Source organism: Colletotrichum gloeosporioides (genome assembly GCF_011800055.1).
Source record: "Colletotrichum gloeosporioides strain Lc1 chromosome Unknown consensus_64, whole genome shotgun sequence".
Taxonomy (NCBI): Eukaryota; Fungi; Ascomycota; class Sordariomycetes; order Glomerellales; family Glomerellaceae; genus Colletotrichum; species Colletotrichum gloeosporioides.
The window spans coordinates 174,364-236,058 of NW_025544709.1; the positions used below are offsets into that span (position 1 = coordinate 174,364).

Genomic DNA, 61,695 nt, shown 5'->3' on the forward strand with positions numbered 1-61,695 from the left:
TGTCGGGATCAAAGTTGGTGAAGCCGGAGATGGCCAGCCGAGACGCGGCCTCGCTGCGGCCCGAGGGATAGGTGCCAGGACACGGTCCTCCGGCGGCGGTAGTGGCGGCCTTGGCTCTGGCGGCGGCCTTGTGCGCATGGTGGGCGGCCAGGATCATGTGTTCGGAGGCCGACGGGTTGTCCATTTCGCGTATCATTTGGACGACTCCGCTGTCCGGCTTCACCAAGGAAGGGTTCGTATTGGGAGCCATGGTGACGACGGTGATGGTGGTGGTGATGGTGGTGATGGTGAATCAACAAATGCGCAAGAACTCGACACAGCGAAGAACTGTCGATGCAGATCTCGCGTGGCCGCAGTATGAATGAGGGGTATATGCCCATTCTTATCGCCAACACTGAGCGACGAGGCAATGATGGAAGCAACGAGATGATGGTTGAAGATGATCCACCAACAGTGGCCGAGACATCCATGGCAAGGCGCAACCAGCCGTTGGCCGGCCCGCATTCACAGTGAGATGTGACGGCGTTCCTCTACTCGGACCTTCACTCCATCTTATTCCCTGTCCTTCTGCTGCATCATGGCTTGATTTGGTCTCCTGGCCTCAGAGTCAACCACCACTCCCAAACGGGTCCAGGACAGGGTCGCCCAAGACAGCCCATCCGGCTCGGGATGCGACCAGAGCCAAAGACGAATGGTCCGCAAACCGCGATATGACTGTAATGGTGGAGGAATATAAGACATCGCCGGGCGGCCCTCCGCCCGCCTCATCGTTGATGCCTTCAGCAGCTAGTCACTCATCCACCCGCCATCTCCTCACTCGCCGACTGCGCCCTTCTCATACCCATCACCACTCGCAGAGAATACAAGAAACGGAATAAATCAAACACGAAAACAATTGACGACACAATGAGAACATTCCTCATGCGGGCGTGCGCATGCGCCGTCGCAGCCGCCGTCTACTGGTACACCCAACTGCGCAGTCCACCCTTGCCGGTGCCCATCATCAGCACTCCCGATCACCAGAGTGAGTCCAAATCCCCTCCCACACAGCCGGAAACGCACAGACATGTTGCCGCGCAAGATCTGACAGTTTCTTTCGCCCCTGGTCTCGCAGACACCATCAAAAACATCTGCGACGTCTATTGGGACTACCTGTCCTACAGCACGGCAACGCAGGTCCCAACGCTCTACGAGGCCTTGGGCCTGGACGACGCTCGAAACCCAGGTGTTGCGGACGTCTGGTCGGCGCTGCAGGACCGGCTAGACGGGATTTACCATGCAAACGGCGCCCCCCTGGCTGATGACGGCCCCGCTGTCGGCTCGCTGCATGGAGCCGAGGGCAAGGAGTATTTTGGCAGCTTTGGCGACGGTGAGCCCTCTCTGGGACTGTCTCCGCCTCTGGCACCCCAGGCGAGCGAGGTTTGGACGCAAATTGGCAACGTTTTGATGGACAGCAAGCTGCGCTCCACATACGACCGGGCCTTCATGCCCGTGCTGACAGGACTGGGGGTGGATCGGAAGGCAGCTCTGAGCAACATATGTCTGTGGGATAGAGAGCAGTAGCAGATGCAGGCATATGGATTCTTTGTTCATGTTTCAATAGCCAAACTGCTGCTGTGACCTTTTCTTTGGGATGACGTGTTGGAAAGGGGACATGTGTTAGCACATAGACCACAAAGGAATGCTTTTCCAATATGTTGATGCTGTCATCCTTTGGCGATTAGGTGAAGCGCCTGCAGGGTAGATGGGCCATCAGCATCTCACATGACTTCATAGTCCGTGGCGGATGGCGTTGCCGGCCCTTCGAAGACCTTGCCCTCCCATACGCTTCACACTTGACAAACCCGATAGATAATCATGGCCAACCATGCTGTTGCCCATGGTGAGTTGACTGTAAAACGCGTCATCTTCCCAGAACGTGAGTACTTTTTCCCCCGCTCTCCCTATCATTCCCTCGCTTCATCCCCAGAGCTTGACCACTGACATGCTGCATCTGTTGTCAACCCAGCGAGCCAGGGCAATAAGATGAGCACCAAACCCACCGGCAACCGCCTCTGGGAGCTGCGTGCCCGCCAGTTCCAGAGACTCTACCACGCCGTACCGAAGCACAAGAACAGACACCTCATCACTGCTGAGCATCTCGCCCGTGCCAAACTGCTGCAGCCGGATTATGCGCTTCCAGCCGCTGTAGAAGGCGACGACAACGACGAGGAGGACGACAACGATGATGAGACGACCCAAGAGGAAGCATGGCCCGAGGCTTGGGACAACATCAAGTCTCTCACGGGTGTGTTGAGCCATCGCACATGGAAGAGTTATCCCATCCGCAAAGAGACGGTTTGTTTGCTCCCTCTTCATTCATCTGACGTTGACTGACCCGAGCAGGAGGATCCCAAGATCGGAAGCAAAAAAGTCCAAAAACCTGCCCCGAAGCCAGCCCAGAATCCACCCTCGGGATCCACATCCGCACAGCCTGCATCGCCCGAGCCGGAGCCCGAGCCCGAGAACAGCTTCGAGGCCCCTCTTGATGATTCTCCCGAGCCAGATACCAGCTCGGTGGCCCTTCTTGACGATCCTCCCGAGCCCGAGATCAATTCAGAGGTTCCTCTGAATGCCTCTACCGAGCCCGACAGACGTCCTCCACCAACACAAGCGACCGTTCTGCTCGACAACCACCATGTTTCCAATCGTCCACAGCAGCCTGATGCCCAGGCTAACCCGAACGGCTTGCTCTCGCGGGACCCACCGTACCCCTCTCTGCGAGTCGATCCTCGGCCGGTCAGCCCTCGGCCTGAGCTACAGAGACGTTTTCAGGAAGTCAGGAGAGGCCTTGAGAGGCTTATCGTGAACGCTCAGGGGCCCCGCAATGATGCGGAACTCATCGGCCACGAGGGTTCCTTTGGGTCGAGAGCCTTCTCGCAGAACGCCCAGAGTTGCCACAGTCCTGCGGAGCCCATTGGCAACCGGGGGTCCTCTAGGTGGAATACCTTCTCACAGGACGCGTCCTATGATGATGCGGCGCCCATTGTCAACGAGGGTCCCTTTGGGTCAGGGGCCTTCTTGCCAGACGCCCAGCATTCCCGCAATGCTGCAAACTCCATTCGCAACGAGAGCTCTTCTGGATCGCAGGGCCTCTCGCAGGTTCCCAAGAGGTCTCACCATGATGCGGATCCCGCCGGCAACGAGGGTTCTTCTGGGTCAAGAGCCTTCTCGCAGGACGACTTCAGGATGTTCTTGGCTTGGCGCAAGGAGAGACGGAGGCCCGGGGCCGGCGGCAACTCGTAGCCGTGAGAACTTCTGCCTTTTTCTCTGTGGCTTTGTACTGGGTAGTAACATGGTTGAGTTGGAAAGGATGGAGGACCTACATGTAGTATCAGTTGTAGAATGGAAAGCTTTTTGATGGGATGATAGAAAGCACACTCGTGGAGTAACACCATGAGGGAAGTTGATTCAATCATGGCCGAGTCTTGGTTTTCGCCAGCGCTGCATACCAATCAATCAAATCAAACTGATGGGGTCAAACTCAGCTGATTGAATCACTCTTCACGATAATCTTGAATGTTTTGACTGTGTTGAATGATTTCTATTGATGTATGTGTACGATGTCCTCGGTGGTGAAGGGTTAGTGGTTGCTGGACCCCTTTATGAGGTCCCGAAGTTCGAATACGGGTCGTGCCCGGGTTTTTTGGCCCCGACTCCTACGGCCCCACTCAGTCCGCTGCCGAAAGCACGGCCCCGCAAAAGGCCGAAAGACTACCCGAAGGCCCCGGAATCCCCCTGAAGGCCCCTAAATAGCCTGGGCAGCGGAGTGAGCGTGGTTCTGGGAGCCCTGGTCTTGAGAAAAACAGCCAGAAAGAGGGTGTCATCGTTTTAGCTGATGGAATCTCTGAATTTCCTCTTTTAATTGTCTGATTGTTGGAATTGATTGATCTGTCTTGGTGGGGTGCAGCGCTGGGTGTTTCCAACGCATTTTCTATCCATTACCGATCCGCATCATACATCGTCATTCGTGATTCCTCGTCCATCATTGAGAATAAACATCGTGAGCCCAACTCCTACCATTCCTCCCGTGTCCACAGGCATCAAAGATAGGGTCTCTGTGCCTCCAAAACCCTCGCCTCTATCGCGGGAGACGGACCATCACCGCCGAGAAAATACTTGTACACGAGCCCCTGGCCGGGGTACCTCCGGGGCCTGGCGCCGAATGGCCGCCGACGGTCGTCGATGACGTCTTCGAGGAAGAAGATCTCCTCCAGAAGCTTCTCGCGAGCCTCTCTGATGGCGGTGATACGATCGTTGTCGTGCTCTCTGCCGCGCCCTCTGCCAACCGCCAGCGGGAAGAGCGCGTCGAACATGTGGGCTCGAAAATCGAACAGCTGAGCCCATCCCCGGCGAAGCCAATCCTCAAGCTCGGCGAGAGACATGTCATCAAAGACCCGAGCGACGTCAGAGGCAATAGGGGCAAGATCAGCGGGGAGGGCGTTACTGCTGACTGCCACTCTCGAAATCGAATCGCCGGGCGCGACCTCGTCTTCATCGTTCTCGTTCTGGCCACGCCGAGCGGGCTCTCTGGCGGGGGCGGGTCGCTGCCGGTCCTTGGATCCATCATCGCTGTCCTCATCCCGGGGCGGCGGGACGACGGGAACGTGGCCCAACCCTACCAACTGGGCACGTAGCGCCTCCATCTCATCCTGGGTCCGGCGATCCTTTCTACGCTCGGCGTCTTCGGCGTCCGACACCTTCTGCAGCAACCGGCGGGCGTAGTCTTCATCGAAAGTGCTGCCGTCCCACTCATCGGACAAGAAACCTTTGGCCCAGTTCTCCCAGACCCGCTCACCATCCTCCTCGCGTACGAGTCCCAGTTTGACAGCTTCCGAGGCACAGCGATTCATGGCGGTCTGGATCTTGGGGCGGATAACGAGGTCCCAGGTTTCGGTCCAGGACGAGCCATCCGGGCGGACGGCGTACAGCTTGAGGGCGATGTCGCCCCACCGCTTGAAGATGGTGTGTTTGGGGCAGAGCTGAAAGCGGATGACGTGCTGCCACATGAAGCGCTTACAGCCGGGGCCGAAGACGATTTTGGTGCCGGGGATGCAGAGGTGTTCCACGCTGGACTTGCATACTCTCTGTTGCGATGTCAGTATTCTGGCGACGGGACGGGTTGATGAGCATTTGAATCCAACCTTCTCGTTATTGGTTGGGCACATGGATGATGACCGGCGGCGGGGACGAGCGGTGGAATGGGAAGAAGACGTTGACACAGGGCGTTTTCGGGGGAGATGAGATTCCGGAGCGAGACTTTCAGCACTGCAACCAAAGTAGTGGGATGAGTTGAAGGGCCGCGATTTGATTTGACGATGAAGGTGGTTCCGGTGGAATGGATTGGATCGTATTGCAGTTTGTGGGGGCGGCCGTTTGCTTCGGATCTTGTTCCGCCGGCAGAGGCGGAGAAAGGGATTCTCCCGTCCTCCGAGAGATCTTTCTTCTAGTTGCAGAGTGATCACGAATTTATGCTGGAGGGAGCATGCCGGTTGGCAACTGAAGATTGATTAGGTAGTTGAGTCGTTGCGTGAGGTGCTCACTGACCGGGATCTCACCAGGATCTCACCCAGGCTAAGATCTCACCAAGTTCTGACTAGGGTCTCACACCTCACAATTATAATCACAGTAGCTATATTCACAAATACTCTAACACTTGGGATAATGTTGCTGGAAACTCTGCAAGTAGGCGATGCAGAGGTCTCTCGCCGTCTTACTCAAGTGCTGCAACGCATTGTTGCTTGCATTGACCCCCTGGCTCAAGACTTCGGCCAGCAGATCCTTTGCCCCCTGTGCCATCTCAGCGAGATGTGTCTCCTCATTCTGGATGGCTTTGAGAAGTATGGCCGTCTTGCCCGCTCCCACGGTCAGCGTCTTGCACAACACGCTGGCCTTGGACTTGCGCCGCCTCCATTTGGTGATCTCGTTGCGGATGACGTTAGCCTGGTCCTCCCACTTCAACACCTCGCCGGTGGTACCTTTTGTCGCCCGGCGGGGCCAATAGTCGACGAAGAAGAAGTAGATTCGTAGCAGCAAATATTTGGGACTCATGCTGTTGCTGTGACGGGCCTCTCCCTCTACGAGTCTCTGGGTCTTGTCCGAGATACGCTCCTCGAGGACCGTGTTCCAGCCGCAGACGCTGGATGCCACTTCCGCCATCTCCTGGCTCAGAGCCGCTACGTCTTTGACGAACTGCGTTCGGCTCGTCACCTCCCCCTGCAGGACGCGAAGAATCTCGCGGACAAGTCCCTGTAGAATCACGGACGGCGGGGGCGGAGGGGGCTGCATCCTAGCGAACGGACTCCAAACCCACGAGAGCGGTTGCGGAGGGGGCGGAGGGGGCGGTGGAGGGTCATGTTTGGACCATAGGGCAGCCGGGTCGTGGACCAGACGCAGCGTCTTCTCCTGCGCGCGCTCCACGGTGCGCGCCTGTTTACGTCCAATGTCCTGCAGCTGCTCCACAACGGCACCGGCCCTGCGCATGGGGGCAAACGACTCCCGTTGCTTATCCGTCATGTACTTCTGCTGCTCATCGGCCATGGCCCCAAGCATGTCGCCAAAGGCAAAGACACAGAAATGGCGGTCAGGCTTCTGGAGGGAGAACGATTCGGTGAGTGTTAAGGGATTCCCGGCGGAGGAGGACGGAAGCGGTTTTGAAGACGCTATGAGGGGATGAGAGGCTTTGTTGATGCCATCGCACCAGTCGGCGAAGAAGAATCTACGGGGTAAGATGTCGTTGCAGGCCCGGACTTGGACAGTGTGGAGGCCGCCGAAGAAGCCTTCGATGGCCCACCCAGCGAGAAAGGCCAAGACGAAGAAGCTGATGAAGGTGGGAAGTATGATTGTGGCAAGCCACCATAGCACGGGCTTTGCGATGGTCCAGATGATGGCAAGGATCGCTCCGACAAATCTAAAGCCCCAACGCCAGAAACCCGCCTCCTCTATTGTCGGAACCGCACGCATGATGGCCGACACCTCTCGGACGAACCAAGAATCCGGCTCCTCTGTTGTCGGAACCTCAAGCTTCTGGCTTTGGTTGTGGTAGTGGCTGGGGACCTGGTCTCCACTCGGGCGCGGGACGGTGTCCTGCCCACCTCGTGTGCGGTGGTTCCCATCGGGAGGCGTTTGTCTAGTGGCAGGCGGCTGAGCTGGTCGATTTTGGGCTGATCGGTGATGGGCTAGTTGATGATAGACAGGCTGGTATTGGACAAGTTGGTGTTGAGCAGGGAGGTGCTGGGCAGGTTGACGGTTGACTGGTTGGTGCTGGGGTGGTTGATGATCGGCTGGGACGTGCCGGGATGGTTGCTGGGCGGGTTTGTTGTTGGCTGCAGCTTTCTTGGCTTCGAGCTGAGCGAGGAGTCGCTGGTGAGCGTCATTGACGCGCTTGTTGTCGACGGGTGGCTGCATGGCGTAACGGGAACTTGAACTTTTCAGGCGTGTGTGTGTGGGGTCTCAGTTGGAGCAACGGCTGTGTCTGGAAATGAAGTTTCTCTGGATGGAGCGTTATCTTTGAATCCTGCGTGGCATACCGTCTCTTCAAATGGCTTGTATTTATGCCCTTTGGCTACCGCCCGAAGCCCTCATGATGAGCCACCGTACCTCGTGTATTACAAAGAAGCGAGGTGCTTCTACTGCTTTTCCCTATCGTGAAACCTTCAGGGTGGGATTGAAACTTCCTCTACATTGGGTACAAAGAGAGACGTTCTCAATATGCAGGTACCCGTCCGGCCCAGATTTGAGCCTCTCAGATCTAGTTACACGAATGCGAGAGGAAACGTGCCACTCCGGGATGTCGAGAACACACTTGCCAGGACCAGAGGTCACCGGTCACACGCGGAGAATGTTCTCTTCTTGAGAGCCGTTCCTCATGGGCCCACGGAGTCGTCCAATAATGGACAACACCAGGTGACTCTGGGGCAGAAGTGCCCGAGGCCCAGGGAGGCATAGGCATCCCATGGCAGCAGTCCAGACGCGAGCCGGACCACCCGAAGACCAGGCCGTTCTGATAACAGGGTGCCGTGGTCTTGGGATGTGACAACTGACCCAATAATGGGAGCTGTCCGACGCCACCTTTCGAACGAATCGCTGGTAACAGCGGCACGGATCGGAAGATGGGCCGAAACGTGGTTCCCAATAATGGAATCCACGGGTGATGATCCTCCAATATTGGGGATCCCTCCAATAATGGAGCTGAGGCGCACACTCTGATAACAGAGCGGGCCGGCCGCGAGGTCCAAGCCGGGACGGTTAGAAATGGCCGCCCAGAAATGGGAGTTCTCAAGCGGCTGATGGCGATCATCGTCCAATAATGGAGATGAGGCGGCACGCTCTGATACCAGAGAGAGCCGGCCGCAAGTTTCAAACCAGGACATTGGGAAATGACCAGCCAAAAATGGGAGGTCTCAAGCAGCCACAGACGGTGATGTTGATGAGAGAACTGAGTTCTCGATCGTCAAATCCGGAATACGACGGACAGGGTCAGAGGTTTTAATCAATCTCAACCTCCTGGCCGATTCTTTGTCTGGTGGTCTGGCCGCTTGGGCGTCACTGAATTGAGGGGATAGAGACTGGTTCGACCGGTCGGCCGTCGCAGCACCGCCATTGGGGATATGGCTGTCTTTGCTATGAGAGACATCTTCACCGCTTGTGCGGTTCATGAAGAAGTGTCTTGGAACACTGGAGATGGCGAATTATGTAGGGTGTCTGCCATGAGACTTGCAGCTTGGTCATGTTGGTAAGATTCAAGACCAAGATGCGGTGGAAGCCAGCTACCATGAGAGCTGAGACCCAGTGGAGTCGCATCTTCAAGCCTTGGCGTTGGTGGTCTCAGTCTGGTCGTTGAATAAGTGGAGGGCAGATGGAGATGTTCGTCATGGAAGCTTCCGCCATGTGGTGGAGGCTCCAAGATGCCGGCACCAAACGAACTCACCAGTTCGCAGCCCCATATGCAGGACCGTGAGACACCCACCCACTCACCTGGGATCGTCATGGCGGCAGCTTGATCTCTTGGGTGAACTGCATGCTGGGCGAACATCCTGCCAGGAGCAGGTTCGTGGCATGGACTGTCGCCGTCCGCCCACGCTTCGCGTTCATAGCTCAATCATCTCGGCCCTGGGATTGGGCTGGTTTGGTGTGCATCCAGCTGCTTGTGTGGATACTGCAGACTCCCGAAATCGAGAGGAGGTCAAAGCCCAGCGGTGAACATGTTCGCAAGATGCGGCTGTTGCCCGGGGGCATAATCTCCGGGCGTTTGTCCGTTCTCCCCTGCATCCGGCTTGCTCCCTTCTCTCCACAGATTCATGGCCTTGGGAGAGAGGATATCTAACACTTGTCCTCGCCAGTTGTCCCTAACTGATCCCCCGTGCATGCAGAATTGCTTTCGTTTCTTCTCGCTTTGGTGCCAAAGTGAGGGCATTCCGAATCTCTGCTTCAGTCCACATCCGAGGCGCAGCAACAATGTGCCTTGGCAACTCGGACCAGGTTGCCCACTCCCCACCCCCAAACTGTGAATACCCTCGCTAATACTCAAGTCCGGCAGTTCGTATGCGGCGTCAAGGTCGAGTGGTACCGAGACCAGGGCCGGAGCCGCGGCGTGTCCTGGTGCGTCCGCTCCCGCGCCCACATCCTCCGTGCCATCGTGGCAGCCCAATGCCTCCCGCACCACGTCGACCACCCCGACTTCGAAGGGCGCTTCCTGCCCGACGTGCGCATCGCCTGCAACATGGCCCACGGCGGCGACTTCGCCAGGCTCATCAGACCGCAATTTGATCGCCTGGTGAGGCACTACGCCAAGAAATGGGTCACCGCGAATGGCCCTGTCGTGCTCAAGGATACAGTCACCATCAACGCAATCGTCACGGAGGAGTACCGGTTCAACCAGGGGCTGGTCGACAGATGCTTCAACGACGTCGACGCCATCGAGCGCTGGCTGCGGGTTGACTTGGGAAAACAGGACTGGTGGGACAAGGGTGAGTTCATGGCCGTTTGAAGCTTGTTTGCTTCACCATCCGAGCCGTTGCTAATACTGAGTCTTTTGTCTTCAGACCCCGGTGCCACTTCACACCCATCCACGCCGGTGGCAACTCCGAACCATCGCACGCCAGCGACGCCAACAACACCTGCGACGCCGACAAATCCAGTCTCGCAGAGCCGGCGCCGTTCGGGCACCGCCTCGTCCACGTCCACGGGCCGATCGAGAAGGCCGCCGCAAACGCCAACGCACCCCAAGAGAGGTCCGATTGCGGCAGACATGGATCGGCTGGCATCCAGCGTCGAAGCCCTCAGCTTCCCGTCTGACGTGGGTGCAAGCCAAACCCCCTCAACTCCGACACGGTATGTGAACTCCCAAGGTCCAAAGTTCAAGACGGTGCACCAACGTTGATCTGTTTTTCTTGCACCCGCGTAGCTCACGTTCATCCCAGAAGCCCCCCCGAACCGCCGCTCTCAGGCCTGTTCAGCGCCCCCGCAAGCGGCTTGGCCGGGGAGAGGCGGGGCCCGATGCCGGCCGCGGCCTCGCCCGTCCCGGCGAAAGACGGCACTCCCGGTCTGGGTCCGGCGCTGTGGGGACCCACACCGACGGCCGGGGTCCCGAACCTCGAGCCGTCGCCGGTCATGTTCCCTCCCACTCCCGCGCGTAGCCTCGCTTCGGCCAGGGCCCCTTCGACCGCCCCGCCGTCCTCTGAGGGATGGGCCTTTCCATCGTCGTCGTTATCGTCGTCTCCAGCACCGCGTGGTCCTCAAGCGCCGTCCACCATTGCTACCAGCCGATGCCGCAGCGCTGCTCCGTCCACATTCGTCTCTTCGGTAACCCCACCGTCATTCGTCCCGTCATCGTTCTCGCCGTCTCCGGCACAGCGCCATTCTCCGCCACCGACTACAATCCTCACAGATGGAACCCGCAGCGTCACGGGCGCTGATCCGTCCACGTTGGTGTCGTCAATCGCCCCGCTGCCATCTATCCACTCATCGCTGCCGAGGCGGTTCCGGGAGAGTGTCAGACCGCCGCCACCACCAACCACAATTCTCACAGACGGAGCGACAGATGCGCCTTCGGTGTTTGAGGCGCCGGCTGAGGAGCACGCTCACTACGGCGATGGCCACGGTGATGGTGGTAGTGGCGGTCATGGTGGGTATGGCATGGGCGTCGACAACGATGCCCAGAATTGGGAGCATCGCATCAGGGAGTCGTTTGAAGCGACGCATCTCGCGTGGCGCTATGTGGTCGAGGTCGAGACTGCGGCAAAGGCTCTCATGTTTGGCATTGACGGAACGGTCTGAGATGCGCTGTTTGTGATGTAGTTTCAATTGAACCCTGCTGTTGCTTCCACTGTGCTGCCGGCTGCGATGTTGATCATTTGTGTGTCTGATGCTTGTGTCGTACAGGTAGCGTCCGAAATCGCCACCCGGATGTGGATGCGGTGGGCCTTTGCATCACATTTCGATGTCGTAGCATCCTGAGAACGATGAAGCTCAGTGGAAGATGCCGCGATGTCAAGCCGGAAAAGGAGTCGGGATGAGCAAGATTCGTGGTGGTGTCTTTTCCCCCGCATCGGTCGGGAAAACCGCACCTACCCAGCTTTAATCACGGATATCTCGCGAAGTACTGCCTGCATCTAGACACAAAAAATATCGCCGAGATCAGCAAAGTCAGGGGAATTGATTTGTAGTTTTTTTTTATTCGGATGCACTACTACAATCATTTCCTGCATTTGTGCTGAGTGTTGCTGTCCGGGCTACCCAACTTCTCCACAATCTCAGCGACCTGATTGGCCGAATCCAAGTTCGCGCATCATCAACAACTTTACGCGCAATTGACGGTTTCGCAATGATTGTGAGGGCTGAATATCGCCGCACACTTATCCGGACCTCCAAGATGTTGCTAATTATATATCGTGGAGGTCCCAATGGGAGGGGAAATCGGCCAGCCCCGGCAATTAAAGGGGCAGATTATTGAGTTGAATTTTGTGAAAATGAAATCGGACGATTCTCGCACGGACCATTGACGTTTAGCTGAGCAGCAACACCAAAAATCAAAAGTCGATGCACACGAACAAAAAAAGGTGTCAATTGATAGCCCTGTTCTCACTGACATCAGCAGTATCTTTCTATTCGGGTGCATGCAATATGCGAAGGGATGTTTGCTGGCAGAAAGAACGACCAGGTGGTGAGTTGACGGGCGAGCAAACCTGAAAATGGCGAGTTTTTGCAGGGGTTTCGGCAAGGTCTCATGGAATCTATCCATATATGGTGAACCCATGATTCTCCCCTTCATCTTCCTTGTAAACGTCAAAAATTGTTCCCAGTATCTACCTCATCTCTTTCCTCTAGGTAGAGGCGGCATGGGAAACACCGGGTGAATTTGGCGGACATGGACATGCGCAGACATTGACGGACTCGCACGGCAAAGACTGGCCACCCGGGCGTTGCATGGTGGAATGACCTCCTTACCGTCTCGATAGGTTTACTGCCCTTGCCGATGGACCCAGGCCTGTATCTCGAAGGTGTTGTTAAGTCTCGGCTACGAATACGGCCACTGTGAATTACACTCACTCCAGGAAGACGTGGTGCAAGCCGGATTCTGGGGTTGCGCGATGTTGCTCCTCTGAGGTTGCCGTCGCCGGTCGGTGCTGGACTTGAGAGGGCAGGTAGGCAGATGGCAAGTGCGGCTAGCAGGCGGCTGCCTCGCCACACGCAAGCCTCACGCAAGCCTCACGCAAGCCTCACGCAAGCCACACGAGGGTGTCGAGAAGGGGCGTGATATAAGAGCCGCCTTTTCTGTATGTTTCTGTATACCGCGACAGATCGGTCTGGTACCCAGTCGTGGTGAACATGGACGCCTCGCGAGATGCACCTCTTCCCGTGGGTCACGCGGAAAGCCGTAGCCTGATTCGTTTAGATAATTTGGGAATCCCACGCTGGACCGCCGTTTTCAAATTATCCGCTACCGAATCATCAGAGAAGACGACGGACGAAAACGACGGACGGCCATTGAGCTTTTGCCCCCCTTCAAGCCGAACAGAGGACGAGGTCATTGTGAATCAGCAGGAAGGGAGGCCACAACGATAGACGGTGGGAGTTGAATGCGGGGTGTCTGAGGAAGACAGCCAGAAGCGCATAAACATCATTAAGGGACTTGTCATGTGCAAGGCAAAGCATGCGCGAAAGCAGAGCACGTGCGAAGGGAGCAGCACTGTAGCCTGATGCGATTTCCAGGCGGGACAAGCACTTGCAACAACAACCTTTTGGCGAGCAGCCAGCAGCTCAGTGTCTAAGCGTATTTCTTGTAGAGGCGAATGCGGAGCAGTATGGCACTGAGTTCACGATGTTGACTGATGCTCCAGCGGGGTTCGACATAGATGGGTACATGCATGGGAGAAGATGATGCCAATTTCGGGGCCCAGCGACTGCATCAGTGGAGAGCCGGTGTGTGGAATGAAGTCTCCAGGCCCAACAGACGGCTGGCTGTGCCGGGTGGAATGGGACAGAGCCCAAGGGGCCTTGTTCGTGTTGTCGGCACGGGGCGGGCAAGATGCTTGCTTGGCCTCGGATTCGCGTGCTCGTCCAGTGTGATGGAGGCGGGCTGGGCTGGCTGGCTAAGCTCGCTGCAATTCTTTGGTTGGCAATTGCTGGGGGAAGTATTTCGTGGTGGGGAGAGCGGCCGATGAAGACCCACTGGCAATGGTCGTCGCTGTCGTGGCGGGGATTTATCGGGATTGATGATTGATGTTGGCCGAGACGGCAATTGGGAGTTGGGTCACCGCGGTCGTGGGAGGGGAGCAAGACGTGTCAGGATTGATGCGCCGCAGGCTGGAGATGGTTCTCGAGCTCGGGTTGGTGATGGATGACGGCAGAAACGTCAAATGAGGGAGTCGGATTGGAGGCGTCTTCGACAGTCGATGGCTGACTGGACAGCTCGAATGATGTGACCACGGACATTGACGGTGCCGCGTGCAGCACGTCCTCGACTTGCAGACTTTTGTTGCTTGATGCCGAAGTCGTTGCACCTTCCGTGGGGCGTGGAAAGGTGGCGAGGAATTGGTCGGGCAGTCGAAAGCTGGAGTTGCGCAGGAACGGACTGCGCCGGTGACGATGCCAGGGAGGAAGAGATGGGCGTCAAAGGCGTCGAGAGCGTTGAGGACGGCGTGGCCATTGGCACTGTTGTTGACATCGCTGGCTGTCGTTGCTGCTTGCTCTTGTTCCTGCCCCTAATGGCCTCGGCCGTATTTGTGTTTCCTGCTGCCTCCACTGGCCTCCGACCGGGTGTGTGACTTCTGGAGTCGTCTCGGGTCGCTCAACTTGTCGCTTGCATCGGATCGCTTGACTTGTTTCTCGTCTCCAATCGCTCAACTCGTCGCTCGAGGATGGAGGATCTGGCAGCAGACCGGTCGGGAGACAGGGTCGGGTTTGGAGTTGACATCGAGAGGGGGCGCCGGCGGTGCAGTCCCGAGAATGCTGGCCTTCTGGGCGAACACCTCATAGCGACGTTGAAATACGGTCTCAACTTGTCGACATTCGCGAGCGGCACCGCAGATGGCCGGCAGGAAGGGCTCTGGGCGTAGGGTGGTTGCGAGCGAATTGGAGCATGTCGGTTCGCGACGCCGGGGCTTTGTTCGTGGGACGAGTCGGCCACAGATGAAGGTCGCCCATACCGCTCATCTTGGTCATTCCGGATGACCGCAGGGAATGGGTCGCATGCTGGGTACGCGTGACAGCGCGGAAGTGCAGGATGGTGGGATGGTAATTGAAGGAGGAAGATGGTTTGGATGCGGTCCACGAGAGTTGGGAACTCGAATCGGGGCACCTGGCAGACCCCGCAACGACGACCATGTCACTGTAGCTACAGGGGCGGCCTGCTGCCGATTTGCGGCGGGACCCCTCAATCGCAGTATCAGTTTTGCTGCATATTAATGCATTTGTCAAAGGTCTGCTCGGACGATACCTCAGTACAAGCATAATGGGCAGCAAAGCCCCACGGTGCGGGCCTTACTGAAGCTCCAGTCCGGGGACAATTTCCCGAGTCCCGAGTCTCAGACCTAACCTGATCGGGAATGACCCCACCCAACCCAAAGATCTGGCCAATGGGAGAGGTTGTCTGACAGACAACCTCGAAGATAGTGGCTGGTGACCCCGCCACATGTGGCTGGAATACCCCGCGATGCGTGGCGATTGACCCAGCAGACTTCATTCGACAGGGCAGGCCGCACGTCCATCCACATCTGGTGGTTTCATTACTTAGCGAGAATGATTCTTCCCTTTGGCGGGGCGCGCAAGTGCGACGAGGGGAGAAATTGTATCTGGTGCCTTCGCCGATAAGCATGCGTCGGGCTTGTGGAACGTGACGGGGCTGGCCCAGGTGAACAAACCGAGTTACCCCTTAGAGTCTGGTAGTGCCTCACTCTGATTGAAGTTGGGGACACCGATGGAATCAATCCGGTCAAATTGAGCTGCTGGTCTTCATACTTTACTTATGCTTCCTGGCAGAGGTGCTGTTATGGCCTTTTCCCCTGCTGTGAACACCCCTACTGGGTGAGCTCGAAACTTTCTCGATGGTACAATGTCTGGTTGCCAGTTCCCCCTTTCATCCTGCTCCAACGCAATCCAAGGTGAATTGCTCTTCGTTTCCTTCTCCAAATCAATGGCCTGCCGAGCAACCTCAAGCAGCTCCAACAGTTTCGCGTCCACGAGATCGTCAGAATCGTCAGCGATGGCCGAAGGCATTCCCCGTCTGACGCACGTCTCGGCGGACACAAGCGTCTCGCAGTACGCCAGGAGCAGTCTCCGTCGTGCGGTGTAGTTCTTGGTCTTGGGCTTCGTGCCTGCTTCGGGTGGCGGCGTATTGGTTCGGGGAAACGCGGGCTTCACGTCTTATTTGTCGGCAGCATGTTCGGAGCGATCAAAACCGCGCGCAGGTCCTAGGCAGTGGTCAGGGTCTGGTCTGGCGGTCGCTTTGTCGGAGGGGGTCATGCCTGCGACTGGCGCGGACGAACGTTTCGACCGTCCTTTGTCCATGCTGAACTCTTCGTAGAAGGAGTCCCTCGCTTGACGGGATGTTTGCGTGATGGCTTCGGGGTTGCGGCCGTCGTCGAGCGATGACTGCCTGCTCGATGATACCGCCGCAGTGTCTGAAAAGATGATGCCTAATTTTCGTAGCTGTCGCGCCTGGACAAGAGAGTGGAAGTTGTCGTAAGGCTGAATGGGGGTCGAACTTGGAAGAAGATGGAGGTTGGGAAGGAGAAGAAGAGATTGAGGTGAGGAAGGAAAGACGAAGGAAGGTCACGTCATGCTCCTTCCTGGAACCAGGTTGCTTACGTTTTTGCACCCGTTCCTGGGTGCTGCACCTCGGACGGCTGATATGGAAGTTGCAAAGGCAAGAACGACGGAAGATGCGCTGCAAAGTGCGGCCGGGGGTGCAGGGTGCAGACCCGAAGGTGCAAGCCCGAAAGCGAAGCCATCCGGAAGGTGCAGCCGTTGCATTGGATCTCTCTCGACGACGACGTCTGACTCCGTCTCCTGGCCTCTTCTCCTCTTCTCCCTGTGCCGCGAATCCATCTCCCCGACTTGCTGTGCTTGTTCTCTCGTTCTCCCCGGCTCTCGGTTTGTCTGCGCTCCTTTCTGCCCATCTCCCACCCAGGTTCAACAATTACCTCCACCGACAGCATCATGGCCCCCCGGCAGCGAATCGAGACCGAGCCCGGTGTCAGAGAGCCGCTGTCGGCCCTCCGCCAACTCGCCTCCATCTACTCGAATAGCCCCGCCAACCCCCTCGAGGCTCCCCGGACCTTCCGCGCCCTGCCCAACGCCTGGTGGCACCATGCCCGTCTCCTCTACCAAGCCCAGTCCAGCCAGCCCTCCTCCTCGACTGCCGACCCCGGCCCAGACGTCCGCCACCGGTACCGCTTCCTGCGCAACCAGCTCTCCCAGGACGAGCTCGAGACCGTCGCCAAGCTCGTTTTTCATGATGACGGCGTGTGGGCTCGCGGCCAGCAAGGAGAGAGCGGACGCCGCCTCCAGGCCCTCAAGAGCAACATGGGCCAGCAATACGAGGAGATGCTTGTGCTGCTGCTGGGCGCCGACATCCCACGATCGTGGAACGCCATCAAGAACATCAACTCGCTGCTGAAGGCCCGAGACCCCACCAAGCGCAAGTCCCTCGACGCCGTCCTCGACGCCATCACCGCCGCCGCCATCGACCGACACGAGCTGGGCGAGAAACCCGAGTCCACGCCGCCTGAGCTTCTCCCCGTCGGCATTTAGACGGCGTTCCGAGGCGAGTTCGTTTATTCAAATGAGCTATCCTCGCGGGGACTCAATGCATTACCAGACCCGGCACAAACATACCCTACTTGGCTTTGAATCACCAGCACTCCATCCGCACCCACGCTATGGACTTGAACGTTAACAATAACTGCAGATCTCCGTCCCGGCGAAGAGCCAGGCTCCGCCAGTCGCCGCTCCACCCCAGCCGTCTCCCGCAGCGGCACTCCGGCCTCAGACCCCTCCAACTACGGCACGCCGCCTCCGCCCCCCTCAAACTGCGGCACCCCGCTCGAGCACCCCCTTCAGCATGGCAACCCGGCCCGCGCCGCACCCCCCGAGCTCCGCCCCCGAAGCTCTCCCTTGGCATCCGTTCTGGCCGGTCGCCTTTCCTCCCCCGCTCCCCGCGTCGCTTCCCCTCTGACCCGACCCCTGAAGCGCCATCTCAACCCAGACGCCGCCTACCAGCCCCCGTCCAAACGGGCTCGAGCCCCCACCACCACTCCTGACGCCGCCATCCCCTCTGTTGAGACCGACGACGAAGAAGAAGCCGAGGACGCACGGGGCCGCGACGACAATGTCGCTCCTGACGTGGAGGAGCTCGGTCCCATCCTGGACGACAGCCCAATCGCCAGATTCAAGGGCAAGCAGCCGGCGCTCCCGGAACCCCTCTCTGCGCTTCCTGACCCCATTCCCAACGACTAGGACTCGTCATGGGACGATGAGGAGGAGGACGAGAATGTCGAGGCCGCCGACTGGGTCACCCTTTGGCGCCGCTCTGCCCAGACCATCCTCGAGCTGCCCAAGCCAAGGGGCGAGTGGTCTGGCGGTGTGTACTATGAGATTGTGAAGGGGTTCCGGGCTTCGGCCTCGATTGTCGCCGCAGCGGCCGAGCTGTACCAGAAAGGGGTGGGGCAGAACGAGTAATTGTTGTGGCAGCAAGTTTCTTTTGGGTTGTTTTTCCTTCTCTGTTTGTTTTGGCCCGCTCCGCACTCTTTGATTTTCTGGCGCTCTTGTTTGTTTTTTTTGGCGCTCTTGCACCTGTTGTTTAGCATATTATGCAACCCATTTGTTTGTTGTCTGAATACTCGTATGCGGATTCAGTGAAGGCGTGAAGTGGAATTGGCCAAGTTGGGCGTCAAGTCGACAAATCGTCGCAAAGTCAAAGATGAAATCGCTGTCCAACAGTTTGACTGACATTCTACTGACAGTCTACGTCCAGACCAAGTGGTCTTCACGGGAGCAAAAGAACGCCAGCATCCACTTCTCCATGTGTCATTTCCACTTCATCCAAGCCCTTCATCGTCTTCTTCCAGACGGATGAAGCTTACCGAGTTCTGTTTGCCGGCGCTGCTGAAGACACGCCGCATCCTGGCTCCACGGCAAACCCTCGACAACTCGGGGTGTCAATGAGATCGTTCTGCAGGTCCCGTACAGGAATATTCCGGATAGCTGAGTGGCGAGTACTCCGTCCAAGACTTAACGGGCTTCACAACGTCCCATCCCGCCAACTCATCGTTCGGCAGGTAGTCTTGCAGGGGCCACTGATCATCCAATTGCACGAACGCTCCTCTTGCTTCACTTTCTAGATCGTCGGCTTGATTCTCTTCCTGCTTCGGGCAAAGGCCTCAGGCGGTTGATATTACGTTCGGATAACCTGGTAAGAAAGCGATGAGAAGCAAGAGTATGACAGGCCCTCCATGCACGATAGGGACTCCTACTGAAAAGCATGGAGCGCGTTCTCGAGCATCAAGATGATGCGCGCGCTGCGGTGTGGTAGGCCGCGGCGAGCTGAGATAGATTGACACCCGTGCCTCTTGCCTTGTGCACTAGAGCTCAGGTTGTTTCTGTTCAAGCTGAACTATGAAGCATGCACTATGAGGGGGGTGCTCTTAATTATCCCGATGTCACACTGCGATTCTGCTGGATCTCGGAAGCAAGACATGACAGCAGACTGAAGCAGAGCCAAATCTAACCACCCTGCTAGTAATGGCATCTGTGGGTGGTTAGACGCTGAAGGACAATGCAGACTGCCTGCGCCGGCTCAACCGTCCCGCAGCACCGCCGTGCCGGTCTTCAGCCCGGCCCAGGCCGTGATGCTGCTGCCCTTGCAAGGCCCGAAGTCACCAAGAAGAAGCCCGAGCCCGAGCCCCAGCCCGAGCCTGAGCCTGAGCCTGAGCCTGCCGAGTCCACTGGTAGGAAGATGTCTACAACTGTCGTGAAGTCAGATGTTATGCACGTCGTCAGCACACATGAAGACGTTGGCCTTGATGTCGGGATTGAGATCATGGCGCACCCTTTCTTTCTTAATCTTGACTTGTTTCCCCAGGCTAGAATTTGAAACGAGTCACCATGCTGCCTCTGACACCGTCCACTGCTCATCCGTTACCTGCTCCGGGGGACTGATCTCCCAGCTAATGTCGCGCAGGCTGCTATCAGTACATCCGAGGCACGTCTTGCAGTCCGCCCGATATGGAGTAGGGCGAGCGGCGGTGGTGGGCGAAAGGCCTCGCACATGCTCTAATTATCCCTGTCTCCGGCATCTCTTCTTGCAAGGGCTGCGCCATTTCCTGGGCGACGGTGTGGCCGGCTCGGGTGCGTTTGTATTCTCGTCTCTGTTGGCTCCATCGTCCATGTCTGTACGTTCTTGATCTTGGCCGGGGACGAGGCGAAAGCATTGTGGAGCAAGTGCGATATGCAAACAGGCCAAGACCGCGGCTGCGACGCCATATCTGACATGTCTGCTTCACGAGCAGTCAAGAATCCGCCCACAGGCACAGGTTATGGGTTTTGATAGCAGAAGGTTGCCAAACGGGCTGATGTTGACCCAGCCGGTCCCAAACGGGATCGTTTGTTGTGGGATATGCGTGATGGAGGATGAGGCAGAGCTTTCCTGCTCCTTTCCAGTCAAGAAGTACAGACACTCGGTCATTGGGTTGAAAGAAACGACAAGACGGAAGTCAGCTGCTCTTCATTCACGTAGGTTCATAGCTTTCCTCTCTTCTTCCCTTCATCGAGTAGGTAAAAGCCAAACCAACGATTACTGACATTTCCAATGATTCCGCAAGCGACTCTCCCGACAGACACGGCGCTCCATGCCACGATCATGAACGCCTTCCACACCCCCAAGCATGAGGAAGATGTCGAATACGACGACGCCGGCGCACAGCGAGTCCGACCATTCGCTAGCTCGCCTTCGGAGGCATACCATCGGGGTCCTGGAGGAAGAGCTCAGTTTCGCCCTGGAGTTGATGCAGAGCGCGGAGGGCTGCGGCGACTGGCAACGCCTCCTTTCTGCCATCCAAGAACGCATCAACCGGCCCCATTGATGTCCCCTAACTCGCAGCGGCTGCGAGCTCCATCGCCTCCGCTGCCAGGCCGGATGTCCCTCACAACATCAGTCGCACATCTCAGTGGCCCCCCGAACTGCCGCAGGAGAGTCTCGGCAAGCAAAGGCGCCGCACGTGGGCCCCAGCGACCACCTCCCCAGGGCTAATAAACCCAGGCGGCTTGGTGGATATGCGAGGCGAGCATCCGACTGCCGGCTTAATACTCGAGATACTGGCGTCGGTTCTGCCTTCAAGCCAGCCAGGGTTCTGTCTGAGGGTCCGTCTGGGGGCCGATCTGGGCTCCGAACCTGGGCGCAAGCTTGATGGGTGCTGCGGGTCGAGCTTCCAACAGCATTCGCCCGGGATTTGCGTCGTCGAGTAGTGGTATCACCAATATTTATGATGGATACTTCCTATCCGACGAGCCCGTCCCCATGCTTTAAGTTGCCATCTTCTTGTGCTCGTTCTGCTTTTCACGTCAGCTGCCTTGCCGTGGGATGTCTAAGACCGCCCAGGGCTAACTTTGACCGTCCTTCGGAAATAAAACAAAAGTCAAGCAGAACATGCGGCGCGTTCCAGTTGAGACAGCACGGCATTCGGCAGAGGGCACCGCAGACACCACTGGCGATGTCCAAAACGGTGATCAAGATGGCGACACAACAGCTCCCGCTGCGCCCAGCCTGTGAGCTGCAACCCAGCCCGCGGCCCGACTTCGAGGACAAATCCGCCGAGGTCAGCGAGAGGCAGGAGTAGCCATGCAACGGGCACGGACGACACATGATGGAAATCGAGACGGAGAAGGAGTCAGAGGTTGTGCGCGGCGTGGGCGGCTGCTCCGAGCCTGGAGGCGTCATTCGGACTGAGCATATGTCACCATTTACACAGTTCGGCGGCTGTGAAGGCTTGAGCTCGATGCCGATCGGAATCCAGAGATCCAGCACACGAGAAAAGGTGAAAATAGCAAAAAGGCATATGCTGAGGTCGGCGATGTCGATAGCTGTGAGCACGAGGGCGGCGCTTTACCTAGCTTCGAGGATGGTGCTTGAATGTTCTAACAAGCATGCAGGTCAAGGAACTGGGCCCCAAGTGCAGTACGTAGCAGGCGAGGATAATTTTGTTCACGGGACGTTTAATGGAGACTTGAGATCCTCTTGACTTGTGTCTAGTAGACTGAATGCTCTTAGACGAAGCTGTCGTCTACCCCCTCCTCCCCCCTAAATCCATCCGATGCCCCCGAACACCCTCGATCTCTTGACCAATGCCTTGATCCAGCAAGGGCAGGATGACCTTCCTTCGCAAGACTTTACCGCCGAACTCTAAGAGCCATCATAATCCATCATCATTCATGTCACATTATCTCATACCACATTGCCTCATAGTCCCAGGATGATTTGACGGAACCAAGGCCAATACTCTTCCCGCAACCATCGACTCAACAGCTGGAGACCAGCGACAGCCTGGTAGACGCCTTTGACACTCCGTGTCGAAGCAAACGGCAGCTGGCACCACAGTCTAGCAACGCCATCCCTGTCACGCGTAAAGGCAACAAAGGACCATTGGTGTCCCTGAATGATGACTGCTGGCAGGAATACAAGCCCAGCAGCGACAGCGGGAGAGGTGTGTTCAACACCGATGCCCCTGCTCCAAACCAGGTCATCAAGTCGGTTCCATTGCGCAGCAAGCCAGATGCCAACCTGGGTCCTTGCTGTTTCCCAATCGGCCCCTGTCAGCTTGGTCTCGATGGCAATGCCGATGGGTTTGTGCAGTAATGCTGCGTATTCGGTGTGGTTGATGGACTGCGAGGGACTGCGGAGGACGGTTGGAATCACATGTTGCGGCGTGTCAGGTTCGATGTGGATGCAGAAATCGACTCGTCGGTCGCGCGGGAGGCTTGTGGTCGTCTTCGGGGCGTACTCCTTGGTCAAGGGCGCGGAAGTACTGTTCATGGTGTCAGCGGAGGAAGCTGGGAAATCTGAAGTCTACCAAGAAGAGGCTCACCAGCTACAGTATCCGACAGCCTTGTCGTGGCCAAGTGCTAGCTCTAGCATGGGATAATGGACAGCACAGTTCCACTGGTCTTCTCCGTATCCCCTTTCTGCTCGCTGTGCAGCATGCCACAGGCGCAGCGCTTCGTGCAGTCGCGGTGTCGGCCCCAATGCTCGCCTCTCTGTCCCGTCATCGACCGTTGTCGAAAGTTCGGGATTAGAGGCTGGGCGGACGCCCGTGTCTGCTTGTGCTAGTGTATCTTGGGCTGGTGAGGGTTGAGAGCGTGCGAAAACGGTATTCTTGGCCCACTGAAACATGTTTGGACGTGAATGTTTTGCCTCGAGAATCGCCGGCTGCAATTAGCAGATTAGCAGGTGTACCCATCTGAATACTGCATTTGAGGCCAAATACCTCTTCCGACTCGTGTATAAACCCCTCTCCATCAGCAAGTCTCCTCATGTCGCCTATCAAACGGTTCAACGCCTCCGGTGGAGTCTCCTCCCCGTCTATGTTGGCATCTACAACAGTTCCTTCGAACTCGAGTATCATCTTCTGCTTGCGAGGACTTCCGGATTGCCGTCGACGCTTCGCAGAAGACTGTTTGGAGGATGCTTCAGAGTGTCCAGATTGTGATTCGGCTGTCGACTGCGTGGGCGATGTTTGGGGAGACGCGATGCTCGAGGGGAATGGCGGCAGATATGGCACCTGGAATACGGGTTGTCTTGGCGTTGCGTCGACATCGACTTCGACATGATCATCAGCACCATCGCCGGTATGACGTCGCTTATCGGCTCGACCGGGTCGCTGGGGAGTTGAAAGCTGTTGAGCCTGCGAGGCCTCGGAATCGTCCATAGCAATTGCGGGGGGGCGGGCAGGTCTCGAGGTATCGGAACAGGGAGGAGAGATGGGTCGACTGAAGCCGAGATGCTGGTCGAGCTCTGCAGTGCAGGCCTTGCGCTTGCGCGTCGGGGGTGTGAGCTGCTGCTCTGAGGTCGGATTTGGAGGTTGCTCGGGAATCGCAGCTAGCCACGATAGAATTCGAGACGGCTCGCGCATCGTCATGCATCGAAAAGGTGCTGGCAAGCAGTGCGAGATGGGGTCGTGAGGTTGTGAAGATGAAAGGTGGAGGGTGTTGTGTTGTACGAGATGGGGACATTTGGGATTGGCTGGGCAACGAGCACAGGCCACCCGTTGACGGAACTATGGGGCCGGTCCTGATTTCTTTAAAGCGGGGCGGGAACACCCGGCCCGGTCGTAGCCCACCTGATTCATGTACCCACATGTCCGGAGGATCTCCGGAGAATTGCCGGTGTGCCCTAAGTCTCGCCCAACACAAACTAGCGAAGCTTGTCTTATCCCTTTAAAGCCGAGTAGGTGTAATTTAGCGCGGTTTTCTCCCCAGTTTTCCTCTGCTTACCTCAGTAGGTAACTGAGGAGTTCTCTGTAGAATCTGATTTGCTTAGATCCCCGTTCTCTATTTAATATCATTAGGCATTGAAAAGGACGCTAAATTACACCTACTCGGCTTTAAAGGGATAGTCAGGCGCCAGACCTTGCAGTGGTAACTTCAGCGCGTACATTTATCCTTTCAGATATCAGCATTACAGGTGTAGAAGCAGCGTTGCGTTGGAACCCATTCGCTTCATATCCTCTACCAACCAGCCACGCACACCCTCATATGCTCGCCGACCGGACCAAAAGCCTCCTCTTAGACCCGTTAAGCTGGAATTTGAGACAAAGAATCACCAACAAGTGAGCTACAATTCGGAGATTCAAGCACTATTGCTGCGTTTCATATGAGCCGTGCATAATTAACCAACAACGATCCATCAACAGTAAAGGCATTGGTACCGTCAAACAATACCTTGCAGACTTCGAGACGGCACTTGGAACGGTCCATCTTGAGTTACTATATCTTCGTTCGTTCCCATGATCATCTAGAAGTCGGCCTGGGTGGACGATGTCAAGTTTCATCCGCGAGATTTACACATGGGACGGGAACATTTGCGGAAAGGCTAGCAATCGCGGTGAACTGGCTCTCGGCGAAGTCACGGAACAAACTTTCCGAGGACAGGCCAGCCTTTATCGTCTTATGTTCTACTGATAGAAGGGAATTCCATCGGTTGTTCGAAGCTGAGCATGGGGGGGTACACTTCAGTTGCTGGGTCTCGATACCACGTACGACAATCTACGTCCAGCTAACTGCACCACCGCAGCGGGTAGCAAGCTTATTGGATGTCCTGATAGTATTACCTTGGATTGGATTACAGGTGCTGTCGACACATGACGGCACGGCAGTGAGTGCGGCCGCGACCGGGATATGGAATGGGGACATGCGTGGAATTGGGACATGTTTGGCATCAAGACATCAGCGTGGGTATATCAGACTCGCAAGTCGCTTCGAATTATTGAGCGACGAAGCTGATGCTCTGGTAGTGGCAGCTGAAAACTGCTTATCAACATGGCTTGATCCCAACGCCAGCATCCATTGTGTCGCCTGCATGAGGACTAGAGCGCTGCCCGGGCTGTATTCACTGCCACGTCTTGCATCCTGATCTGTGCGATAGCTTAAATCGGGTCCTTCTAGCCGTCTCAGTCTTCTCAGCATGGCTTTCAAGCATCCTGCCATTTAGAAACCATGCCATCTGGCCCAGCTTACTTTTGAATCATGGCCTTCGGGCTTCTCCCAGGTTGAATCCAAGTTGGCGGACCTTGCGTGTGTCGAATGTCTCGAAGTATGCCGGCTAATGGCGTAAGAACCCCCCGGAATCGCCGCCGACCACAAGCGGCGCCTCTGTGTGTTCATCAACGCCTCAGTCCTGTGCGCGTCAGCGGTGCTGCAAGCCACGCAAGAATGCGCGACCACTGTCATCTGGCCCAGGGCGCAAAATAGGCATGCTGGCAATGTAGGTTTTGCTCTGCAATGGAACTTCTTCGATGTTCCTGGTGTGATACTCTGCGTAAGAAATGGACCTCCTTTGCTCCAAACAGCGAAAGCTATGGTAGAGTATCGTTCCCATACTCCACGTCCATGCCTGTCAATGAGACGAGCAACAAGCTCATCGCCTGAACGATACCGCCGCGTTGTCCAAGTTCAAATCGATGAAGCTGCCTTGGACGGATTCGAGGTTCAGGATCAGGGGCAGATGACCCCGAGGACACTTCTCCACGCGTGCAACACGTATCGAACCCCCAACATGACCCGACAGACATATTACGTGCTCACGAGAACCAGGGTTTCCAAGACTCGCGCCTGTCGAAAGGCGCCGACACTTCGAGATCTATGCCTGTGCATTGCAAACAGAACAAAATCGGGACGAAGTTCATCACAAATCATCTACACCCGTGTGAGCAGCCGGCCATACCAAAGTTGACCGGCATTGCTGGACGGCCGACTGGTGCAGGTCGGAACCAGCCAACCGTCTCGCCCACGTTCATCTCGTGAACATGTCAGAACTCACCGCAACCTTCGAAGGGGGCAATGGGTGCTTGGCAAGGGATCAGCCAGTACTAAGGTCCCAAGTTGGGGTGAGGTTGGCGTCCACCACTTGGTCATCCCCGCCGTTGACTGCATTTTGTGTCTTTCGAAGCCTGCCCCATCTGCGAAAAGCAATTCTTCACGACTTTAGCATGTCCGCGGTACGAAAACCCCAGAACAAGTCTGAAGACAGGACGTCGATGGCACGTGACTGGTTCATTGCGTGAACAGTATGCGTGCAATCAAATCACAGCCGCGCCATACATCCACAAGATCATGCTCCATTCAAGCGGACCAAAGTTGCGTACAATTGGGGGTATCAATTTAAAGCTCATATCTCAACTCCTAAGATAGTTATTCTCGCATACTGTCCTCCGCATTGTGTGCGCCTCCCAAACAGATAAGCAAGTCAATACAATAAACCAGTCGTTCGTGTAATGTAATGTCCCAAGCACTCTCACGTCTCGGCTTCTACCCCTCGATCCTTCACTTTTTGCTGCCGCTTGACAACATCCTCAAGCTCGAGTTGCAGTCGGCGCTCGGCTGCTTTCAGCGCCCGGCCTGACATCTGTACCGATCTGAGTCGTTTCAGACAAGCTCTTTTCCGAGCCTTCACTTTCGCCCCATACAATGTGTCCTCCTCTGTCGGGTTCGGGATATCCTCTAACGAAGAGAGAATGGCTGCTCGGGCGGCGTATTCCTTCGACAGATGCTCGCTCTCTCTTTCACGCTGTTCTGGCGTGGCTGTGGACAGAATATCGTGGATTACCGCGAAAACTTCACGAATGTCCCCATGGTGATTCTCGAGCTGGCGAAGGTTGCGTGTGCGGGACTTCATCAGAATTTTGTCCACATTGTCCTCGTATGCCTTTCGACTGGCGACCGACGCAGACCAATCGTCCTCGGTGACGCGTGCTCCTTTCCGGGCGTAGAACATGTCTTGCTTGTTGTCGTAACTCGCTGTGTCGAGCTCTGGACGAAGCCTCCACGGGGCATCCTCTGCGTCAAGGGCAGATCCGTAGTCAAAGGAGGCGAGTGCCTTTCTCCACACATTTGGGTCTGTATTCACCGGAGACCTTCTTCCTGCGATCAGGTAGGCGGCGTTGACGAGGGTGTATACACCACAGTCTTTGTCTCCAACTTGCTGCAGACTTTGCCGATACACCACGGTCGGCGTGCTCGATCCGAGAAACTTGCCGAGGTGACCGCGGCAAAGGTCGCCGATGGATGCTTCGATGTTCTTTTTCCACGAAGACACATCGGACATCGAGTCAAAAACTTCCACTTCTGGAGGGTCTGGCCTGATCGCAAGTAGAACCCAATGTTTGGGGTTTTCGATGTGCAATGGAACCAGAACCTTCTCGGCGCCCTCTAAGTCCTCTTCATAGACCCCAGCTTCCGCCACATCAAAATCCGAGGGTATCATGGACCATTTGGATGAAGCAACAGCTCCGATGAGTATTCGGAGACAGGTCACCATGGCAGCCCCAGTGAGCTCGGTGTCAGGAACAAGGCTTGTGAAATCTTGGGAATCGGGAGCCATCTGCGACACCTCCATCTGCAATTCCGACACCTCTGACAAATCCATTTCTGATATCTCCGTCTCTTGCCGAGGTGACGGGCTTGGGGACGGCGAACTCTGGCTGGTGGGGATGGGTGATGGGTATGGCCGAGGGGTGGTTGTTGAGTGTTCGAGGTGTAATGGAGATGGAGAAAACCGAGGCAGGTTTAACGAGCTTTTTCGGAACTTCGGCGTCGCGGGCTCTCTATCCTTGCTGGAAAGGGCTGTGAGGCACTGATACTCTGGGTCTTCTGCGAAGAAATGCGTGCTTCGCCTTTTGAGATACCTTCGGCTGTTCTCAACGGGTGGCACGGCTGTTTCCATGGAGGCGTCGTGCTCGTCGTCCAGCTTGGTGCAGTGCAGAGGTGTGGCTGAAGATGTGACGCGGTCGCCTTCCTCGACTTGCTGATCGTCTTGAGGAACTTGGTCAGGGAGTTGATCATCAGACTCGGGGAGGTTGTTAGCCGAAAGATGATGCTCGGATTCAAGTTTCACGGCCGTGTGGCCCACGTCCTCGATAATCGTTTCTTTGCCGCTCGTGGGACCGGAATCACCCTCGGAACTCTTGATATCGGGGAGATCGCAGACGAGAAGCTTGGTGTCAACAGGTGCGGACTTCTGGTCGCGTTGGAGAATCTCCTCCGCTCTCTTGACGTCAGACGGGGCCCAAAGCTTTTTCTTGCTGATGCCGGCACCTGCTAACCCAGCCTTTCTGGTGTCCCGAGCCTCAATCAAAGCGTCGATAACCTTGTCGAGGGGGTAGCAGACCGCACGATTTTTCAATTCGGTGTAAAACCGCTCGCTGGAAGATCCCCCAAACTTCGTGCGAACTTCGTCTGGCGACACACCCTATGCAGAGGCAAGATGGCTCACGAGGCTGGGGATGTTGTTGTGGGTGATTTTGAGGAGTCTTGACAGTATGTCTTGGGTCTTTCCAGGGAAGAGTGCGATGATTTCGTCAAGAGTATGCGTGGTTTTGTATTTTTCCGCGAGGCGAGCAACTTCGTTGCTGAAGTCGGCGACGTTGAGAATGGAAGAGTCGACCTTCTCTTGAAGGAGGCGGGCCTCAGCTTGGATGTGGAGCGTCGTCGCAGGTGATGTCTGGCTCCTCGTTCGCATGTCGGCGAAACCAGGCGATTGATGAGACGAAGCAGATCGATGCATAAGGAAGGCAGAAAATTAGCGACATCGGCAGTGGAGGTGAGGTGAGGTTATCGAGGTCATGTTGTGCAGGTGGGGTTGGTCGAAGCAGCCGCGGACATCAATACGTCGTGTAAAAGAAATGCGCCCGCGCAGGTAGCCGACCCGGAAGTAAATGCAGGCCAGGGTAGCTAGGAAAGCCGGAGGGGGCGGCCCCGAGCGACAGACTCTTGAGGTTGTTAAGGTTGTTAAGGCAGAGTTGTCGAGGCGAAGTTGACATCAAAGCGCCCGCGGAAAACTGTCGTGCATCAGGAAGGCACCTGCTGTAGGTGGCTCAGAAGTGATTGACAGGCCTGCGATGCGTCTAGACGGCCTTGTGCTATCGACAGACGCTTGTCAAGGAGATCTTTCAGAGGTGCGGTAGTCGAGGTGCGGTTGTTGATGCGACTCTGACGATGTGAGGTTGTGGATGCAGAGTTATCGAGGCGGAGGTAATGTCAAAATTTGTGGTGTAAAAGGACTGACAGCGGGCTAGCCAAGAAAAGTCGACGAGCACTCTCTGAGTGACGGATCCTTGTCAAGGCGAGGGTGTCGATGTGAGGTTGTCGAGGGAAGGATGTTGAGGAGAGGGTGTCGTGGAGAGGTTGACGTCAAAGCAGCGGACTGCAGCGGTGGAAGGCGTAAGGTTGTCTGTAAATGGCAGTAGTAATGCTGAGGCACTGTCAGGGCAGTTGCACCCGCCCCGAGTTCTTGCTGCTTTACTGCTGGGCCGTCCCTTCCCAAGTTTGACAGAGAAGCAGGCAAGTCTCGGCCTGAGGAGGAAAGAGGCACGTACCTGCCGTACCTGCCATCACGACTTGCCGTGAATCAGCAGCACGAATTGTTGAATAAGGTAATGTACGTACTGCCCGTGGAAGGTAATGCCAACCAACCTGTTGTGTTCCATCGCCGATGCAATGGGCCTGAAGGAAGTCATGCCAGGTCACGTCATTCTGCCCGTACCTCAAATTCAGTGCCGCTGTGACGATTCAATTTTCCTTCTGGTTTTGTTTCGTCCGCCTCGTGATATTCGACCATACTTACCCTCTCAATCAGCATCGCGTCGCCAGCCCGGGCCTGAGACGGAACCCTCTCCAGGCGCCACGGCCCACGCTGCTCTCACGATGGAGTCATCACATCTGGGGTCCAGGGGACTTGGGGAGCGAGGTGGGTCTCGCCCAGGACCATCTCCACTAGGAGGCTGCCCCGAGGATTTGTTAGGCAAATGCCGTTGGAGAGGTCGGAAGGCTGTCGTTTTAGCGTCACCATCGTCGAGGATAGCTTCAAAGAGACGTCGAAGCAAAGGGGCTGTATCTGGGCAGAGCTCCTCGTCAGGCTTGTCAGACGCTCGTTCCCCCTCATTTTCGGGGAAAGTATTATTGCTATTTCGCTTTTGAGACCTACTAATGACACCTCTGTTTATCTGGGCTTCTTGGCACAGGCATATATGCAGCCAAAATGGTCTGCAGACATCCGGGAAGATGCATTCCAGGACAGAATGCATGTTTCCATCGTGACGTTGCAGAAGCGGCACCTCTTCCCGGGTACTCTTCCCGCGTTGTGGAGAACATCAGAAATTGGGGCCGATCGGCCATGGGATTGGGTAGTCGGCGATAAGATAAGCTGATCCATGCATCCTGTCCAGGGCCTGCAGCTCCAGCATCACGATCCTTGCTTCGCTGCACCCCGATGGTGCATTAGATGGGCGCGAAATAAGGCTGCTGCATCCTCAGTACGAGTAGACTTCAACCTCCTGGACGGGCCAGAATTTCTGTCTCTCAAGACCCTCTCCCAACTGCACTCTGAGGATGTCGGCCAAGTTGTGCGACACCAATGGAGCCTGGCCAAAAAGGGTGGGGATCTCCATTGCGGGAGGGATGAGGGAGTCCACCCGCTATGGCGCCTCCCGAAAAGGTGTTCCCTGCCCGAGATCGAATCTGGGAATAGCTGCACGCTTTTTCCCACTCGCCAGGCATGCTGCGAGCGTAGGAATCCTCCTTTCAAATGAATCTTTAATTGAGTACATCTGCCGTAGCTTCAAAACGACCCTAAAGGGCGGAGAACAGCGCTTCTTACAGTGCGTTTGCAATGCAGGGCGATAAAAGGCGAGACACAGGGCAATTTTCACGCTGGGAATCAAAGGAGTCTCCGTATGGAGGCGCTCGGTCGGGCGTACCTTCCTGGCAGCTTCAAAATCAAAATGTACCACATTTGTGGTACATTTTCGCAGCTGATTATCTAAGTAGGGTGGGGCCGTACCTTTGCCTGGCCATCCACAGGCACCCGGTCACCTCAAGGTACCTTATCTAGATCTAGATAAGGTAGCCAGGCAGGGACCCCTACCACCCAGAGCTGCCCCGCTAGGGGAAGCTCCTGCCGTGGCGCCTCATCGTCGCAGTTGTCTGCCGTCACCCGAATGTTTGTTTGCTGTCGAGGTCGAAGAGCTTTTTTTCCTTCACACCGACACCCCTCTTTTTCGGCTCCCAGCCAGCTAGTCTGGCCACTTCTCCTCCTCATTGTTGTCTTTTTCAGCGCCCACCTCAAGGCAATCAATTAAGTTTGAGGCTCAAACTTGACTTGATTGCTATATCGCGATACTATATTTAATTAATTACTAATTAATTATAAGTAATTACTAAGTGAAGCTATTTAGACTTACTAAGTAGTGAGATTATACCCCTCTTATGCTATTACTTTATATATTATAGTATTTCTAGCCTTTCTACCTTTATTACTAGCCTCTATAAGGTTTAGGTAAGAGATATAATACTAAATACTTTCTTATAGTTAGATAACTATAATAGTATTACTAATATACTTAATACTAGCTTATTTAGATAAGGATATTCTTCTTTATAAATAAATTATTACTTAATAGGATTATAGTTAGCTTACCTCTATAGGTTTAAGTACTTCTCTAATTTATTTACCTCCTTATTATCCTCTTCCCCCTTAAGTATAGTAACTTCTACTTAAACTTATTACTTAAAGTTATTTAGATTATAAAGTTCTAAGTATTAGCTTATATTTCTTATACCCTCCCCTTTTTTAAAAGGATATTATTAGTTAAAATACCTCTTTAGAACTAATTTAGTATTAGATACTTATTCCTATTAATAAGGGGATTACTAATTCTTTTCTAGGTATTTTATATTAAAACTAAAGTAGAGGAGTAATATAGTAATATATAGAGGTAACTCCTCTATTAAGGTATAATATTTATCTAGCTTTTTCTATTTATTATTAATAGAAGTCTTTATATATTACTAGTTATTACTACTTATCTCTTTTAGGTTAGAAATACTATTAATATACTTTTAGTAAGTATAGGTAAGTAAAAAGCTTTTATTAAACTATCTCTAAAATATTTATAATCTTTAAGTATATAATAAGATTTATTAATATACTAATTAAGTAGATCTTTAAGATATTTCTTATAAGAAAACTTATAACTTTTCTATTTTAAGATCTTATAAATCCTTATTACTAGTATTATTATAGAAGGTTTTCTAACCCTTAAAGTGACTTAGAAAATACTCTATTATAATAATTACTTCTTAAAGTCTATTATATAAGTTATTTTATTTAAAACCTTATATTTAAAGTATAATCTTCTAAATAAGCCTTAAGATTATTATAATCTCTATTAACTATAGCTAGTTATTAGAAGTTAAGATATTTTAAACTAATATAAGATTTTTAATATTCTAAGAAGAATAAAAACTATCTATTTTATCTTTAAAGTGAATTATATACTTAATTATAAAGTATATAGAGTTCTATTTTATAATATTATTTTAGATTAATTTAATTTCTCTAAATATCTACTAAGAGAGAAGAATATTACTAAATTACTTAGATCCTTCTAATATTTTATAAGATAGATTTTTAAACCTCTATATATATTATAATAAAGTTCTTATAAACTTTATAATATTATAAAGTTTACTAATTAGTTTAGCTTTCTACTAATACTTAAAGTTAGCTTTATCCTATTATAGAAGAATATATATATCTAACTATCTCTTAAAGTTCTTAGAATCTTTACTAAATAAAAAAGCTTTTAATATAAAGTTAAAGATATACTTAAAGTAATAAATCCTTTTAGCCTAAGTATCTTACTTCTTTTTTATAAAGGGGTTAAATTAAAGGATTAGACTTATTATATAAGTATTATTTAAGTTTATATTATTAGAGATAAAAGTTCTTATTTAGTTTATAATACCTTAGTTTTAAATAACCTCCTTAAGAGTATTTATAAAGTTAATATTATTATAAGCTCTAAGTTACTTCTTTATAGTAATTAAATATACTTAAGGACCTTTTTCTCTAGTAATAAAGTATATAGTAATACTTATAATAGCTTATTAGCTTAGAGAAGTCTATAGATTAAAAGCTAAATAGATTTTAGAGTTAATATATAGAAGTTCTTATTATATAACCTCTTTCTAATACTTCTAAATACTTTTAAGTATATAAACTATTAAAGTAGTAAACTATAGTAATATTTCTAGCTTTATATTAATATTAGAGATTATACTTTAAAAAGTAGGGTTCTTATAGATACTAAAAGGAAGGTTAATATCTATAATAAGGTAGATAGTAGCTTTCTAGATACTCTTTATATAATTTTTTATTAAATTAGTAAAATCTAAATACTATCTCTTATATAAAATATTATTAGGTTTTTTAGAGCTTTTTAAGTTAATAGATATAGTTTAAATCTCTCTAGTATAGTTCTTTTTAAAGTACTTTAAAATAAATAAAGTTACTTTAATATTAAGAATAATCTACTTACTTTTAAGATTATAATAGTAATAAGTTTAATAACTAGCTTTTAATTAACTATCTAACTAGTAGAGAATAAAAAATTAGTTATAACTTTTTATTTAGTTTATTCTCTCCTTAGTACTTTTTCTCTAAAGTTCTAATTTTTATATATATACTTTATTATTTATTATAATTTTAAAGAGGTCTTTAAATAAAGGATAGTTAAGTAGGGGGTAGTTTTTACTTTACTTAAGCTATAATAAGATAGATCTATACTTTAAGAGTTAGCTAAAAGTATTTAGAGGAGGGGTTAAGGTTAAATAGAGGATTACTAATATAATAAATATCTAATATAGGATAAATAAAATAAAAGAGAGGTTAACTTAGTAATATCTTTATATTTAAAGGATACTAATAGATAATAGAGATAAGAGATAATAATAGTAAAGTAATAATTTTAATATAAATCTCTAGGAGATTTTAAAGGCTAGCTTTTAAATTCCTTAAGGGGTTTAGTTATACTATAGAAGTTAGAGAAAACTATAAATATCCTTATATTAGAACTATTATATTATTAGTTTAGAGGAAAAAAAAGAGAAGCTAGATAGGTAAAAGGGGGTAATTTATACCCTACTAAGGGGGGGTTCTATTAGAAGTAGAGGGTAGATAAAGAAGGGTAGGGAAGGGTAGGGATATTTAGTAGTAGAATATTTATTTAATCTATATTATAATCTCTATTAAAAGAGTTAAGGTAATTAATTAAGTTTGAGGCTTAAACTTAACTTAATTGACTAGTAATAGCTTTATAATTGATTAATTAATTAATTGAACTTGATAAGTTTACTTGCCTTGAGGTGGGCGCTGGTCTTTTTTTGTGTGTTCCTGGGCACGAAATGCGCAATTCAGGAGCCAACCCGAAAATACCGTCATCAGCCCCCTTGACGCCGCCGTCTCTTCCGCCTCCCAAGCGATCCTTCGATCAGACACCGCACTCGCTGCGTACTGGGAAAACATCCGCACCGCGTTCATCGCCTCTGGCATCACCACGCCCTTCGCCGACTGGTTGACGCAGACCTTCGGCAATCAGCACAATCTCCTCACGCTCGTACGCGCTGCTTTCGCGACACAGTGGCGGCATATCGAGGAGTCGTGTTCCCGCGAGGAAGTCGGCCGAAGGAGATCAGCAGCCCATCGCCTGGGTCTCGACGAGATTTGGCTGCTCTACCTCTGGTTTGGTGCATCGGTCCAGTCCCAGCGTTGTTGGAAGCAACTTCCTCCGGGTTCGGCAATCTCAGCTCGCCAACTCTTCGTCGAGCTCCGCCGAATTCGCGAGCAGCAACCACGCGGAAAACACTACCTGGAAAAGTCCTTCGGTCCTCGGGAATTTGAGATCGCCTGTGGTGCTCTGACTGGTTCGTCGCATCTGCAAACGCCACTGCTTCAGCTTGGGATCTTCGTCTGCTAACATTTCTGTCCTCCTCTAGCCCGAGGCACGAACCAACAGCCCGACACGCGAGGCGAGCAGGGCAAGTCAGACGCTCGCCAGCAGGGTCAGGTGCAGGAACAACGGCCAATCGAGAAACCTCAGCAAGTCGAGAAGTCGCAGCAAGTCAAGAAGCATCCTCAAGCCGAAGAGTACCGTCAAGTCGCGGAGCTTTATCGTCTAATGGACGAGCGGCGTCAAGCCGAGGAATAACAGCGCGTCAAGGAGCAGCGACTCAAAGAACGAGCCGACGAGCTAAAAGAACGACAAGCCGACAAGCAAGAAACCAGCAAGACAGGACGTCGGCAGAGTCAACCACACCACGACGACTCCGGATTTTGTGACGGGACTTCGGACAACGAAAGCGAGAAGCAACAACACGAAGACGACTCCGAACTTTTCGGCGACACTGACACGGTCGACATGGGAACACGAGCATCCTCCGCGGCCGCGAAAGGCACAATATCTCCCCAACAGCCGTCAACGGACGAGCTTGACCCCAAAAGTCAAGACATAGCCAAGAAAATATCGGCTGCTAGGTCAAAGCTGGACGCGGTGCAGGACGATTGTGAAGCCAAGAAGTCGAAGTGGAAGGAGGTAGCACAGTCGGAGACATCTGCAATGCTCACATACAAGAAGGATATCGAAGCTCGCGTCAGTTCAATCATGAGAGGAGACGTGCAGGATTTTGACCGTGAAGAGGAATCTGGCGAGGACGACAGCGCCAAAGGTCTTGGAGATTTGGAGCAGGACCTCAAAGCGGCCGCCTCCAGGAAGCGAAAGGCCTCGCGACAGATCGAGAGCCTGACGGCCAAGTCGCAGAGGCTGCACGAGAGTAGGGAGACGATGCTGGCGCAATTCGAGAAGGCGCTGGAGGGCCATCTGGAGAGGATGAAGCAGGAAGAGAAAACCATTGTAGGGCCTGGAGAGGACAAGTGATGATCCTGTAACATGAGTTGTCTGGAGCAGTCAGTTACCTTGCCACCTGTGCTAGGACAGAATCTGGAGTTGGACGAGATCACAACCACAGCTGGTCGTAGTGAAGCTAGCATGAATCATGAACCACGAGTCAATGAAATTCCATACGAATATCAAACCTTGAGATTGGGATGTTGGGAAGAGACGACTTCAACGTGTGTCAAATGTGAGATGGTCTGATGGGGAAATAACCGTGACCTGGTCCACTCTCCTAACGCTACGGTGGCCACCGAGAGAGCAGCGCAGTGGGTCTCCAGTGTGGCAACCCGCACACGTGGGGGCTTTTATAATTAGCAAGGCCAGAAAACTCACCCGTAAGCTGTTGGAGCGGACGAATCTGGAGTTGAGGCCGCGTTGGAACGCGCTGCGGCCTTGGTGGACGGTCTCAACACTGGCTTGGCCCGGTTTCACAGTAGGCAATAGATGGACCAGTGCCACGAACAAGGTTGCGCAGAGCCGGACCTGAGTGATGAAGATCGCAGAGATCATGTCGCAGAGTTTCCGCATCGGATCTGTGAGATGGTCGTGGAAGTCTAGCAGGGAGGTACACTCGAGCCCGTCGCGTTTCCTCAGAATTTGCAACATCCGGATGAGGGTTTGAATGGCTGGGTAAGATGGCGTCGGAGCATGAGAATGTCGTGATGCAGACATTCGCCCGCAGCAAGATCTACATGCTCGCGGAGACAACTATGGTCGAGGTGGGTGTCGAAGGTTGCGAATGCGTCCTCCTCGCTGCCGTCCAGCGCAATGATGTTGATGAAGTCAGCGATAGGCTCGGAGTTGAAAACGGCGTGTCCGCCAGCGGATGACTCGCATCCAGGCCAGCGGCTTGAACCGCTGCAAGGGCGCGCCAACGCCGTATGCGCATTGTAGGGCGTGGTTGCCGAGGATCACCAGACGTGAGATGTGGTAGCCCTCCTATCGATTGCGGACCTCACTTTTTTTGTGCGACAGGTAGGTCGCGGTGACATTCTCCGAGGCGAACTTGGCTCACTAAGTAGGCAGCTTGTTTTCTGTGCTGTGAGCGGAGCATGACGCTACCCGGGAAGCTAGGTGCGGGGGCTCGACCCGCAAACGAGGCTCTCAACGGTCATGCCGTCCGCCGATGCTTCACGCGAGATGGTAGAGTGTTCCGGCGGTGTTTAACTCGATCTTGACCCGGCGGTTGCTGTTCCACCAACCCCGGAGGGCTTCGCTTGCGGGTTCGAGGTTGCTCGGGACCGGGCGTTGGTGTCTGTCAGGGAAGATATCACCACGGCCGCATGCTCCGGCCTAGGCGGCAACCATCAAGGTCCGCGCTGCCGCTCGCGGAGTCATGCATGATGACATCGACGACCGCAGCGACCAGCGCCAGGACAGGCAAGACTCAGCTCCTCGCGGTGACGTTAACTGCCTGAGCAGCCGATAAGATATGAGCGCACCCGGCTGCGATACCTCGACGCACAAGGCGCGCAGGCTCGCAAACTCCAGTCTCAATGAGGTGAGCACCTTGCTTGCTGGTCGTCTCCGGCACCCACGCCAGGTTCCTCAGCGTTGGACGGACGAGATCGTCAAGGAGGTAGAGCGCCAGTGGCAGCGATCGCAGGAACCGGAGCGCACCGTCGCGAACGTGGCCACCTTCGGGTCGCCTGGGATCCAGGCGTCGCTGAGGATGTAGTTGGTGGTGGGGTCTGTGCCAGTGTCATCGCCAACATCCTAGCTGGCGAGGTGCTGAACCTCGTCGCCAAAGGCTACCAGATCAACAGCACCGCCGGTGAGATCACCGCGCAGCATGGTGCCTCGAGCAGGTGGGAAGCGCATGGCCTGCGCCAACCGTCAAAGTTATCCAGGCAGCCGGACCGCAGCAGCCGGGGGTCTAGCTCGGGTCCTAACGGGTCGGCCTTTGGGTAGTGTATGAGTCCGTTGCGTATGGGGCCCGATTGCGCCGTCTGGGCCGGCGTAGCGGGGCGATATGTGGGTCCTGTGTCGGGTGTGTACGGCGGCGTCGTGGCGCTGCCCGGGCGGGAGCTGCTCATGGTACTAATGTGCCGGTGAGTCTGAAGGGGAAGCTGTGGGCCTCTGTCGGCTTGTAAATTATCGATCCGGGGATGTGCGTGCAGGAAGTCGAAGGCCTCGCTGACAGTCACAAATGAAGATAACAACATGAAGCTGGACAATCAATGCGCTAAAGACAAAGACATTGAGCGTATCAAAACATGGGGCAAGCACTTCCTGGTTTGCTTCAATGACTTTGCTATCCGCTTTATGTTTGAACTGCTGTGTCTCGTCATTGAATAAGCAAAATTCATCATGTTTAAGCCGGCACGACGAGCATCGGGTGGCCAATTGCTGCAGTGTCCTGCCCGTCATACCGCTTGGTGGTGTCGCGCGGCGAACACTAGATACCGGCGCGGGCGGCCCCAAGGCAAAGCTCCTCGGACGTGAACCAGGCCCAGGCGTGGGGCATGCTGTCATTCCACATAACCCCAGTAAGCGCCTCGTCGAGGTTGGCGCGGACCAATGTTGCGGTTAGCCGGCGGTCTGCCGTCGAACGGATAAGACCGCAGCATACCGTGGTGACGGTTGGCGTCAGTCAGGCGCAGCGGGGGCATCGGAATAGCATGTCAGCATTAACTGAGCGCGCGATGTCGAGCAAGCAGCTACTCTTCGTCAGTGAGCAGCCGCCAGTAGACAGTAGAACGATGCCCTGGGGTGCCTTGACGATGAGTCCGCCAACGTGATCATTCACCACGTCGAAGTTGACTGGGGTGTGCTGCCGATACTGGAAGTCCAAGGCTCACGTGCGAAGATCGATCGACTCCTCAAGACTTTCGACCTTAGAGTCCAGCAGGTGCCCGTCCTAGCTTTCGACATTGCAGTCATCGCCCAGCAGCATATCACGGCGCTGCCGTCGCAGCACCCGCTGGATCTACGTAGCATCAAGAGCCCCTGAGTGTTGCTGAGACTCGCACATCAGCCTTCAACGCGACGTGGGTCAAGAACCGCGCCAGCCCTGTCTGCATGTCGACTGGGCGGCCGGGAGATGTTGCTGCCGACGTAGGTGACGAACGCCTTCAGCGTGCTGATGATCGAGTTTTTACAATGGAGCAAAGGCGATGGCTGTCGTGTCTTGCCATGGGCAGTCTCGAGTGGCCTCATGCCCCTTGGGAAGACATTGGTTGGCTTGAGAGATTCATGAGCAGGGAGTTGAAGATGGTTCCGGGGGTCATGGTTGTCGAAGACCCGGCGCAGAGCGCATGCGCTCCGCCGAACCGTCTGTTGGAACAGGAACGTATGCTGAGCTTGTCGCATGCCGCATGTTAGTCACTTATGTGGATTGCACGACCGCCACCTGATGCCGGTTCTCGGGGACACCACACCAAAGTTGAGAAGCGTCAAGCCGCCGAAGGCTAGGGACTGCCCGAGACAGTCGCGATAGTGCTCTGGAAGACTGACAGCCTCAAGACTCGATCTGGGACGCAATCTCGCGTGGCTCATTGCCATCGAGCAGGCTTGCAATTTGGAATTTTCGGGGGTACCGACGGTGAGCCGAGCGCGATTCCGACGCCGGTGGTCCTTGAGAGGGAGCTGAGCGACGCCAAGATCCATATCGCTGACGGACTATATGCACAGGAATCTCGCATCGTCATCGGCTAGCTGCCGCTTGAGCGACGGTTGTTTCCAACGATAGGATCAGCATCGGAAGAACATGAGATTGCGCACTAGTCGCTCGATGCTGCGATCACTGGCCTGGCCGTCAGGTAGCTGATTGAAGAGGCCGAGGATCATCAACGGCGGCATGTCAAGATCAGCATCGTGACGAGCAGCTCCAGACTGGTGGTCGAAACGCGAGATGGACGCCTCGGCCAGGCAGATCCCACAGGTATTGCGGGTTGGTGTCGCTCGTCTCTGCGTTCACTCCGGCTGACGGTGTGCCTCGGGCGGGGAGGCCAGGTCTAATCGGAAACCAATGTGAGGAACTTGATTGCCCCAGTCCACGCCTTCCTGGTCACAGCGACACATATCGTCATGGACAGCACTGAAAACGTAACCGATGATGGTCGAACGGACACTGGCGGATAGCAAAGCGTCACGCTACGGTGGTCCTGTTCGGCGACATGCTGTCGATGCTGAGCGGCTGGCCGTTCCGTTCCTAGCTCGTTTGGCCAAATAGCCACTGCTCGTCCGGCGCAATGTCGCACGACGATCGTCACCAGAATCACGCCAACCGCCATCATGGGAAGCGGCCGCCGAAGAGCCTGGGTGGCGTTGGTTGGAAGATGAAAGCGGCGGCAGGCAGTACCGGGGCGATGAACAGGGTCAGGGCGGTGACCGGCTCGATATGGATTGTTGGCATGGCTGGAGACGAGGAAAAGAAGTTGGCGACCGAAAGATCCCGTTCCTTCAGGCGGTGCTCGCAAATCGGCCCGGGCGATGGTCGGCGGATCGGGGAGAGTCGAAGGCCCGGCTGCGGTCAAAAGTCGCGCCCCTCGTTGTTCAGAATGATGGCTTCAGTTCAGCCGTGCAGGGGAAGAAGTTATCCGTCCCAAGACCTTGAAAGGACATGGGCGAAGTCCTGTTTGTCCCAGCTGGTCGTCAAACGCATCCAGAACGAATTTACTAGATCATGCAAGCCCTCTCCCTGACCTTCCGCATGTCGAGAAGTTCGATGACTGAATGCATTGACTGCAGGGTATGCGACTCGAATGCTCAGCGGAGGCCATCAAATCGAACATCGGGCTGGGCATGGAGACATCCTGCCAAAACAAACAAGTTGCGTGGTGCGTGCTACCAGCGCTGAGACGTTGGCTGGCTGGCTGTGTCGAGATCGCATCTTTGACAGCGCGTAGCAGCGTCCTTGTATTCTAGGACGACAGACTGAGCACGACCGGCGACCAGTACGTCGTTATCGGCTTGCTGGCTGCCGTCGAGCACAGCCAGCCGACGCGCGGGGCAGTCTCACGAGCGAGCAAGCTCGGGGTTCGCAAGGCATTATGCGGCCATGGCCTGCGACCACGCCAGCGGTAAGCCGCTTCCGGAGCTCGGCGGGCTGGCTCACCAAAGCTAGCTCGACCCAGCCATGCGACGGAGATAGTTGGGGCCTCGGTCTAGCTTTGATGTTGTCGGACGAGATCGCAAACGCCGACTTGCTGGCCGTGAGTTGGGCTAGACCATCTCCAAGCCCGCTGGGGTTCACAAGCATGATCAGCCCGCTGGGAGGGGCTGGACGACCACTGCTCCATCATCAGAACCGGCCAAGCCTCCTTCGTGCATGCCGACGGGCGGCTCTGTGAAAAGGGCCGTCCATGGATTGCAAGACGTGGTCAATAACGTAGTCCGCACCCAGTTTCACAAGACGTTCTCAGTTCGGCGAGTTTGGAAGGCGTTTCTGTTTGATTGAGGCAACTCTCGCAGCGTAAAATCGCCCGCCCGCCCGCTCAGGCAACCCTCGCTGAAGTGGAGCGCACGGCGATGACCGACGGACGAGCAAGGACCTGCAGAACCTAGTTGTGGACCGAATAGCAACGCCCGAAACCGCCTCTGATCCGGAGAATGACGGCGAGATCAGCTGATGCTAGCACTCCGCGTTGCTGCTCCAGCAGGGTCAACAGCAGCAAAGCAGGCTGATGTCGCGCGGCCGCCCGAGAGGTCCTGGACATCAACGGTCATGTCGGCAGCGCGATGCTGCTGAACGAGATTGGAACGTGCTCCAGATTGACTCCGTCCGTCAGGTTCGCAACATCTCCAGTGACAGCGACAGCAGCGATGGCGATTTCTACAAAGAAGCCGACCCTGTCAGGAAGCCCGCTCCGCTGGATCCAGGCGATCGTGTGTGCGATAGACCCGCCGGGGAGCAAGGTCCTGGACGCCACCGTCAATTGAAGGAGCGTGCTCGTAATTCTTCAGGACATCGGCTACGTGTAGCATTGGCCGGGGCTTTTGTCCGGGACCTCGGTGGTCTAGCGCAAGCTGGCTTGCTTCGAATCGCATCCATGGCGACGGAGGTGGAAGAGTCGTCGTCTTCGTTCTTTAGGAAGAGTCTGCATCGACCAGCACGTTAGTTATGCCGCCGCAGGATTGGGAGTTTGGGGAGGGGGGGAACCGACTTGGGCTAGGAAGCCGAGGGCATCGCGCGGCGAGAGGCAGGCCGTCGGAGCAGAGAACGGTTCGAGCCGAGTCCCGGTCGGGTGCAGCAGCTTGGGAGAGGGGATTGAGCGTGCAAGATTGCATTCCTTCGTCAATCGCGACCTGCGCTGGGAGTCGAGGATTCCACGGTAATGCGAGGGGCAATAGAAGCCCGGCTCTGTCGGGATGATCGCGGAAGACGGCGTCAGGCCGTAGGACCTGTATGCCGAACTTCTTTGGGGACTCAGAGCGGCAAAAGAGTCGAAGGGATCGGGAAGTTGTAATGTTGGGGAAAATTAATCGCGATGCATAACGGAATACGATCTGGCCGAAATCGAGGTTGTTGGGAGGAAGCCACGGCGACACTGTTGAGGGGTGCGTGCAGCTTGTAGGTGGCCTGAATGGACCACAGTGCTGTTAGGTTGATGGGATGGCACATGCCCGCTAATTTTGGTTTGGCCCAGCCGCCTTAGATAATCAGCTGCTGAAATGTACCATATTTGTGGTACATTTTGAGTTGGGCGCATGAATCGGCACTTGCCCACTGTGGCGGCCACACTCTGCGGTCCACCAATTGACGATCTTCACCACCTGCTGATTTCACCTCTCACTGATTTTGACCTCCTGCTTGCTTCCTACCAAAGCCAATTTTTACTACTAATATTTCTTCTGATCAAAGTTCTTCCTCTGTAAAAACTTCTTCTTTCCAAGGTCAACTCCTGCTACAGGGGAACGGCAGCGTCATTGCCTGGCAGCAGGCGCGGCGCGGAACCTCCCCAAATTCATGTGTCGTCGCCCGGACAGCTCAATTGCATGGCCTTTGTGGGAATTATTCAAGGTGATGAAGATGGGTTCAAGTTGAGTTTTAGCGGCCATATTGGCAGACGCTGACCATCGAGCCTTGGATCATGAAGACGAGTAGATGGCAAATATGCAAGCATTTGGACCCAACACCGGAGTCTCGGAAAGACGCAATGAGACAGATTTCTGCCTCTCATACTCAGTGATAGATACTTGATATTGGTGGCTTTGGTCAATGAGGACAAAGCCAAGATATCGGAGAGATTTGAGACAAGACTGTTCTCATGGACAGGTTTGGAAGCCGTTCTTGTGGTACCCGGACGATGAAGGCCTCGAACGAATTTCCTTGATAGGTGTGCTGTCAGTTGAATATTGTGCCGCCTGAAAAACAGTCTGGCAAGTAGAGTGGCCTACGATCCAGGTACAAGCACCTTCGTATAACCGAGATCCGCAGAGAGAATCCGGCAGCTTTGAATTCAAAAAACCTCTCTGAGAGCTGTGGGAACATGTCGGGTCACAACAACAGTCCGGATGGCGCATGTGAACCAAGGGGCCTTGAGACGATAATTATCCTCTTAGGAAGAAAGCTGCTAAAGCAAGATAAATCTTTTCCAGCCTTCAGAAGCTGCTATCCTGTACATCTTTCGTCGACTTGAAACTTCCTAGCACCGCCCGTGGGGACGTCATACTCATTCGTCTTGATGAGTATGAGAGAGGGCTCACGAGTTGATGCTTGTACAGCAATCTCTGAGATTTCTTCATCCCTAGGTTGCGCTCCTCAAGCTGATTTGTCGGCGTACTATGACGCCCCTCGTCATCGATGACCCTGCTTTCTTTCCGTCATGGCCGCTTCTGGAACCATTGAAAAGGTGCGCCTCCAGGCGGCAAACTGCGAAAGAAAGTTAGAAGGGAAGAAGGATTCTGGAACCATTCAAGAGTCGCAGATACCACTGCCATCCTGTCCTTCTCTCAATTGTCTCAGACCTTGTTTACATGTTCATCCTGGAGAAGTAGGGGTGAGCATTAGAACTCACTCTGCGACTAAAGCTTCTCATCGCTGGTTTTGTCGTACGACTATGATACTGCCTTCATGACTGATATCCAACACTATCAAATCCAGGCTTTAATCATCTTTCTGGCCCAGCCGACTCATACGAGGCCTTTGGAAAGGAAATCTTATACTTTTGGCCTAATGCTGAGAGTTTACCTCAGGGCTTGGCTTCTAAGTGAGAGCACCATCTTCAAGCCAAGCCTGGCGGCCCTTCTATGGAGTGCCGTCCCAAAATGCTGGGAATAAAGCGTCAAGCTCGCAAAGACGGAGGAGTGGAAAGCGTCTGTCAACTGACTGAGCTTTCCTTCGTGAATATCAATACCCACAACGGCCAAACCAGCTAACGATGGCTCAGATCTCCGAAATCAGCTCAATGAACGGGCTTAAAGAGGCCCAATTCAGACGAAGCAATGAGAGTGTTCAGACAATCTTGCCCGGAAGCTTACGCACCTCAGAAGGAACGAATGTGCGGGGAGACTGGCAAGTATGCTTCGCGGGCTTTTATTTGACCTGCCCACCAACACAACCGTTGCTAGCTGCTTCAGTACCTAGCAGGTCGAGAACCGCCATGCCAGTAAGTAAGGCATAGATCGATTTCAGGCGTTCGTGAAACGAGAAGCAGCGTTCCATGATAACCTGACATTAGTCAATACCTCATGGATTATGCTGCTTGAATCCCTTGAAGAGAATATTTATTTCTGTACTTTCATAGATGTCTTATCCCTGAGAGTCTTGGTGAATGAAGGCCTCATATGATAATCTTGCTAAACTGCGATGTTGCGTTGGCCATCGTGGGAGACTCACTGAGACAATCACCGACCTGTAGAACGGGCTTGAAGCTGGCAGGAAAGACACTTCCCAGAACACTATGGCAGCTGAAGGTGGCGTTTTCTGCATAGCTTCTCTGATGTTCTCACCTCTCAGCGCCATCTGGTGAGCGGACATGTTTGAGGATTGCGCTTCATGCCCATCCTGTATTCAACGACGAGCTCTGAGCCGGATGAAGCTTAGTGAAGCGCGTGCTTGATCAACTCATCCTGAGAACGTTCGTTACGCCAAGCTTGGCTGCAAGGGAGAGATGTTGAACACGCCTTTCGTTCTAATACCGCATGATTTGTTCCCAGGCACATGAGAACAAGGAGCCTTCGCGATGGATTGCCGCGGGGTCCTCGGCAAACACTTCACTCAATTTGGGGCAGAAAGTCGTTCTAGTAGTAAGAATTGAGAACAATTTGCGGGACATCGCGTTCTCGTCACCCTCAATCCTATTTGCCCATGTTCGCCGGTGTGGACTCGAGCGACGATAAAGCCCGCATCGATGACACTAGGGCGGTGTGCTCGACTAGTCATACACACTTTTGGATTCTTTTTTAAGTGCTCATGAGCTTCTCGAGCATGCGGACTGCTAACAGCGACATGATGATGCCAGAGATCTTAGGGTAGTTGTAATCCCAGCACGGGCAAGATGGAGCTTCTATGCAAACTTATTAACGATTTGAGCACGTCCTAGCGGCCGCTTCTCTAGTTCTTTCGGGGGTAAATGTCGATTTTTAGAATCCAGGACCATCCAAAACCGAAAAGACAACCGTAACGGTTGGCCGGACTTTCCCCCATTGGCAAGCTACGCTTGGATCAGGCTGAAGGGAGGAAAGGCCCCGTTGTGGAACACAAAAATGGACAAATTCCTTTCGAAGCGTCAGGGCCATGGAAGCTGTAGCACATGGTCATGGGTCGCTCTTTTTATATATTCTAGGGGACGGCGGTCATCTTGAGATTGCCGCATGGAATCTCGTCGGGGGTTGGAATATGTAGCTAGATGCAGCAATGGATGGATGACGAGGAGCCCCTTGGGAAAGTTGCGAAGCGACGGACACCTTCTGGAATGGGTACTCTCCCTGATAATCAAACATATCCACTGTTGAGTGAAGAGCACATAAAAGATCTGGCACATCACGGCGCCGTCCAGATTGCAGTACCGTGATCCGCATTTAGCTTTGGCATAATGGAACATTGCTGGCGATCAACATCAAAAGTCTGTTTGTTGACGGCAGTGATATTCTCCACGACGAAACTATGGTGACATCGCAACGCGGCGCGTCAACGGAGACAGTGTTTTGAAGCTCTGGCATCCGATCAATAGAGAAATTCTGCAGATGTTGATACGATAATCCTGTCCCTGTATCGAAGTGTTGAACCTTTGGCCTGAAATTGCCCGGCTCATAATAATATTTGCGACAGGTAATTGGAGAGCGAGGTCAACACTTCCCATCCATCTTCCTGGCGTTCTAGAGATAGGATCACACTTGCAATGGTCGAGGAGGGGGAAGGAATGGGTACGCATTCTTTGCGAATCAAAAGCGCTTACCATCTTTGGCGATTTGGTCCATCCCAGGGATTGAAAGACTTCATTTCTTTGAGAACAGTGTCTTTACAGCGTTGCTATTATGATTTGGTCCCGATATCAGTATCGTTCTAGTTTTAATAGGAGGAAAGACGTTTTTTTCACCCTGTTCGTGATGTTCTTTGTCCTCTTGGATGTGAGAAAACGAATCATCAAAGGCTTGATTCAGAGCTCAAAGGCGAAAAGGGATCAAGAGCTGTAGACTCAACAGTTTTGGGGCAAGTATTGATGGCGAGGCCTCATTACTTCCGTCTTTTGGCTGAGCTTTGAGCAACTGGCGTCCCTGGGTCGGACCCCCGCCATCAGAATGTCAGCCCTCAAGGGTGAATATTGTGGCTCGGGCTGACCCGCTGAATATCGCGGGCAGTGGGAAAACATGATAACGAATTAATCAACAGACAGGGTTGCTTTGAAGGGTAAGATTGGCTAATACAATTTCATCCCAGATTTCGAAAGGTGCTCAGTTGTTCAGATCGAGATGAACCTCCTCTAAACCTCGGATGGGATTCTGCAGACGTAGATTAGGCCTCGGTATGATCCCCGGCTTTTCGAATAATAGTTTGAGCCGGTCCAGACCGAATTCAGCCGTGACACAGCCACAATAACTGTCGGTGAGATCCAGCCTGTGAAATGATTTCATCAATACAACCAGGTGTGTGAACGAAGGCACCACAGTGGCACACAAGAAGCATGAACAACTACTTGGACGTGATGAAGCCCAGCTCCTACCTCGCGTAACACTCCACCCGGTCACTGCGACTCCAAAGCTGGGAGGACTGCATTTCCCCTTTCATGGAAATGATGCAATTTGCCGCAGCATCTCCTTCACCAAAGAATGGAGTGACACATTCCTCCAGCTCTGATAAGTCAGGTTCAGCCGCCTTTCACGCCCAGGACTCATGCTAAACTTTCCAAGACTTCTGCAGCACGCTTCACCAACGCTCTTCAGTTATTGAGAATTTGAAAGTAGCACAGCAACCTAGAAGATAGACAAAACTCGTATGAAGGGTGGACCTTTTATTAATTTGACATGCTAATGTTCGCAAGCAATCTCTGCCGTGGACGACCCCAAATTGAACCATGACACCTTGGTGGAAAAGGCTACCCAGAAAACTGTCAACGATGCTCAAGACGCAGCATGCTCTGGGGAACCACGGCCCTGAGGGCTGTGGGGACGACACCGTACGATCCTCTGGAGGAGGCAGAAGGGAGACATGTAGTGCTTGGAAATATTGCTGCTTGGATGTATTGTCGTCATTGCTGTTACTCTGCTTTTTCATGATGGAAATTTATTATCAGACTGACCAGAACTCCTCTCAGTCAAGTCCCTCGCCGCCAATTTGAAAGCTGTATTCAAGGCATCTCTGATCATGCGTCTTTCTAACGAAGCTTTCATCATCGTTGTACTATTTCCGCCTTGCGTCGTTCCCTCTTGTCTTTCTGTTACTGACACTTGAAATGATGAAAGCCGAATGCTTATGCCTTGGGCAGTTCTAACGGAAAACTACTTTCGCCGACCACAGAGATTGTTAGACGTTGCTCTTTGACAGTGCTCGTCGCGGACCATGGGGTTTCATCATGCTCGGTTCAAAGCAGGTCCCATGGCGACACCAACCGTAAGCAGCTCTCTCCCCCAGCTTTTAGACGCGAGGATTTATGGGTTTCAAGGTATCTGGCTGTAATTCCTACCATCGACGCTTTGGCTATTCATCCAAGCTCTCAAGCCATGATCGAGCATGAGGATTGCTACGTCACTAGTGACTCTTGTGATCGCGAAGCGGTGGGATTGCCCACAACGAACACATACACCGCGGCTCAAATTCCCCAGCCCTTCATGTTTGAAGGGGCTCTCGATCCAGTCATGGGATTGGCTATCAGCAAGGGGCTGATGGGTCCTGAGGAGACATGATCCCAAGTCAAACTCCAATGCACCACCGGTAATTACACCTTTAGAAAAGAAGCCCAAGGCTACTTCTTCTCTTGTTTAGCCATGTGTTACTCCTGCGAGCACACTACAGGAAAGATCATCCAAGCGCCGAGGAGGAGGGGCGAGGATCTCACACTCGTCATTGGCATCTTGCAGTTCCCGAAACCAGTCGCTGGCCCTTTCAAAGACCCACCGCACCTGATAGGCCGAAGGTGTCGCGGCTAAACTATCAGTGGAAATGTTTAGACACGGAAGACATGAATCCGGGCGAGCAGTTCAGGATGTTTCCCCTGGGCAGTACCATAGTGTAGATCGAGTTGACCCTTATCATGAGCGCCACGCTCGTTGATGGAGAGGTGAGACAATGCTAAGCAGCAACAGAACAGAAGCCAAGGACGGTCAAGTTCGGAGCCAATCTCAGAGTGAGGCACGTCAAACTGGTTCTGGCAATGTTTCAACCTGAAGGACATGATACAGCGCTTAGCAAACTCGATGACAGCCGCCATTCACAGCCACCCTGGATGGTATCTATCAGACGACACTCAGAGAATACCCAGGAGATTCAAGGGGAGCTTCAGCAACACGAAGACCTGCAGTTATATGCACTGGGGCTTGTCTGACAGACAACCTTGAAGATGGCAATGGTAAAATCCCCACATGCAGCAATCAGGGCACGGCCAGTCGCAAGTCTCAGAACTGATTTACTGGATGCGGAGGCTTTTTGAGTTCCAGTTGTGCGTGTAAGAGTGCATTTCATATACGTGGTGAAGCGAGTACCCTGGAATTCGACGCCCCGCAATGGTCGTAGATGATAGACATACACCGACTGGCGCACTGAGATATTCGAGTTGGAGGTTTTCAGTGCACCCTGGTGATTATCCTGGAATAAATTGACAAATAGTATCATGGTGCGAACAGGAGGGGATGCCAGCAGGTAGGCGTACGAGGAACACGAGAACATTTTTCACGGCGAAGAATGCCCGGGCCCATGGATTTGTAATGAATAGACAGGGGCAAAAGTCAACCGACTTCAAGACGGCTCCACGGATGGGTACATTTCACGGTGGTTGGGGGATTGACCAGAACGTCGGCTGAGTACCCGGGATCTACGACTTTGCCTGCACTGTGTTCAGTCCCAGGCTTGCCTTTTGCCAGGGCAGACGGCGACAGCACATCTTTTGCTGGCTGAAGATGGTTGCAGGAGGAACGAAGACTGAATAAACTTGATTGCTTGGATGCTCTGCTGTACGGAACAAAATTGGTGTTATCCTCCTGTCACGTGTCGTCTTCTTACCCGTCCGAAAAACAACAATGCCTATTGCTCATGATCATATTCCACTGCCCCCAGACCAAACTCAGGGGGTCTTCCTGTTAAGCCCTGGACTCTTGGTCATGTGGCAACAGCCAAGCATTGTTACGTTCGGCATTACTGCGACTGCGTTGAGGGAATTGCCAGTTCCGCAACTCCTCGCCAGATGGCCTTGCAATGGGTCCAGAGGTGTATCGCGGGCTCTCCGGGTTAGGCGCTTCATCCCGCAGGTGCCCTCTTCTCTGACATAATACTTCTTTGCCTATCCTTAGACTTCAAATAAATTGCAGCTCGGTGAGACTACTCCATGGAGTTCTTCCATTCTTCGATAATTTCCCTGGTCAGACAACTTGCAGCGGTCCACTCGGGCTTGTTGTAGCCGACGAAGTCCACCAGGTACTTGATCTGACCATGCTGGGGGCCGCGACGGTTCGTCTTTCTCTCGGCCAGGATGCGGCTGACTGTGAAGGGGCCATGAACGGGGTCGAGCTCAAGGAGGCGTGTTCTATTGTTGCGGCCGTTCGGCGTCCAAAATTGGTTCACAAGATGACGAGCGGTCAACCAGACATCTTCTTCGGGCTCCCAAGTCGGCTCATGGTGCAGCCAGGGACCTCCCCAGCGAACAAGCAGGTCCACTTGCATCCCTATCTTTCTGTAGTTCAGAATGCTATCAACGGGATACTGTTCGTCGGTCCATGGTTGTTCATCAGCGGCCAGCTTGCCGGGGGACGCAGCAAGGTCCTCTTGGCGGGGTTTATTGTTGGAACGGTGTGCGATCGCACGGCCGTGCTTGTTGTCGGGAGAGGCGGACTTGTGGGAGTTTGCGTGCATCGTCTGGCCACCCAGGGTATTGGTTTCGACCGTCTCTGGCCTTTGCTCGTCGTCGCTCGTACCGTCGACTTGGGCTGGCGCTTGGGCTGGATCCACGGCGGCACCCGGCATGAGGAGTCGGGGGCCTGAATTCAGCGTCATCGTCGCAACGGCGGTGGCGATCGAAGCGGGAGAATCAATTGACGATCCGTCGAGAGCCTCAGTGCTGGAAGTCGGTGAGACGGGTATATCGGTCTGGCTATCGGGCTTGACTTCGAATTGGTAATGGCCAAAGGTTGTGGCAGTGTCGGGGTCGCTGCGGGAAATGCAAACTTCCAAGGTCAGACGGCGATCGAATTGAGAAAGTCGGGTTGTCGATAGCGCCAAAGGAAACCTGCAGGCTTGGTTCGATCGGGCGGTGGACTCACCGATGATTGAATGAAGTTGCTTGAATGTCGAGAGAGGACGGTGGTTGTGACGAGGAGAAGTTTCCAGGTCGTCGAGCAAGTGGAAGGAGGATGTATCATGGACTGCCTGGGTGGTCGTTGCCTCGGGTGAATCGCTCCTGGTTGCCCAACTGTATCAACCACATGGCAACCGCAGGAGCGCATTCGTCGGGCTTGCCGGGCCATGGCTTCGATGTCAACTGTCTGTGGAGGAAAGAAGGCCCCCGTGCTTCCCTGGTCATACATGAATTCACACATAATGCTTCCACGAGTTGGAGCCTGCTCATTTCGGGAAGTGTCCATACTTGGAATCAACGCATCCGGCAAACATGCCATCGTGAACCAAACAGCAACCAGAGATACATGGGACCAACTAGAATGGTATTGGGTAACTTCTGATTTTGAAGCAGAGCTGCTGCATGCTGATGGGGCAGCTCGATGCCCGGGCTGACAACCAACTCGCCGGGAGCCGGCGCCCGACCACGCCGGTCCCATGCGTGGCCGTGACCGAGCCGGAACGGACCTGGGAGGTGAACTACACCGTCTACGAACCCAACAGAACCTTTTTTTTCCTACGCAGGCTGATGAGCAGGCACGTTTCCGCCGACGAAGCGAAACAATTGGATGGCATCAGGGAACTGCTCTCCACCATCGTCGCGGGCGGAGAGAGGTGAGAGGACGTCGGTCGCACTTGAGGAGCTCACCATAAAATGGGCCCGGTAAACCTTGCGATTACTTGCATTGACGCACCTGAATGGGCATCAAATCGTAAATCAATTGCTAGGAGCCACTTAGATGAGGTGAAAAGGTTGCAGCTGCGCGGTAGCTTCTGTTCGCTGTGAGCTTTTTTCAGTGGGTGCCTGAAAACTCCCACTGGCGTGGGAGCTTTTGGAAAGCATGTAGCAGTTGCTAGTGGGAGGATCCTTTGGTTAGGAGCTTTTGGAAGGCAACTAGCTGTCTGTGGCCAGTTGCCTGCTGGGGTAGGAGATTTTGGAAGGCAGTTGTCTGCTTCTTACTTCGGTGGAGCAGCTGGCATGACCTCACCATCCTCACCGGGCTCACCGGGCTCACCGGGCTCACCGGGCTCACCGGTCTCACCGCCGCTCGCCGACAGCCACGGGGCTCACCGAGCATCCACTCCGCACCGCACCATGAGTGTCTTCGCGTCTGCAGCTGCGAAGCGCATGTCACCTGAATTCTCTAGTCTGAACCAACATAAACACGGCGAGAATCCTGGATGCACATAGTGTTGCTGAGGGGCTCGTGTTCTTCCATTTGTCTGCATCCAATTGTCTGCGGCCGGTTGTCTGCGGCCGGTTGACTGGGCCAGGGGGAGCTTTCTGAGTAGGTAGGCGCTGGAAGGCCCGTCCAGGACGGAGGCAGGGCGAGTTTCCTTTGCAGCATACACCTGCTTTGGCTGCAGACAACTGCCTTCCCAAAGCTCCCAGTCCTTCCCAAGACCCACTTCTCGAGTCCTTCTCACAATGGAAGCTCCCATTGCAGTGGGGATTTTGGGACATTCACTGAAAAAGCCTCCCACTGAAATAAAAGCAGAGTGCGATCCACGAGTGCCTTTTCTTCATCCATTTAGAATGCACCAAATCGAACTCGGCCCGGACCTAGCAAAGGACAACCGCAGCACGCCCGCGCCGTCTCCACCCTTGCGGTGGGAAGGCAGGTTTATTCCATCACATGAGTTGTTGTTGCGCGAGTACCCAGGCTCCATATTGGGGCTTCTCCTTGCTGGGCGCATTCTTCAGGCGTCTCCTCCAGCCGCAAGAGCCAACAGGGAGGGGAACTCCATCCAGACACTGGACGGAAGCGACAGCACCTGTCAATCAGGCCAGGATCGCGTCTCCGTACCAGGCTGCGTATTCCAATCTCAGAGCAAATGTCACTCACCACAGACAGACCGTGGCCAACAATAGTAATGATTAGCATGCGGGCCTCGTACCAGCCCCAACATGCCGGGGTTTTTATTCGCGCGCGGAAGTGCCCGTGTCCACAAAGACAGCGAAGAAAAGCATGGGTTGATATGCACGTTGGTGCGGGATAGCAACGCCGCATCCGCCAAAAAGAGGGGACCCCCGGTGGGAGGGACCATTTTCGCAGCGCCCACAGTATATCAGTCGACCCTCAGTTGTTTTTCTGTCACTTTCTGCTCTCTTTTTTTCTTCTTTTCCTATATGTTGCGGAAATACTCAACTTATTCGGCAACTCTACACCAAAAGTCAGCATGTGTCGCCAACCGGCGAATTTTGCAGAGGAGGTTGCTGTTGATGATGCCGTATGTGAATACGCCTGAACGCTTCCAATTATGGCCGATTTCTAACTTGGCTCTGCAGCAAGATGATACTCGCTCTGACATGGGCGCTGTGAGTCGATTTTGGACACTTGACAGCCGTGGCTACTGACCTTTTACGGCACAGAGCATTGCCTCGTCTAGCACCAGTCTTCTCAGCTCCCTGTTAGAACATCGTCGCGAGAATGGCCGGACCTACCACCGGTACAAGGAAGGAAGTAAGTTCAAACAAAGAACGCCGTTGGGATCATTCACTGAAAAATCCCACCCAGAATACAACATGCCGAATGACGAGCAGGAGCTCGACAGACTTGGTAATTGCTCCCTTACGTTTCTAATCCAAAACACAAAAAACTACTGATAACGGGCCTAGACTTGATCCATAACATGTGTCTCATGTCCCTGGACGACAGGCTTGGTCTCGCTCCACAGTGTCAGGAGGGTGCAACAGTTGGTCGTGTCCTTGATGTTGGCACGGGCACAGGTACTTGGGCTATTGATTTCGGAGACGAACATCCGGAGGCCGAAGTCCTGGGTGTCGATCTCTCCGCCACTCAACCTGGCCAGTAAGCTTGACTCTGACGCGACGTTTTCCGGGTATGCCATTCACTGACGATGACTCGCAAGTGTGCCTCCTAACGTGCGGTTTGAAGTCGACGACATTGAAGACGAGTGGACATTCTCGCGGCCTTTCGAGTATATCCATAGTCGCTACATGACGTCCAGCATCAGCGACTGGCCAAAGTTTCTCCGGCAATGCTACGAGTAAGATCCTTGCCCCTTTGACGCGGACATCGGCGGCTTCTCCTCAGGAATATGAGCTGAAATGTTACGATGACTGCTGAATTGTTGAGCAGCAACCTCGAGCCCGGCGGTTCCCTTGAACTTCACGAGACGGATATCTACACCCGATCCGACGACGGATCTCTGAAGCCGGAGCACGCTCTCTACAAGTGGGCCCAGTTTCTCATGGAATCGTCGAACAAGTTAGGCGCAGCGTGGATTGACCCCCCTAAGCTCAAGGACCTCATGATTGAGGCTGGGTTCGAGGGCGTGAGTATGAGCACGTACAAGTGGCCGACGAACACATGGCCCAAGGACAAGAAGTTCAAGGAACTTGGTATGTGGAACCACGAGAACTTTATGCAGGGTGTTGAGGGAATGTCTATTGCCCCTTTCACCCGCGCCTTGAACTGGACCCCGGAGGAAGTGGCGGTCTTCCTGATTGACGTCCGTAAGGATGGCAAGGACCACAGTATCCATGCATACTGGCCTCAGTAAGTCTAGTGTGGGAACTCTGTGTAATGTGGTGACTTTCAATTAACAGGTTCAGGTACATATTTGTTGGACGAAAGCCCGAGAAGGCCAAAAAGACTCCGGCTCCGGCGGCAGCATGAACTAAACGGGTGAGCGGACGGTATTTTCCACGGAAAAAGTTTGACGTTTCCTTTCGTAAAGAAGTTACATTTGCATCGCAAGATCTAGCCGAAATGCGCAAATCTTCCTATCTTGAGCATGGTCGTAGTGGTGTCAGATGCTTCCAACCTTTTCATCGGCATTGCAGTTGAATGCGATTCCACCGTTAGCGCAGCCCACTGCCATGCCGGGCCGTTCCGTCCGCCAGCCCCCACGGAGGTTGCCTGGCAGAGCGTGGCTTCCAGTCTGGGCAAAAGTGGAGGCTATATGGCCAATGAGAGAGGATGTCTGACAGACAAGCTCTGCTATTGGCTCAGACAACCTCGCGGCTTCACGACCCGTCGACTGCATCTTGGACACCAACAACGGCGGCGCCGTTCGATGCACCACGAGCACAAGGCCACAGTCTGACGAGGACCTCCCCTGATGCATGTCCCTTGGAAACCCGCCCGACCGCGTGACCAGTCTCCCCTGACTCTTCCGCGAGACACCCTGCAGGCCCGGTGGCACGGTAAATTGGATGACGTCCTGAGCATATTTACACTGCCACTCTCCGAGGTTGAAGAAGATCTGGGCCACAGCGTTCTGTGCAGCTGTGACGAGGAAACATGCAATTGACGCACCACCGCGAGTTCTGACAGATACCGCCGCGCGTGGTTTCGCTTGTTGTGAAGGGAGGGACGAGGGAGGCTGCAGTATCCACACTATCCACTGTTCATGGAGAATCGTTCACATTGGGGGAAGAAGGTTTCAGCGGCTTCCGTGGGCACTTGCCGGCATTGGATCTAATTCTCACCGCGGACAGTAGACACATGCCGGTCGAGGAAGGTGATATGACTGTGTCTCCTTCCTCAATCTCCCCTTCCTCGATGGCTTGCTGGAGCTGCGCCAACTCAGAGCCGATGGAGCTGGATCAACTCTCGGCCGACCCATCGATCAGTGTGAGACTGGCCAGGTGTGGAGACGCTCTGGGCGCACTGCAGAGGTGGTCTGTGCTTGGTTCCATAGTAGCATTTTGGATGCGTCAAGCCACACTCCGTCCACCAAGCCACGCGGAGGTCTTAGCAGCCACAATCAGCGCCTGTTATCCAAGATGTCGGCTTTGCTCAGATTCGCCTGCACGATGTTGCTAATGTTCTCGAACCTGGCAAACCGAGGCCATTTCAGCTTCCGCTACATGTCCTCTGCGCGATGAAACCACTTCGTGCCTGGCTTGAAAGGGTCAAGGATCCCCGAGACCCTGTTCGAATCCCTCGACCTTGACCGGCACGCCTGGTTTTGCACACCGGTGCTAGCCTCCAAGACAAGCGATCTCTATGCGCAGGATGGAGTCGAGGTCATTGTCGCCGACTTGCTTCTGCTTCCCCCATTACCTGGAATGTGAAAAAAACCAGACCTCGACTGCTTGAGTGGGCGCCCGCTGGGATTGCCTCAGGTTGTCACGCATCCGCCAATCTACAAACAGAAGGCGTGAGCATGGACGCGGGAGGCGCCTGCCACGGGTGTAGCAGCCACGGTGCGTTATCATTGCAGATTTTCACCTGCCTTCGCCGCTCAGAGGCAGTCACGCTGTGCGGCTTAGACGCAGCAATTCCAAGGTAGGTGCCTCCAAAGCCACACTTCACCTCCTTTGAGCCTCAATTCATGTTCTACCACGACCACCACGCAAACCTCTCTCCAACCACTCCAACCGCCCCAAACCCGACGTCGAATGCCTCAGGTCTGCTGTGCGTTTGAATCCATCACCTGCCAAGTCCTGCCATTGCTAACTCTTCTCTTCAATCTAGACCCGGCGGCGTCAACGAAGAACCCGATCCAGAGCCCCAGCAAGCCCGTCCCATCCGCAAGAACCCTCTCTTCCACCTCGATCCGCTTCTCACTACTTCTTGCTGGCGTAATTTCCTCTCCGCCTCCTCGAACGGCGACAACGAATCGAATACAAGACAATGGCGAAGACGATGTCTAGGTTGACGATTCTGCCGACGACCACCGCCATGACCTCCTGCACCTCGCTCTGCACCAGCAGACTTCGTCCAGTCCCTCGAGTCGGACCTTGCGAGACGGTAGTTGGCCGGGCCTGGGCCTGAGGCCTGAACCCCGGCCTGAATCCCGCCTTTATATAAGGGATCGGCTATACTACTTTATAGCTAGGCGCGCTTAGCATTTATAGCTAGATTAATTAAGCTACTTTATATAGGTTATAAGCTTTCTAAATACCTAAATCTATCTACTAAATAGTGAGGTTATTCCTAAGTAGCTATTAGGACTCTAACTTTATAATCTAATAATTACTATAGGGTAATTAATAAATTATTAAGCTACTAGAAATAATATTTCTAAGTAGAGGTTATAGTTATTATAATATATATCCCCTATTTATAAAATCTCTTTAGTTTTTAAGCTACTAAAGTTAATAATTATTTAATAATTACTATAGTTATATAGTAATAACTACTTAATAAATATCTAATAATTATTTATAACTACTTTTTAAACCTCTTTTAAATTATTAAATTAATTAAATAAATTAATATATCTTTAATTAGTAATCTAACTTTATTTTCTTTTAGTTTTACTAAAAGGGGATTATCTTAAACTAACCTTCTCTCTTCTTTTATTATAAACTTTATAGTTAGAGTAGCTATATAGAAAGTAGCTAGTAAGAGATTAGATTTAAGAAGTTTAGTATATAATACTATCTTTAAGTTAACTAAAACTATAAACTTTAAACTATAGGAGATTAATTTTAAGAATACCTTTAAAATAATAAGATTATTTTTCTACTTAATAGTTAAAGGGATATTAATTAGATATAATAGAGATATAGTTTTTAAAGAAAATAAAGTAGTAGTAGTTAAAGATTTAAACTTTTTAAATAATCTAATATTTATAAGTTTTATACTTATTAAATAGTTATTTATAGAGAAGATTTAATATAATTTTTTAAAAGAAATAATTAATAATAGTTTTTCTATTATAGTTTTAGTTTTTTATATCTTTATTAAAACTAAAGAATATATTTAGAAGTTTAATAAACTAGCTATAAGTAAAGTTTATAATAACTAGAATAGAATAACTAGAATTAATTATAGTAATATTAAGGATTTTATATAAGATCTTTACTTAACTTTTAATAAACTAAATAGTTCTAATATAAGCTTATTAACTATAGCCTTTACTTATAAACTTATTTAGAGTTTTAGATATTTTAATTAAATTAAAGTAGACTTTATAGAGAATAACTTTATTATAGGGATTTAAAACTATAATAACTTCTTATAAGAACTTAGAGGCTTAAGTGAAAAGGAATAATATAAATAAACCTCCTAAAGTATTAAAGCTCTATTAAATAAAAAGAAGTTTATTATAAAGAGGTAAACTTAAGCTCTTAAGTCTAAAAGTATAAAACTATAAGATTTATATATTTCTTATAATATTAAGTATCTTAAGACTCTCTATAAATATAAGATATATAATTATTATTATAGAAAGATAATATTATATTTAGATAAATATAATAATTATTCTCTTAGATATTATAAGTATTATACTTTAGTATATAATAAGTTTAAGTATACTAATAAACTATTAATAACTTAGTAATTAATAATATAAGTATCTATTTTAGTATTTATTTTAGAAAGCTAAACTTAAAATAATATCTTTAGAAACTCTAGTATTAAATAGGATATTAATTAATAATCTAAGGCTTTTATAGATACCCTATTAGTTTAAACTTAGAAGAAGACCTTTCTATTATTCCTAATAAAAAACTTTAGAGTATTTAGTTTATATTTTAACCCTTAATTCTTAGCTAAAAATCTATATAAAATTATATATATATAAGGAGTTAAGAAGTAACTAATAAAGGAATCTATATACTCTAGCTATAGTCTTACTAATTAAGTTATAGATATAAAGACTAATAGTTTCTTTATATATAGTACTATTAAGGAAGTTAATAAAGAAGAAAATAATAACTAAGAAGTATAACTAAGTTAATATATTATATCTATAGCTTTAATTAAAAGGATAGACTCCTTTATATTAGATATTAGTATTAGTAGATATATTCTTAATAATCTCTCTATTTTTAAGAAACTTTAAGATCTCCCTTAAAGATTAACTATAAACTATATAAATAGAAAAGACTAAATTAGCTAAACTATTAGTATAACTAAAATAATTACTATTAAATTAAATAGTAAAAAAACTACTTTTTAATTATATAATACTCTCTATAAACCTTATAATATAGTATAAATTATTAATACTAATCTTCTTTAGAAAATAGGTATTTATTTTAATAATCTAAATAATACCTTAATTTATAAAGATATATCTAAAGCTATTACTAACTTTAAATAAGATATATAAATCCTTTAGTTTTAGATTTATCCCTTTAACTAAAGTAATAAATTTAGCTCTCTTAGATTAGATTACTAAACTTTTTATACTTATTTAAGATATCTATTTAAAGAAGTAATTATTACTACTATAAGAGATATTAATATAAACCTTTTTAAAGTACTTCCTATAAGATATAAATATTATATCTACTTTATAGTAAAGTTAATATAATACCTTAGTAATAGATAATAAGAATAACTAACTTAAGTTTTTTAGAAGTTTTAGATTAACTTCTTAGAACTAATATTATAAAGTTTTAGAAGTATTATTTATAGCCTCTATATTATAAAAGTTTTCTTAATTTATAGATAGTTCTAAATATTTAAATTAAAAAAAGATATAGCTATTTAGCTATAAAACTAGTTTCTAAAAAAGATTATAGTAATAAATAGTATTATTCACTTCTCTAAGGTTATTATAAATAATAATATAGCTCTTCTTAAAGTAATAAAGCTTTTTACTTAAGAATAAAGTTTTATTCTAGAGATAGTAATATTTTATTCTTATTAGTAGAATAGAGAAGTAGAAAGTTCTAATAAAGTTATATAATAAAAAGTATAAATAATATATATAGAAACTAATCTTTTTAAATCTTTCTAATTTTAGTTAATAAAAATTTCTATAGAAGTTAATAATCTACTATCTAATAGTAAAAGTAATATTAATCCTTATAAGAAACTAATAAATACTTTTAATATATCTCCTACTATAAGAAAACTATATATATACTATCTCTATTATTAAAACTACTAAACTTATATCTATATTTACTTAAATAGCTATCTATATATAAAAAGATAGAAAATAAAACTTAAAATTAAACTTAGAAAATTTATAAAATATAATAACTTCTATAATAATATCTTCTATATTCTTATTAAAAGGATTAATAGTATTTAGTAAGTAAGAGATATAATATTTAAAGAAGATAAAAGAGAGCTTCCCTTAGTTAAATTTAATAACCTATAGCTAAGAGAAGAGGTTAAGCTAGAAACCTATAAGTATAGTAATAAACTACTAATTATAATTTATAAAGCTAAGTTTTAACTTTATAATTTAAATATAAAGTTATATTATTATATTTATTCTATTAAATAAAAACTACTATAAGAGGAAGTAGATAATTTATACTTAGAAGAAGCTTAAGAATTAAAGGGTAATAATAAATAAGAATAAGAAGATAAATCTCTTTAAGAATAAGAAGAAGTTAATAGAAAGGGGGGTAGTTTACTAACTTTAGATCTAAAACTATATATACTAATATTAGATATTAGTACTATAAATATATAGGTATAATTAATATTAAAAGAAGTTTCTCTCTTATAGTAAAATAATTAATATATTCCTCTAAGGTAATATTCTCTTATTACTCCTCTAAAGTAGAGATCTCTTATTACTCTTTAGTAATAATAACTACTAGAGGATACTCTATAATAATAAAGCTCTCTTAGTATTTTACTTTAAACTCTTTACTTAATATAAGGAAGATAAAGAGGAAAATTAAAGAGTAATAATAAGAGCTCTATCTTTATAAGATTACTAAGAATAACTATTTCTTCTTCTACTTAAATAACCTAAATACTTAAAACTTAAATATTATATAATATAAAGAAGTTTAATAGAGAATTTAATAAGATAGAAGCTATAAAGATTAACTTAATTAATAATAAAATAAACTAAAAACTAATTACTTTTACTTTCTTAGTATTTAACCTATTATAAACTTTTAATTTAGAGATTTATTTACTTATAACTTTTAAGAAGTAAGAAGTAATAAAAAAAGGACCTCTAAAGTTAGCTATTTTTAATATTATAAAGACTTAAATTAAAAACCTATAAAGGATAGAATACTAATAACTTAAAAAGCTTCTAAATAGCTTTAAATATCTCTTAAGTAAATAGGTATATAATAAAAAGGTTACTATAGATAGAAGACTTAATAGAGTTAGAATAAAATAAGTTATTTATAGTAACTTTTAAGATAAAGATAGTAAAATAGTTTATATTACTATTATTAATCTTATTACTCTATAAGTCTTTTTACTAATTATAGTATTTAAAGATCTAAAACTTTATTAAGTTAATATAATTATAACTTTCCTAAATACCTTTATAGGAGATTATAATATCTTTATTACCTAATTTTATAAGTTTAATAATAGATCTAGCTAGTTCTATAAATTAAAAAAAGCTCTTTATAAATTAAAAAAATCCCCTCTTCTCTAGTATAAATAAATTATTACTATCCTTAAATAATTAGAGTTTAATCTACTTCTAAAAGAACCCTATATTCTTATTAATAAGGATAATATTATAATATTACTTTATATTAATAATATATTTATTACTATACTTAATANATTAAATAAGTTAATAATTTTAAAAATAACTTATATAACTTCTTCTAGATTAAAGATTTAGGTAAGGTATAATAGTTTCTTAGATTTAAGATTATTTACTATTAGAAAATAAAATAACTTTAGATCTTATAAACTAAATATATTAATAATATACTAATAAAAAAGGGTATTACTAGATATAATTAAGTTCCTTACCTCTCTAGTAATATTTAGTTACTAGAGATTATAAAATAATATAAAATACTTACTAAAATATATAAATATTAAAATAATCTAAGTAAGTTATAATAGATTATAAATA

At 50.9% G+C, this 61,695-nt stretch overlaps 5 protein-coding genes and 1 pseudogene across 6 annotated transcripts; 3 read left to right on the forward strand and 3 right to left on the reverse strand.

The window, feature by feature from the left end:
• Positions 1–4,082: 4,082 nt before the first annotated feature.
• Positions 4,083–5,207, reverse strand: GCG54_00003815 (uncharacterized protein; the record flags this gene model as incomplete). Its single annotated transcript, XM_045403881.1, has 2 exons — positions 4,083–4,318; positions 4,715–5,207. The coding sequence occupies 2 exons, from the start codon at positions 5,205–5,207 to the stop codon at positions 4,083–4,085; spliced, it is 729 nt and encodes a 242-aa protein (XP_045261513.1).
• Positions 5,208–9,577: 4,370 nt separating this feature from the next.
• GCG54_00003816 (uncharacterized protein) lies at positions 9,578–11,316 on the forward strand (the record flags this gene model as incomplete). Its single annotated transcript, XM_045403882.1, has 3 exons — positions 9,578–10,011; positions 10,083–10,271; positions 10,461–11,316. Coding segments are annotated over 3 exons (1,479 nt in total), but the record flags the coding sequence as incomplete, so codon positions are not given.
• A 10,678-nt stretch (positions 11,317–21,994) lies between these two features.
• On the reverse strand, positions 21,995–22,567 carry GCG54_00003817 (uncharacterized protein; the record flags this gene model as incomplete). The annotated part of the gene is made up of 1 exon (XM_045403883.1): positions 21,995–22,567. One exon carries the CDS (start codon positions 22,565–22,567, stop codon positions 21,995–21,997), a length of 573 nt encoding a protein of 190 aa, XP_045261515.1.
• An 11,921-nt stretch (positions 22,568–34,488) lies between these two features.
• On the forward strand, positions 34,489–35,291 carry GCG54_00003818 (annotated as a pseudogene). The gene is made up of 2 exons: positions 34,489–35,007; positions 35,080–35,291. Coding segments are annotated over exons 1-2 (731 nt in total).
• Positions 35,292–49,950: 14,659 nt separating this feature from the next.
• On the reverse strand, positions 49,951–50,622 carry GCG54_00003819 (uncharacterized protein; the record flags this gene model as incomplete). The annotated part of the gene is made up of 1 exon (XM_045403884.1): positions 49,951–50,622. One exon carries the CDS (start codon positions 50,620–50,622, stop codon positions 49,951–49,953), a length of 672 nt encoding a protein of 223 aa, XP_045261516.1.
• A 2,520-nt stretch (positions 50,623–53,142) lies between these two features.
• Positions 53,143–54,605, forward strand: GCG54_00003820 (Secondary metabolism regulator laeA; the record flags this gene model as incomplete). The annotated part of the gene is made up of 8 exons (XM_045403885.1): positions 53,143–53,193; positions 53,252–53,281; positions 53,336–53,426; positions 53,481–53,522; positions 53,582–53,774; positions 53,836–53,973; positions 54,066–54,485; positions 54,536–54,605. The coding sequence occupies 8 exons, from the start codon at positions 53,143–53,145 to the stop codon at positions 54,603–54,605; spliced, it is 1,035 nt and encodes a 344-aa protein (XP_045261517.1).
• Between the last annotated feature and the right edge of the window lie 7,090 nt (positions 54,606–61,695).